A 72,089-nucleotide genomic window follows, 5' to 3' on the forward strand; every position below is an offset into this window, starting at 1 on the left:
AGCAAACAAGGTCAGAGAGTATTAAAAAAGCCACAGTTCAACTCTAAGCTGAAGATATTCTCTGCTAGAAGAGTATGGATAAGCTTGGAGATTGCAACTCATCAGTATTAGGGAGGCATGCTTTATACTTCTTGAGGTTTGAAGCACCTTGATCTTTAAAATCACTTTTCTTCTAAGGAGGGCTAACTGCGTAGGTTTAAAAGTTCTGTGCAAGTACTGTCTGGGTTAAAGTGGGTACCTCACCATTGATCCAGTAAACAGGCCACTGAAAACAAATATTGTATGAGTGCCTGAAAAAATTGCACCAGGTCTCTTGGTTTCAGTTCTGAACTTGGGAAAGTGTGGGGCAACCAAAGCAAAAAACAGATTGGTATAGGGAGTAAATATTGAAAGTGGCTCACTATGTCCCTTGAACAAGCTATTTAGGAATAAACAAAATTAGGATGAGTCTTTTTCCTTTTGTGATTTTTCTTTTTCTTTTTTTGCCATTGTAGAATCTGTCGCATGAAAACATTGATTAACCAAAACTAGGAAGATTAGGAAGGTTAGGGGAAGCTAATCTTCTGGGAAGCTGTGTTTCGTCTGCTGCTTAAATTCGGTCAAATGTATCATGTTGACACTGACATAAATGAGCGTTCAGAAAAGCACCAGGAAATAGAAATAGAATAACAGAGTTGGAAGGGACTCTAGTTCAACCTCCTGCTTAGGCAGGAAACCCTACAGATAAATGGTTATCCAATCTCTTCTTAAAAACTTCCAGTTTTGGAGCATTCACAACCTCTGGAGGCAAGTTGTTCCATTGATGAATTGTTCTGTCAGGAAATTGATCCTTAGTTCTAAGTTGCTTCTCTCCTTGATGACTAGAGTTCTCAGTGCTATAAGATATCCCATGCTGAAGTTGCCTACAGGGTAGCAAAGGCATTGCCTCATGGGTTTTTAAAAGACTAGGTTTCTCATAGGAGCTTCTTCCAGACCAATATTTCCCAACCTTAGCAACTTTTAAGATATGTGTGGAATTGGGAAATGGCTGGGGAATTCTGGGAGTTGAAGTCTACATATCTTAAAGTTGCTGAGACTGAGAAATACGGATCTAGACTATGGTACCAACTTCCTGTCTAAAGACTTGTTCCAGTAAGAGTAAGAAGAACAGGAGGTTATGGAATGAAGGCCTCATGAAAAGTTAATGGAGAGATTAAATGGAATGTTCAGTCTGATAATCAACAGCTATGTTAATAAAATGTTAATAATTAATTATAATCTACAGTACTGTTTATTTCCAGATATATTCCTTATGAATAGTCAGAATTTCCTTCTTTTGAATGAAATTCTTTGGGCAGAGGGGGACCAAAATGATTTAAACTGTAAATTAATAACTCTATGGGACATATTGCATAATGCTGTTTCTGAAGAATTATGCAGCACCCTCTAAGCTACCCACAACTCAAGAGAGTCTTGTGATATTTTGCCTGGGAAAACCTTACCATAAGGAATAATTTGTCCTAGTCACTACCAAGATGTCAAGAAAATTTAGATTTTTCAAGAATTCTGGAAATCCAACAAAACAGACCTTTTATAAACAAGATTTAATTATTGTATGCTGGTTAAATAATTGTATGAATTCTTAATACTTGCTATATAGGGGGTGTCACCCATTTTCACAAAATAAATTATTGTACCCGTATCAAATTCCATAGGGATAAAAGGAAGGCACATATAAGACTAGAGTTTCAGAACATTACTATAGACTTTTCCTTGATAGATATTAACTTGCTTTACATACAGATTTATAGGTCAGGAAAATAAGTTTGTCCTGAGAATATACTGAATAGTTTAATAACAGGTCCTCATTTTTACCACTTGTTTAAAACTAATTACTTGTAGCAGAAAACTAACCTGATAGGCAATGTAGTATAGACTAATGTAAAAAATTCAGTGAACACAATTGTAATTAGCCCAGCAAAATGATTTGGAAATAATGTTCAGTATATGGAACATGTAAGAGTAACGTTGTACTATTAAGAGATACAAGTGTTTTTAAAGCAAGTTCAGCAATTTTATTATTACTCATGCTTTCAGAATCTATCTTTAGGAATGAGGGCTAGAGGATTGGACACCAACATCTGTGGAGATTTACAATCATCCAGGTCATGGTTATCTCAAAGGTGCTTTTAAAAATGCATCTGGATTTTCTTTAGAAAATTTTCTTGAAAACATTTCATTTCTCATCCAAGTATCTTGGATGATAAGCAAACACTGTTAAGGAAAAAAGCTTAAGAAAGTCCAGTTGCCTTTTCTAAAGCACCTTTCGGATGTTGGGAACCAACATTATTATTCTTAGGAGAGGCCCAATACAGGTAGTTCTTGACTTATGATCACAATTGAGCCCAAAATTCCTGTTGCTAAGTGAGACGTTAAGTGAGTTTTGCTCCATTTTACGATCTTTCTTGCCATAGTTGTTTAGTGCATTAGTGCAGTTGTTAGGTTAGTAACACGGTTGTTAAGTAAATCTGGCTTGCCCATTGACAAGATCGCAAAAGGGGATCGCATGACCCCGGGACACTGCAACCGTCATAAATATGAGTCAGTTGCCAAGCATCTGAATTTCGATCATGTGACCATGGGGATGCTATAAAGGTTATAAGCGTGGAACAACAGTCATAAATCACTTTTTTCAATGCTATTGTAACTTTTTTTTTAAAATTTGATTTATATGCTGCCCTTCTCCGGAGACTCAGGGCAGCTTACAATGCGTTAAGCAATAGCCTTCATACTTTTGTATATTTATACAAAATCAGCTTATTGCCCCTACAAACTGGGTCCTCAATTTACCTACCTTAGAAAGGATGGAAGGCTGAGTCAACTTTGAGCCTGGTGAGATTCGAACTTACAGTAATTGCAGACAGCTGGTGTTAATCACAATGCTATCAGTCTGCTGAGCCACAGCAGACTGATAGTCACTAAACAGTCACTAAATGAACTGTTGTAAGTTGAGGACTATATGTAAATTAAGTGGTCAATTATAGTGGACATAGCTGAATTTGATCCATTGATTGCAAAAAGTCTGGCTTAAGCATGACAAGCCAGTCCCTTATTTATGCAGAAGTAGCCCTGAGAATTTGTTAACTCTTAAGCCAAATAAAATATAGCAATGTGTCAAAGAAACAAGGAATGCTATTCTATGTCCATCCTCATGGGAATACCGAGTTAGGCCTTGGGACACCTTGGTTTACAAAGAGAGTTCCGGGACCTCACTCTTCAGAATGCGCAGGAATAGAGGCCCACAAAAGAAGCAAGTTAGATTATTATATTTTGATATGCCAACAAGCACAGTGGGAGAAAGTAATAAGTAGTCATAACATGCTTCGGTTGCTATCATTGACAGGATCACGTAAAGTGTCAATACCATTTTATTATGCCTTGGTAAGGCCTGACTTGGAACACTACATCCAGTTTTGGTCACCGCAATGTAAAAAAGATGTTGAGACTCTAGAAAGAGTGCAGAGAAGAGCAACAAAGGTGATTAGGGGACTGGAGGCTAAAACATATAAAGAACAAGTTTAATGAAAAAAAGGACTAGAGGTGACATGATAGCAGTATTCCGATATCTCAGGGGTTGCCACAAAGAAGAGGGAGTCAAGCTATTCTTCAAAGCACCTGAGGGCAGGACAAGAAGCAATGGATGGAAATTTATCAAGGAGGGAAAGAACCTAGAACTAAGAGAAATTTTCTGACAGAACAATTAATCAGTGGACCAACTTGCCTCCAGAAGTTGTGAATGCTCCAACACTGGAAGTTTGTAAGAAGAGATTGGATAATCATTTGTCTGAAATGGTTATAGGGTTTCCTGCCTGAGCAGGTGATTGGACTAGAAGAGGTCCCTTCATACTCTGTTATTCTGAACTCCTGCAAGTCTGTGGCAGAAAGCTTTCTCAGCATCATAACATGGTTGAGCTATGACAGCAGCCGAATACCCTGCATTATTGTTACTGTCATTATTTGTGGACTGATCATTGCTCTCTCAGCTGTGGTTTCTGGTAACCTAATTGAGGGAGATGATTATAATAGGATATTTTTTAAAATATACATTTAAGAATAAAAATTACAGTGTGATTTGGTATTTTCTAGATTGCAACCAAACGTGTTTAGCTGGCTTCTGTTGAAATAGTTTAGTATTTGGAAGCCCACCATTGAATAGTAAAGCCCATTAAGTCTTTTATCTCTGGTTTAAAAACTTTTTAACTTGTAGGGCTAGAAAATACTTTGAGATCTCAGAACATTAAATTGACTCATGCTAGGACCCTGAATTGAAATACCTCTCAGTGAAAAACAGGTAGTCCTCGATTTACAACAGTCCATTTAGTGACCATTCGAACAGTGACATTTTCACATGATCTTTGAAACAGCCCCATGATCATGTGATCAAAATTCAGATGACTGGCAACTGGTTCATACTTATGATGGTTGCAGTGTCTGGGGATCATGTGATCACCTTTTGCAGATTTTGATAAGCAAAATCAATAGAGAAACCAGATTCATTTAACAACCATGGCAAGAAATGTCGTAAAATGGGGCAAAAGTCACTTAACAAATGCCTCACTTAACAACAGAAATTTTTGGCTCAATTGTGGTCATGAGTTGAGGACTTCTTGTATGCCTGACTAAATATAAACATAGTTGCATTACACTACATATATATATATATATATATATATATATATATATATATAATTTATTTATTCCTATATATAAAATACTGGTAACATTAATTTCCTTGTTCTGTGTAATTTCTTTTACAGATATTGCTACAAATTGAAATAGTAAAAGGGCAGCCATGTGATTTTTACTTTTTATATAGGATACCATCTTCAATAAAACACATACCCAAAGATTTTTATATCGGCTTTATTGTAGTTAACTTGGTGTCATAATACATATAGGATAATTCCAGTAACATCATTAATTTCTAATGACAAAGTTCTCTCTCCTATTTGGGAAATTAAATTTTTTGGGGGAGTTTCCTTTAAAAAAAAAAAAAAGATAAATTCTAAGTAGTATCAAATCATACCTGCCAAGCTGAAAAACCTTTAGGCTAATGCTAAAGAGAGCCGGAGGGAGAAAAAAATGTCAACTTACTTATATATTCACAATGCCAAGGCAAAGTTTTTCCCCAGAACTTTAAAAATATTTTTACAACACAAATGTATACAGTAATTATAAATTAAAAGCAATATTTACAAATACAAAGCATATAAACAATAACATAAAAGACCAAAGAAGTGAATTAAATTATCCATTCAAATAAACTTAAAAATAATACGTTAATATGTTTAAAAACCTGTGAATAAAAATTTGCACGGACATGGAAAAATTGAAAAGAAGTCCTTCGATGGGCTTCACTAAGGAGGGCATTTCAGAACTGAATATTTGGTCATTTCAAGTAAAAAGCCTGAATGAGTTATTTACTTACAATGTCAAACATTTAATTTTTCTTTGTAAATGCTTGTAGAATTCATTTTCTGATTTCATGAAATTAAAGTTTTCAAAGAAACTGTGAAGGAGGTATAAATTTCTTTAAAAATTGAAAGCACGACAGTAAAGTTGTCCCTGCTCATTTTAACCTGCTTTTCTACCCAGGTATTGACTCTAGATTGCTCTGTCAGTGTTAATGTTTGGGGACTTACACACTAGGTCAGTGTTGGCGAATCTTTTCGGTACCGAGTGCCAAAATGGGAATGCGCATGTGCGCATGCTGAAAACCAGAACAGCAGCCGCCTGGTGCGCATATGTGCACTGGGAAGATGATCTTCTGGTTTTCAGCGCGCGCATGCATACGGCCAACTGGTCTTCCGGTTTCTGGAGTGCATGCACATGCAAAGACCAGCATATGTGCACTGGAAAACGGAAGAACAGCCGCTCGGAACACATGCGTGCGCTGGGCAACTGCTCTTCTGGTTTCTGGCGCTCCCATGCATGTGAAGACCAGCTGGCCGGCGTTCCGGAACCCGGAAGAGCAACGCATGATGGCTTGCAGGCCCAGAGAGATGGCTCTGCATGCCACTTCCAGCACGCGTGCCACAGGTTTGCCATCACTAGATCTTAGTACACATAAACTATAATGCGACATCAGTGCAGTTTTCTTCACTGCATTTGCATAGTTGGCAGGAATCAAAGTAAGTTACTAAAAACAATAATGGCATTTATCTGGTTAAACTTCTTTCTGAGATATGGAAAGGTCCTGAAGGCAGGCATCAGAGACAAGAGAGCTTTCCTTTGTCAAAACTATCATCACAAAAGCATAATAAATGGCTTCAGATCTGACCCTGTGTATCTGGAGCATAGGGAGGTATGTATATTCCACACAGAAAGGCTTAAAAGTGAATCTCAGTCATGGCCAGGACCCAAACCGTTCACAACCTTATTAACAATGATGTCATTGTAAATTCAATCTGCCACTCTTCAGGGACAAGAAGCCAATGGATAGAGTGGAGAGCTGGCCTAATATGGATGCAACCTCTCTAGCTAATAAGCAGTCATGCTGCTGTGATTGGTACAGTTTCCAGACAATAGAGAAGCACTAACTTGCCTCCACACTGGGGAGGGGGGACACAACAGGAGTAACAGGAGTAACAGCGGCAATAATAATACCAACAACCATTGTAGTCATAAAAGCTTGGGCTGCTTTGGCAAAATCCCTATTGGGAAAAGTGAGGCTATCCAATGCCAAGTCGAGCAGCTGAATAAAAGGCACCACTGCAGCCCATCTTAGACGTGATATATTCATTTGAAAAGCTTATCCAGCCAAACTCAAAACGTGCTTGTAACACGTTTTAAGACAAGCAACTGCTGTCTCCGAATCAGCCCTATCAATAAAGTAGAAAGATGATGCAAACAAAGCAAGCACTATTTATAGTAATTGTCCATGGTTTACTAAAGAGTGTAATTGCTGCATTTCTTTCTCCTACTTCTACTTGATGGATTTGGGAATCTTGATGTATATTCTTTCTTTTGTACTGACTGCGTGTTCGAATATATTTAAAAAATATTTCTGTGTTAAAAATAACAAAATGGATATTTTATAATCACTGTGTCTTTGAGTTGAATAATAGATTGATATCCAAGCTGTAAATATTACTGTGTTTACTACAGCTCAAAAGTTACAGGGGTTTTGGCTGTTGTTGCTGTTGATGAAGATATTGTTATTATTCACTGTAATGATGAATATCTAATCAATAACGGTTTATCCAAGCCTGGTAACCAATAATCATGTTGGGTAGATATTTGATCCCAGGAATTTTGATTCAGTCTTAACCAGTCGTGAAATCCAAACTGCTTCGCTGGCTGCACATGCAGTGCACGCCAAATGCACACTGGTGCACATGTGCAGTGTGCACCAAACACGTGCTCTGAGGGCATGCGCAGTATGCGCCAAAAGGATGCTTGGAAAGATAAGTAGCACAGTGAGGCGGAGGATCAGCTGTGGGGTGTGATTTAGCTTTGCTGCTTTCCTGCTTTCGCCCAAACCAATAGCTTTTTAAGCTGCCGGTAGCTAACTACCAGTTTGCCCAAACAGATAGCTTTTTTTTACTACTGGTTCGCCCAAACCGGAGCAAACCGGTAGCATTTCACCCCTGGTCTTAACTATTTCTGGTTCAAGATTTACTATGCACATTAATCATATACTGTATTTATTTCAGTTAATACGTTTATGAGATTTGCAAGTCAGGAGATAGTTGCCAACACAAGACTAAATAAGACTTCTTCTCATTCATGATTTGCAGAAATGGGCAATCTGAATGCCAGACAACATTCAGTTTCCAAGTCTCCTTTTTGTATCTCCCAAAGCCATAAGTTCTAAAACCTAGTAGCATATTTCTTGCTATAGCAATAGCAATAGCACTTAGACTTGTATACCGCTTCACAGTGCTTCACAGCCCACTCTAAGCAGTTTACAGAGTCAGCATATTGCCCCCAACAATTTGGGTCCTCATTTTACCCACCTCAGAAGGACGGAAGGCTGAGTCAACCTTGAGCCTGGTGAGATTTGAACTGCCAAATTTCAAGCAACCAGCAGTCAGCAGAAGTAGCTTGCAGTACTGCACTCTAGCCACTGTGCCACCGTGGCTCATATACATATGCTATCTTGAACTGGGAAACATAAAAAAGATAAGCCCTAGAATAGGTGTAATGTAATACAATAAAACAAAGAAAATCCCTAAATATCCTACAATATCCTAGGAAAAAGAAACTTTAATATTTTGCCCCATACTCCTTGACCATCTCCTTCTAATTATTATGCTTATTGAAAGTAACAAATCATTAAGTGATTTGCTAGTCATGACCTTTAAGCCAGATAAAGAGTATCTTCTTGATTACAGCCTCAAGACATCACTTTCTTATGACAACAATACAAATATTATAATACATCCACATAGTTCTCAACTTCCATCCTACTGAAAACAATTCAAAATTTTAGCTTGAGCATCTTCCAACAATAGTCTTCCTGTCCGGATCAAGGAATGGCTGATGGGTTTAAGCATTTCACACTAAACCTTGCCAGATTAGGCAGTTTTATCAATATCATTTATTCCTAGCCAAACTGGATAAGGAACAAGTGTGGCTCCAATAAATCTAAGTAATAATATCATGGAAATTTTTTCATTCATAACTTTTATTAAAGTATTTCTTTAATTGTCTGTCTAGATTTTTTTTTCATGGCAACCTCATCACCCTTAAGCAAAAGACAATTGTACATTTTTTAGAAGCAATTGTACATATACTAAGATATTCATAATTTAATTAAGGTTACAATTGATGAACTATTACCTTGGATGTTCAAGGGTGAGCTACATGTTACACTCCAGTCTGTGAATCTAATTTTCTTTTCACTCTGACAAAGCATTCTTAGTCAGGGATGATTTGCACTGGAGAAAAGGATTCCAGAAGGAAAGAAAATACCTAATCATTCCTCTGAAACTCCATTGCTGTAGGTAATCCTGTAAATCTCTACGGTTGTAAAAATCACACCAATACAGAATTGAAAGTGATATAAGAAATAGTCTAAAGAACTGCAGGGGAGATAAGCATTTGGATGGTTCCTTTCTAACAGCTAGCATGCTCTAACTGCTAGGTGGGAAACCTATATAGATCCATTTCTAGCTCGTTTGCTTTCATCAAGGCCACACCCATATCTTATGTATCCTCCCTGTAAAGGTACAGTATCAATTTTCTTACTTCTTCGTAGGGTTTATGTGTGTTTTTCTTCTAGCCAGGTTTTCCCTACGTAACCAAGGTTTTTTGTAGCTCCAGCTCAGTAGGTAGTATATATATAGGTAGGTAGGTAGGTATATGTATATGTATGTATGTATGTGTATATATATATATATATATATATATATATATATATATATATATGTATATGTATATATATATATATATATGTATATATATATATAGTACCATAGTCTAGCATATATTTTGACCCTAAAGTCAAATTAATTTGAAAGTGAAAGTTGAATTTGAATTTAAAATTAATACTTAGAGCAGGCATGTCCAATCCGCAGCCCACGGCCACATACAAAGCTAGTAATGTGGCCCCACAAGATTTATGTATAAAAAAGTAAGTTTGTTATTTACTGTATATAATATTTTAGAGAACTATAGGAAGGCAATTTAGTAAGGCTCACTTCTCTTTCAGAATGAAGTGTGAAATTAAATTTCAAATATTGATCCAGAAAAAAAACATTCATATTGTTATTACTGTAAAAGTGCTTCTAATTAAGCAAGGGTAGCAATTGAATCTAATCTCATCAGACCTCAACATTTTTAGATTTGAAACAACATGAACAGGATTTGAATATTTCTGAATGCATTGTACATTCAATAACTATACTATATCTTCTACATGTAGCCCAAGACAATTTTTCTTTGGTCGATGCAGCCCAGGCAACCCAAAAGGTTGGACAGCTATGGCTTAGAATTTAACTTCAAAAGAAAGGAAACAAAGAAATCTGTATCTGTAATTAAAGATACAAAACATGTAATATACATGTAATCACTCTCTGGTAAATTCTGCCATCAATGCATAATGAATAAACAATCTTTCTTTAGTATTTTTTTTAATAGATTGGATTTAAGCTTGCTTTGAGGCAGATGTAGAGAGACATAAATGCTTTGTTGCTAGGTTAAATCTCACAGATTTCAGTGGGCCTATTCTGAGCATAACTGATGCTCTTGATTCAGCTCACCAGCTAGTACTATCCCTGACTTTAGAAATCACCCTCAAGTGATTGTCTACTATGCCAATGATAATTTACAATTTATTATTCATTTGCACTTAGAAATTTGGTCATATTTTAGTACTACCAATAGGTCTTGCCTTCCAAATCAATAATTTTATATTGTGTCAAGTTATAAATAATTAGCACTAAAAGCTAATTATTGCTATACTAAGATCATTTATCAATTATTGGTACAAATAATCAATGAAGCCTTTCACTGCACACTTAAAAATGTGGGTATTTAATCAGGGCTGTCCCTCTTAAAAAAAGATCAATGCTGATAGCATGGTTATAAATCTCTCAACTTCAGCAATGGATTTGATTATTGTACAAACATAGAATTTATCTACATTATATCACTAAAGATAAAACTATCTAAATGTAGTGCTATCAATGTTAAATGTTATGTTTATTCCAATATTCCATTAAAAACAGTCTATAACTCTTAACAGCATAATCCTGTACATACATATATGCTCAAAAGTAAGACATATTATTAAGTGTAATTGCACTTTCATTCAGGAAAGTTGATAGACAAAACTATAAATAGTAGGTCGAAGAACATAAAACCTACTCCAACATGTATTCCATATAAATCTGAATAAACAGGGCAACAAGCAATAAACATGTATGTCTGTAGAAAAAATAGAGAGTTTTCAACATTTGCAATAGGACATTAATATTTCTAACTTATTTCCTTACTATTCCAATAGTTAATTGATGTGGCTCTTTCACTATAATGTTAGAAAAGTCACCCCAGTAATTTATTTCTCTTCATTCCCATTTGGGTTTGTTACCTTTGCTTTTTTTGTGTGCACAGTTTTCATATTTCGAATGTTTGAATCCCAGATTTGTTGGGATTCAAGTGACAAATAAGCTTAAGAAATCATTATTATTAGCCAGACTTAAGAGTTCACTTGCTCAACTCTGTTGAAGTTAAAATTCATTAAATGAAAGGTTTATAAAACATGGCTTCTGATTAATCAACTGAACTGAGCAAGATCATCTGAACTGTAAGAACAATTATGAACAGCAATTTGGGTCTCTTAAAACTATGAATACCTAGCTATTCCATCACTTTAATAAATGTTTCCAGGCAGTAATACTGTGTTTTCTGCATCCTTTGATTATAGCAGCAACCCCCAACATCTTGGGCACCAGGGACCAGTTCCATGGAGAAAGGTTTTTCCATGCCCCGGGGGGGGAGGGGGCTGGTTTCGCATGCTGCCTGCATCCTGCGGATGGGGCGTGGCTTATTTGCGCGGCCCGGTTTCTGGCATGCCGTGGCCTGGTGCCAGTCCACAGATTAGGGGTTGGGGACCCCTGGCTTATAGACTTTTTTATTTATTTATTTGTGTTGATTCTGAAGCAAGGCCCTTTTCACTGGGACATCCTCATATGTAGGCGTGTCTGAGGTTAGTATGACAAAGTCACATCTGAAGAATGATTAATATTTTTTCCAATTGGTGATTAATTTTCATTCATACATTTTTTTCAGCTGCACTGAGTTCAGTACAAATAAATTAAAATAAAATACAGTAAAACAATGGTCTTAATGGCATGGAGCAATCTTTTCACTTTGATTTGATTAAAGGATTAAAGGAATTAGTAAGTCATTTTATTTCTGCTTCATGTGTATCTAATGCCTGTCACTAAATAAATTTCAACACTACATGCTGAAGCAGTTATTTTATAAGTAATGGCAATATACTACCTAAAATATTGATTTATGTATAAAATCCCAAAGATATAGCTTTGGGTTCATATTTTTAGTGTTGGAACACAGATTCCTACACTAGAATTTATATATAATCCATATACAGTGGAGATTCTAACATATGGAAAAGAGGAAAAAACTTTTTCAAATAATGGAGACTGTAAAACTGAAAAAGTTTTAGACTTTAAACTAACAGTGTCAAAAGAATTGTAAATATTTTTAATATTTTTTAATGCTTTAGCTCCATACGTGCCCAGGAATATGTCTAGTTAGAGCCTTTGCAACTTTCCCACAGGTGGTATTAATCGTTTGACTTATTTTATTCTGAATTTATAATGTTTATTTTAAACACATTATTTATTAGTATTTTACAAAATATTACAAAGTTAATATTTTATAGAAATATTCATTCAACGGTCTACCGAAAAGTGGATAAACTTCACAACTAAATTATAGGTATTTTGGACTATGCTCCTAAAATCAGTTATTCAGAAGCAAAGCCTATCAATATCACTGGACTTTGCATCTATTTAAGTCAATCAGTACAAACTGTTAACTCCCAAACTCTTAATATCAGTCTATGTATCTGAGCATATCTACTCCAGAGACACCTTCACAGAATTCCACAGAATGTACTTGGTAGGGACCAGGCCTAAATTCAAGCTAAACATTATTCTAAATTTCAGTCTTTAAACAATTGTTACAGCTGCCCAGGTTGGCATACAATAGAACAACTATCTTGTATACCAAAATTGCATGTTGAGTACTTCCAGACAAACAGAACTTGGTGTTGTCTTAAAAAACCGCCCGACTATGCAGGTATTTTCACCCTACTTTCCTTAATATATATTTTCTGTGGGTGGAAAAAATAAAGGAAGGAAAATAGCTATTCATGGAAGAGGTATACCGTGTTACTATCCCTCTTTTGCAAATGGAAGTAGTTGTCAAACTGTACAGTATAAAGTTTGGCATGGAACATCTTTTGTGATAGAATATTTAATACTGGCAAACATTTTTTAGCTAGAGCAAACTCCCTGAAAACAACTCTGCCCTTAACTAACTGCTTCTCCTGTTCAAATTGAAGGCGTCAACTTATTTAATTTTTAAAAAGAGCAAGGGTTATACAAATTCCCAAAACATCAGGCACCCCAAGTTTAACTATGCTGCATCTGTAAATCACTGACAGAAGCCCACAGTGCATTGCTGCTATTATTTCATCCCATTTTAAGTGTTTAACTGCTGATGCAGCTGGTTTAGGACTGGGCTAGATAGATAATTAAATAATCACAAATTAACTCTATGCATATTAACTGTATCTGGCAGACTGACATTGGCTTATACCCCAAAAGTGCTTAGTCCTAACTAGAAGTTTAAATAACCAAGCAGTTTAAAACAAAATACCTCTTTTGGATTTGAATGGCTCAAATTTTTAATGAATTTTTGAAAAAAGGTATTTTTCAAGTTTCATACACAACTCTTCACTTCAAGGACAAATTCTGCATTCAAACAACAATGAAGAAAGTACAATTTTTCATTTTCCAACTCTTGCAGAACAGGGGGTCAGCATGGAAGGAAGTGTCCCTTTCCCTTTGCCTCGACCACCATTAATTATAAATCACTTAGATTTGGGAGGTAATTTAAGTAGTCTACAACTTTTCTCACCTGCAAGTGCAGGGAATGTATAGCTAATCCTTCCCTATAGGACGCATAGGAAACTGACAGAAAAGAAGTCAGAAAAATACCTGCCAATTCCTGCCACAGACTATGTCTTTTTGCAACCTATCGGCTTTATCAGAGATTTTTTTTCCCTTTCTCTTTTGTAATGAAGGCTATTTTAAACCACCCCTTCCTTCCTCAACCCACATCTCATTTGACCTAGAACTATCCCAGGGAGATGGGTGGTTAAGAAATAAATAAATAAATATAGCTATTCCTAAAGAAAAGGGATGATGATATTTTTGATATCTTTCCTGCATCTCTGGAGGCAATTGCTACACTCCGGAAAACGAGGGTTGATCCCTTTTTTTTGAGCATTTTGATATAAAGTGGTCTCTCTTTAAGCCAGAGAGGTAGGAGAGAGGCTGGTTGGGTCAGCTGTATATATATCAGCCACCCTTGTCCTTCTCCAGGTTCAGCCCCAATGGCGATATGTGACTGGGAGGGTCGCGCAGAGGTCACAGCGATTTTATGATGGTGGTGATGGTAAAATTTATGACCGAGACCCTCCCATTGCAACCTGGACAGTTTAAATCGATCACTAGCCACTCCCAACAAATAGTAATAATTATGCTAACGGTAGCCAAAGCAAGGATAAGGAAGCATCTCAAAGGGCATCTCCTTCCAACTGGTATATGGGCGTGAAAAATATTTCATCTTTCCTCCTGCTCCTAAATATCTCTCCCCAAGCCACATTTATTCCCCCAAAGTATGCCTCCCCCCCACGCCCCAACACACAGTTTCTTTCCACCCTTCCCGCAGACAACAAGCATTTGCTAAATAGGGGCACAATATGGGCCGTTTTGCCTTCTCAATCCCTCTCCCCTCACACATTCTCTCTCTCTCTTTTTCTTTTTTTTTTTAAGGGACAGCGATGCAGAGGGAACGACACACAACACGGATGGAAAGTCAAGAAGCCACACAAGACAAGACAGACGGACGGACACCAATTGCCAACACACAGAAACGCAGCTTCGGGGTACAGAACCAAATCCTCGCCGATCTCCAGCGCTTGTTCTGCGGCGGGCAGAAAGAAGCCGAGAGGAAAAAAAAACAACCACAATAACAATCCACTCCGAGGCTTTTTTTTTTCAGCCGCTCCGGTTGCGGCACAGCTGTGCAGTAGCGACGCGGCTGAGTGGTGGGTTGGTGGTATTTTTTTTTTTTTTGCCGCAGTCCAGCGTGTCTCTCTGTGTGTGTGTGTGTCTGTGTGCGCGCGCGCACACGCGTGTGTGGCAGAGCCTGGGTGTGCGTGAGTGTATTTACTAAAAAAAAAAAAATTCGTCTGGACGTGGCGACGCGGAGAAGAACCCAGCCAAGGTGGATAAATGACCTCCCAAATTTTTACGCAGCGATCCTGAGTTGCGTCCCGCGAGCCGCTGCCCCAAAGCTGAACATCTAAGTCGGTGGAAATGGGGGGCGGGTGGGGGGGGGAGGAAGAGAGGGGGAAGCAGCACCTCCTTCCTAACCCCGTTATATTATTCCTCTCGGCCCAGGAGGCAAATCCACGCAGCTTCCAACCCAAGAGAAGAGCGCTGATCCTAACGGTGGGAAAGCGCTTTTGGAGCGCAGACTGAAACGGGGGGGGGGGGGTGCGCGGCGGGGCGAGGGGGGAAGACGGGCTCCAGACAGACAATCGGGCACGTAGGGGAGGCTTGAAACTGACGCGGACGCCGCTTGTGTCGGAATCCGGGTAGTTGCACCCCTCCGGCGCTCTCTCGCACATACACACGCACACGCAGGCGGGGGAACAGAGGGAAGGCTGGTCGGCTGCGGACCGAGCCGGGTTGGGAAAGGTAAGCCCAGCAGCCTCGGGAGAGGTGGAGACGGGAATCCCGGGGAAGAGACATTTCCACGTTTCGCCCACTTTTCTGCCAAAAAAGGGGGAGCGCTAGATTTTCCCCCGGGGTTGTTTTTCCCACGGCCCCAATTATTGGCGGCTGGATTGGGATCCAAAGGCATAAGGATGGGAGAATTGCAGCGGCCAACGGACGCGTGGAAGGGAGAGCAACGGAGAGCCTGCGGGGCTCTTTCCACGAAGCGAGCGCCGGGAGAAAAACAGTCTCGGGACGAGGCAAAGACCACGCGCGGTTTTTTTTTTTCCTCGTAGAAGCCCCCCCGGGTGTGTGAGGTCTCTAGGGATTCAGAACAATGTTTTCCAGGCATCCTCGCCGTCCTTGCTGTGAAATGGGTTCCAGCTAGTTCAAATTAAGCATTTTCAAGCATTGGTTGAATTCAGTCAAAAGAAAACACGTGAAAGGGAATGATGACTCGCTCCTGGGAACGTCTGTGGTTGAAAGCAGACAAGCCTTCAAATGGGGCACCGCTTCTAGGGATCACATGGAGACGTTTAGGTTATTTTCTTGGAAAAAAATGAAGAAATGGAGTTTTCCACACACACCCCATTACCTTCTTCTGGCCTATGTGTTATTTCCCAGTGGGGTCTATATTTAGAGATTCCCCACCCCCCCAGTCTCCCATCCAAGTAAGAAGTAGATTCCCATCTAACCCATTTTAGCTTTTTCAAGATCATCTAAGGCTTTACACAGGGTTTCAGCTGGGGTTGGGTGAAACTTGACATTGTCACAATTGTCCAGGTCACCAACCAACTGTCCCATGACAACAACAGATAGGCATTTTAAGGATGATCACAGTTTGCGTTTAACATGCTTTCTCTGGATTATCAGTAAAGTGTGGATTTGAAGTTGCTTCCACTATATTTTTAAACACATATCTGGCTTTCATGATTTTCTTGTTCTGTAATGGGCCCCGAATGACAAAAGAGTTGGCCTTCTTTAGTGGTAGCTTCCTAGTTCATGAGAACTAAACTGTTTATCAGACTACTACACTCCTGATTCTCTAAGCATTTAAAATATCTCAATATATGCAGGGTTGGGGAATTGGATTTTTGTCCCTGTCATCTGAAGTTTGACTCTTTTATCTGATATGTTTTTAATTTCTGTCTTTATATTTTATTTATTTATATATTAAACTTTGAAACCAGCCATCTCATTCACAGATCAGCTCTTATCATTGTAAACCAACCCGATGTGTTTATCTGTTTGAGATTATGCATTTATTTTTATTGCCATATTACTATACCACATTCTATTATTTAAATGATACTCTGTGGTGTGGTGTGATATTGTTTAATGCATTATTTATTTCATTAAACTGAAACTATGCATCCATATCTGGAAGCCATTTCCAATTTCCATTAATGACATTAAAATATTGCACCCTGAGATCTCTGAATCCTAGGTTTGCTGTTGTTTACATCAATTATATTGGTTCAACTTAGCAGAGAGCAGCAAAACATTAAAATGGGCTTGTAAAAAGAAATGGACAGGGTGCTTTGAACTCTGCATTTGGAAAATTGCTTGTCCAGAAAGAATTGCTATTGACCCTGAAGAACTAGCCAAGTGATTAATTAATTTAAAAAAACGGTAATAGGTTTGATGGCATTTTTGGTTTGAAGTAGATGTGAGAGCAGAGCAAGTCTGGTGTGGTGGATAAGGCATCAGGCGAGAGACTTGCGAGACTGTGAATTCTAGTCCCTTCTTAAATACAAGGATAGTTGGGAGACCTTGTGCCAATCACTTTGTCTCAGCCCTAGGATCAGGGGTTGGTTTCAAAACCCATTGCTACTGGTTTGCTCATGGGGGCACAAGCGCTTGCATGCACAGAGTGTCTGGGCAGGTGGGCGGAGCCTCCTGCTGCCGCCGCTACCAGTTCACTCAATCCGGGGTGAACCGGTAGCAACCCACCACTGCCTAGGATAGAAGCAGTGGCAAATCACTTCTGAAAACGTGCCAAGAAAACTGCAGGGACTGGCTCAGGCCATTACTAGGAGTAAAAAAAATAGCTCTAAGGAAAGGAGGGGGGAGGAGGAGAAGGAGGAGAAGGTTGTGGTACAAGGACACTGAGAGGACCTAATGCTGGTATTGTTCAGAGGAAGTCTCCTATTCCCACCACAGTGTTATTCAATATATTATGTCCCCATGAACACCTGGTCAGGTAAGTTGGTTAGCATTGAACCTAAACCAGTGAAAGCAAAGTTTAAATTACATTTTAGCCACAATAGCACCTTAGATGACCTTGGCCACATCACTATCTCTTTATCCAGCCTAGCTCAGAGCAAGGATCAAATTGAATGAACTCTGTGTAATCTTTGCTACCTTCTGGACAGCAAGGATGAGATACTGATAAATAGACATCTTTTCAAGCGCTGATATACCTCAACAGTGTAATAGAGTGATAGGAATATATTCTACCTTTTCCATTTCGGAATATTGTCCCATCTAATGCCCATCTTGTTATACTTTATGTTCTTTATACTCTGTTGTAAATTATTGCCTTAGATTTAGCACATATGAAATAAAAATATTGCTATGACTATTCCCATTTCTGACAGGGAAGGCCTTTTTAAAAATGCTGTTATCATTCTATGAATGATTGGTAAGGCAGGGTTTGTGATAGCACACAGCAGCTAAATCATGCACAGCCAAATGCAATTAGAATTTCCCTGCAAAACATCCCCACCAAGAGGATAATTTGAGATGGGAGGCTCCAAGCCAAAGTAGGTGTTTCCTCCATTCTTGAAGCTGGTATCTTGGCCAGTGTCAAAGATGTTCTTTCCTCATTATTGAACTTCCTATGGCTGAAAGGGTGAGTACACCAGAAGGCTCTTTGGATGGTTATTTATTGTATAACATAGCTGCAATCTTATGTATATGAATATATATTTTTGTAGGAGTAAGCCAAAACTCAGTTCAATAGCTCAGTAGGGTTCTGAGTAACATACATAAGAACTCTAATCTGAGAGAGGATACTAGTAATAACCCTAAGCCATCAAATAGTTTTAAAATTCTGTCTTCTATACCACTAGAATATGTGATTCTCAAGTTGGCAAGGTTAACTTGGGTGGACTTCAACTCCCAGAATTCCTCAGTGATACATCTTTGAGGGGCTGAGATCAAGAAACACTGCTCTATATCATACTATACATTTTCTTTCTAGTCCTGGAAAGTATATGAGTATCTGCTCATTTTCAGAAAACAGACCTGAGGATATTATCTCTGTACATATATATTTTGCACTATTATGCTATTTGCACGTAACAACTGCTATTCTGCATTAAGTGGAAGCAGGTATGCATTTACTTTAATTGCTTACCTCTTACACTTTAGTAATTACACATTTGTGTTGAGAAGTTTTGAAATCTGCTAACATGGACCCTTTAGAAATATTAAAAAAATAATTGCTCTTTGTAGCCTGGATACATGCCATTTTTGCCTCTCATTTTTGAGAAGATGTGGGAACAGCTGATAACATACCCATCATTTCTAGCAAGATGTCACTTTGGTTTGTGATGGATATGTTACCAGTTGTTTTTTTTCCATTTTCAAAAATCATAGAGAAAGTATTATTGTGATAAACTACACGGATTGAACTGATCCATAATCAGTTTCAGTCATACATGAAGGTTGCATTGGACTGGAATCTTCTCTTAAATAAGTTCCAATAAATAAGTTCTGGAATAAATCAGAAGTTTACAAGAATGATTGATAAATCTCAAAACATTGAAGATGATATAACATATATAAGAAAAAAACTAAAAATCTGTCTAGACAATTAGGATCCATAAATTAATATTGTTTCTATACATTAGATAATGCCTTTGTCAGGTCTTCTGGTGGTTGGTGGACAAGTTGTGTAGTTTTCTTGATACAATTTTCAGAAATTGTTCGCCATGATCATTTTACTGGGGTTGAGAGAGAGATGTTAGCTCAATGTCACCCTTAAAGCATCTATTTTGTGTAAATTCATGAACCTCCCCCCAATCTATCAAAAAGTTTAGTCCTGTCCAACCCAGGCATCCGGCTGCATCAATAGTACGTTCCTAGTGACTTTGGAGGTTCAAAAATAATTTTAAACATGGCTTCAGATTACACAACAGTTGACTTGTAACAGTTGTAAGGCATGTATTTATTGGCTGCTTCAAATTAGGATTGTGAACAGAACCGAAGGATGTTAAGCTGATCCGAGTAAGCTATGACTGCCTTTATTCTTCCTAAAAATTTCAAGGAAGGGCATGTGCATAAGTGAGCTCCCACTCTTTTGTTCACAATTCCATCTCTACCTCCAATATAATGGTTCCCAACTTCCATATATTGTCCATTTTCTCTTGTAATTCTTCTTACTCGTTTTTGTAAAAAAGCAATCTATCTTAAGGATCTCAAAGCCAATTTATTTTCCCTTTGTTTCAAAAACTTAGAAAGTCTCAAGACTATGAATTCTATTAATGGAAAGAAAATGGCTTTGAAATCTAGTTTCCTATTCCTTATTGAATGACCCATTCAGAGACATAGAGAGGGTCTCAAGTGCAACATAAACATAGATGTAGATAGACATTGATGTCCTGAATGGCAAATATCAGTTACATCAATATAATGCTACTCAGAGGATCATGATTGACAGAATGATGTGTTAATATCAACCAGGGAGTTGATATACGGCAGGATTTGAAGCAAGGCATCTCCACTTTCTATTTGGCCATTAAGTTACGCCCCCAAAGTATAAGTATATATTATGATATGTATTTATGGAGGTTCAAGCCGATCAACAAAAGATTTAATTTTTTTACTTTAAGGACCATTTTGGAACTCAAAAGTGTGGCATCAAATCAGACTTCTACCTTGAGTAAATACATAATCTGGGCCTATACCAAAAAATCTGCTTTTATAAACTATCATAAGATTCAGAATGTCCAAAGCAGATGGAAATTACTTTTTAAAAAAACAGAAGAAAAAGTCCCTTCTCTAACTTACAGACAGCCAGGAACCTCCAGCTGATTTTTCCACATTACCTATGCATTGAGCATTGTAATGAAGCCTAAAGGTAGAACATATGCAAAATTGTATTTCAGTCTCTACTGGCTTCAGTTATTCTTGCCAAATTCAGTGCACGAGTCAAGATTCAAAAACAGATGCAATTAAAAATGCCAGGGGTACCAAGGCAAGAGGAACAAGTAGACGAGATCCATATTCATATTGATCCAGGATTTAATTCTATCAGTTATTGCCTTGACTGAAATTAACCATTTTTAGGTAATAGTGGTTTGAAAATTATTTTTAGACGGTAAATCTGAATGGTCTCACTAGATGAAATAGGAATCATTTCTGAGTAAGCAGGCACAATATTGCCATTTCAAACAAACTTCTCCAAATCTAAAATGTAAAGACAATCTTTTAATTTCTTTCTAATATAAATAGGTATTTTTCTCTGAGCACAAAAGATAACCAAGATGTCTTTTGCATGGTAACCGGTCTCTTTCACATCTGTACATAAGGAACACTCAGTTGGGTAGATATAGCATTCAATTCCAATTTTATCTTCTTATTTATATTGCAAAGAACGGTAGGTTTGTACCAATTTCTTCTAAATAATCAGTGCAAATTATATGTACATTTTAATGCTTCATTTTATTTTATAACTTAATTGATCTTTTACATGTTTTTTGTGGTATGTGAGATGCAAATGTATATATACAATAAACATATATGCTGGAGTATGTTTTTTACTGTTTCTAGGACTAACTTTTGTCTGTTTAAATGGCCAATGGCAACTTTCACTTAAACAAAATCCCCACTACCACTCCTTAAACTTAAAAACCCTATTCTGAACACAAAAAATAAAGCATGCTCATGATACAAATTTTCATATAATTCCACGAGCAACTTTAATCATGACTAATTTTTTTTTTACAATGACATCATTTGTTAAAGCATTATGAAAATTCATATTTCTAAAAAGTAATCTATCTTAAAGCTCTCAAGGACAATTCGTTGAACCTTTGTTTCAAAAGAGAAAATCTCAAATGTTCCTTGGCTCCTATAACTAATAAAAATAAAACTAGCCACAATTAATAGCAATAGCACTTAGACTTATATACTGCTTCACAGTGCTTTACAGCCCTCTCTAAGAGGTTTACTGAGTCAGTTATCTTTCCCCCAACAATTTAATCCTAATTAGCCTATGAGTTTTAGCCAGTTGAGTTTCTTATATAGTTTTCTATTGAAGCTGAGTTATTTCCTGATAATTAAGATTTTTTATTATCTATAAAAATAGATAATTATTATCTATAAAAATTGGCATATGCTTACATATCATAGGATATTTCTATTTACCCATTACTGTGAATTTATATGTATCACAGCATATATTACTCTGTGTGTGTGTGTGTGTGTGTGTGTGTGTGTGTGTGTGTGTAGCTATCACAACTTTCAATGTCTTTCATATTCCTAAAAGATCATTGTAGAATCTCAAAATATATTTAGATGTTTGTTTAAACTACATTTCGTCAGGGTTTCTGATGTCCAGAACCAAACCACATAAATTGATTTGATTGTCTCTTTCTGTATATGACCATTTTACAAATTTTACATGTTAAACTTCAAACCATACTTTTTGTTTCTATATAATGCTTTCTCTCCTCTTTTATATGAAATGAAATATGGAACAGAAAGTGTAGTTAGTGTACCTAGATCAGTGCAAATATGCTATAAGAAAGCCAACATAGGTGGTCTGAAATAAATTCAATCTTTATTCATTGATTTGTTAAAAAATATTGTGTTTAAAAGGTGGGTTAAAATAAATATCAAGACAAGAATCCACAATCAATCAGAGTTATTAAACCAAAATAATTAATACACCATCAACTAGCTTAGAGGAACTAGAGAAAAATAATTGTTAGCTATTCACTTAACTCATAGGAGAGAAGATTATTAGAATAATTATTCCCATTAATTACTGAATATGTGTTTTAAACCCCAGTTTATTACTACATATTATACATATTATATCAAAAATATTTACAAGTTAAAAAAGCACTTATATTTATTTTATGTTCAACTTGAAAAGTCAAAATCCTTTATATACAGTATATATATATATCTATATTAAAATCACAGTTGTTTCAGAAAGTGTGAAAGTGTTAAATAGTGCTTTATAAACATTAATATAACATTAAAGAGATAAATTGATATTGACACTGTTAACTTCTAAAGAACGTCACCGAGAAAAATACCCAGCTAAAATTTAAAACTGTATTATATATATATATATAAAATACTTGTAATAGCTACATTATTAGGTGGGATTGTACAATTAATTTGGAGGTAAATGTCATTCTCTGGGCCCAGAGAAATACCTAGAACATATGTAGGAATATGTAGGAAAAGCAGTTTGATTTCCAGCTTGTGCTGGGAAGTGTCTATCACATTTTCAGAACTCAGTTCCTCATATATTTTTTTCTTCCTTTCTTCCTTCCTTCCTTCCTTCCTTCCTTCCTTCCTTCCTTCCTTCCTTCCTTCCTTCCTTCCTTCCTTCCTTCTTTCCTCCCTCCCTCCCTCCCTCCCTCCCTCTTCCCTTCCTTCCTTTTCATGTTTCTAAACTGCCGATCTCCCTCCAAGAGGGGCTTTTCATATGATTCACTGGTTCGCACAGTTACAATACTTGATTTATAAATTACCAGCCATGTCTGATTACTACTATGAAAGTTTCACCTTTCCAAAAGTTTGCTGAGAACGTCCATGAACTTTCCCGATTTTGCTGAGAATAACACATATCTGTATATAGGTTATGAAATACTAAGAATAGTAAAACACTAACTTATTTATTTGCAGAATTCAACAATTAAAAGAGAGAGGAAGCAAAAATGAAATGAAGCTAGCCATAGTGAAAATTATACCACCTCTGGTGGTGTACTGGTAATCTATGTAATTCTATATAGGTTTTTGTGAAAGCATTACGAGTTGTGATAGATTCATGGTCAATATTCTATATTGCTACCTCAGAAATACATCTCACCAGAAGAAAGGGAAATTTATACAGCCTGGAACATTTACACATCACTTGGAATGATTACTTTTATTTCTTTTCTTTACTGTTTGATATAGAATGATTTCTGAAACAGAAGTTTTTGTTGATCTGATCTCTCCTCTCTTTCCCCCTTTCTAGCTGTAAGCAGGAAATCTGTCTGGGATAGTGAATGGTTTTGTAAAAGCAAGCTAGCTTGCATATTAATGTTGCTTTTAGCAGTCGGCGTCCTTCTCCACCTTACAAATAAATGTGTTTTGAAGGGAAAACATTCTTCTTCATCAAGAGAAAGCCCCAAGCCCCAAGGACTGGGAGGTATCTATATCTTTAAACAACAGGAACAACAAAAATCAATAGTGGAACCTAAGGGAAACAGTTAAATATTTCTGGACTTTAGCATGCAGGATAATCAAAGGCATGCTTTGAGTAGCTATGCAGGCCTGAAGGAGGAAGGCACAATTAGTGCGCCACCTAGAGGCGAACCATGTTAGCATACTTTCAAAGGTGGCCGTATTGTAGAGATTTCCTACCAAAATATGCGAAAATCACTCTAAACAAATATATTAAAATCACAGCTTGATCAGCAAAAGCAGAGAGATATATTCAAAGATAATCAGGGATAATGGAGCAACAAAATGGATTCCAAAAGTGAATGTAAAGCTATATCAAAAGTGCGCATATGGACAAACTTTTAAAATAAATAAATGGATACACACAAATCTTTCTTTCTTTCTTTCCATTTACCCAACTTTGCTATTTAAAGGGTAGTTATATCTCTCTAGCTGAGCGCGCGCGCGCACACACACACACACACACACACACACACACACACACACGATCTTGCGGAGTGAAAAATATTGGAGTGAAAAATATTGGGCTGCCTTCTGCTTAATTCATACAAAAGGGAGGGGAAGGGCTGCTGAAGGGGACCCCAAGTCCATGTATTATTAACTGAATTAGCTGAAGGGATGTATATTTTGGCTATCGCAGATGAACAAATCATGCCCTGCTCTTTTTGCATTGTAACGGAAAAAATATACGAAAGCCAAGAGGTTGAAAAAGGGGTCTCGTGAGTATCGTTTTTGCAGCAGAGACTTGCCCATTTGATACAGTGGTTTTAAGAATGGTTGGTCCCACAAGAACATTTTGGACCCGCTTATACTCAGGGAGAAATTAATCCTGCACAGGATAATAACTGCAGCCAATTCACACAACTCCTTCTCTGTGGTTTTCTCCATATGATCCAGATCTGAAAGGATGCTGCCAAAGAGGAACAGACAGAAGAATCAGACAGGCCCGGTTGATGCATCATGCTAAACTATGTTTGCTTAACAATGGCTTGTAAAAAAGCCTGACATGCAGGGTTCAAAAAATCATACTTAGCATGCTCACCAATCTTCCATATCAAATTTGAGAGAGGTATACAGTGATGCATATTCCAGCCCTTAGTCCCTGACTCTTAAATATTTTTTATTAATGATTTGAATGAAGAGGTCAGAAGAATGCTTATCAAATTTGTAGGTAATGAAAAGTTGGTGGGGATAACCAATACCTTGGGGGGGAGAAATATCAAAGCAATTTTAATAGCTTGCAGAAGTGGGCAAAAAGTGACAGAATGAAATTTAACAGAGACAAAGAGTTCTTCGTCTGAGAAACAAACAAAAAATCAAATTCATTATTTTGTGAATCGGATCTTTACAAGAATTGGGTTATTGGGATACATAGCAGAAGCTATTATGCATTACCTAGAAGTATCAATTAATTATGGCCGGACATAATTTTTGTCATCTTGAAGAAAAGCCAATTGTTAACAATTTTAGACTCTGAATTATACATGCCCAAGAATCAAATTCATTATAGAAACACAGACAAATAACAAAGTCACAAAGTTCTTCGACATCCTCATCACCATAATGAGGGATAGTAACTTGCAGACCCAAGTTTAGAGAAAACCCACATATAACAACCAAAACCTTCACTTCCATAGCAAGAGGTATGTTTTTGCTCTGTGGATTAGGGTTTTTAGGTACCGTAGCTAAAAACACACTGCAGCTCAACTAAATTCAAGTATTTCCATAGCATATTCAAGAAAATCAATACCTTCTCCTGTTCCATTTCATTAAAAATACATTGGGAAACAACAGAGAACCAAAGGATAGCTCAGACATAGGATTAAAACATGACCAAATAATGATTATTATAACACTTACAGACATAAGAAATGTGTCAGAACCTGCTGGAAGATTACTCCAACCACTAGACACCATTGTTGCACACAATTAACCCCACATAATTCAAGCCCACCAGATTATAAATCAACAAAGCAACACCCACTTCTGGACTCTTTCACTTGATGAAGCTTTGCTGGAACACATATATAAATTTTTGCACTCTCATTATCTACATTTCGTGTAACTCTTCCCGAGCCAGGAAAATCTCCAAGTATTTAAATTTACAAGTATCAAGAGCTTGAATAGCAATTGATTACACACTAAATGTAAACCAATGACATGATATTGTTGAAAAAAAAAAGAAATATGCAATTTTGGTTCGCATCGAGGACATTATGGTTTCCAAATCACATAAAGTCACTCCATTGTGTCCTTCATTGTATATATATCACCTCAAATACTGTGTTATATTTTGGCTTCCATACTTTAAAAACTACTATGTTTCCCCGAAAATAAGACCCTGTCTTATATTTTTTTGAACTCCAAAATAAGCACTTGGCCTTATTTTTGGGGAAGTCTTATTATTTTGGGGCACGTGGAGCAAGATGGGACTCCTCTTGCCGTCTTACCTGATTTCCAGTTCTGCATTTAAATATTTTTGGGGAGGGCTTATTTTCAGGGGGAGGCTTATTTTAGCACATGCGCTCAGAAGCCCAATTCGGCTTATTATCAGGGGATGTCTTATTTTTGGGGAAACAGGGTATGCAGAAAAAACAGAACTCTCAAAATACAATAAAAAATGTTCTCTAGGGCAGCAGTCTCTAACCTTTGTGGTTTGGCCACCCGGTGGTGGGGGGAAGGAGAGGGGAACTGGGCCACATGAATGAAGGGCTGGTATGCAGCTCAACTTGCATGAATGGTAGGCTTGCATGCACACACACACGTGTGTGCAGCTCAATTTGCACAAGTTAAGCTACGCGCACATCACTCACCCAAGTTGGGCTGCATCCATGAGAATGTGCTCCAGTCCATCACTCGCATGGCCCTGTGTCAAATAGGCCATGGGCCGGTAGTGGGCCACAGTCCGGGGGTTGGGGACTCCTGCTCTAGGGTCTAAAAATTATGCCCAATCAATGGAGACCGAATTAGTACAATATGTGTAACTTTGAGATTAGACAACTGTGAAGGATGATGAAGAAAAGTTCAAACATCTGAAAGAATGGAAGAAGATCAAGACCTGCTCAGTCTCATTCAGAATAAAGGACGTAGAATAATGAATTTAAATTACCGAAAGCAGAGTTCCTATTGACTGTTATAAAAAAAGGCTTCTAACAATAGAAGGATTTGAACAGTAGAACCAGTACCAATTATTACACTTATTTGAATTGAGGCTAGTTGGCCATGCAGTCTGTGTCACTTTAACCCTTTAATGTACTAAGCAGAGGGCTGTTCACGAGGGCCTAAATGCCTCTTCAACTCCACAATTCTAAAGTTTTAGGAACAAGCCACAACTCATTTTGTTTATATAACTTGCTAAATCCTAAAACATAATGACTGAGTTCAGGAAACCCACTAGGCCGCACAGAAGCAAATAACATGTTGGTTTACTGCAATGTGCAAATCACAGGCATCTACAAGGCAGTCAAAGTGATAAAACGTGCATTGTAAAGAAGCAGCACAAAACCCACCGCTTATATAGTTGTTTGCAACATTGTGATGAGAATAGAAATGGGTGGGGTTGCATTGTGACATCATAATGCACGGTTAGTCGTTTTGGTGTCATTTGAGGTCTCCTAAGGTTGTTTTCAGGTCCTGTAATTGACTGGAAAAAAAAGGGAATTCTTTCAAAAGAATAAAGACCAAATTCTACTGTTTCCTCTTCTGGGTAAAGAAATCTGCATTAAAACATGCATAACACAGATCTATTGTATTGCACCACTCTATTAGTGCAGTTAAGCAAGAAATAATCAGATTGATTTATTTATTGCTAATATTTCTATGGTACTCTACTCAGTTTATCTTTTCCATAGATAAGTTCCATAGATCACAGTTCATGATAAAAGCCAACTAGGGAAAAATTAGGGAAGCAATATATGAGAGGTATATTTTATTCATTTATTTATTTGTATCCCACCTTTATTATGTTTAAAAGTACGAGCATTTTTAATGCTAGCAATCCATTTTTCCTAGGACAATATTCCCAGTATTCATAACACAATTTATTAGCTGTTTAAATGGATTTATGATGGTAAATAATTACATACGCAGTTCAATTCCCGATTGCTTCAAATCCCTTTTGCCAAAAAAAGAAGTGTAATTTTTGCAGGGACTTCAGAAAAGTAAAAATGTCATCAGGAGTCAAGCAGTGATTTTCTTCTTCAAGATACAAAAAATTCCATCGGTCTTTGAGGGAGAAGGAAGGTTCAGAAATTTAATACCATGTTTCCCCGAAAATAAGACACTGTCTTATATTTTTTTGAACCCTAAAATAAGCGCTTGGCCTTATTGCCATGCACTCAAAAGCCCGTTTGGGCTTATTATCAGGGGATGTCTTATTTTGGGGGAAACAGGGTAGATAGGTAGGTAGATAGGAAGGTAAATAGATAGATATATAAGTATGTAGATCGATAGATCGATAGATCAATAGATCGAGAGACAGAGAGATTCTAGCCTAACTTCATGATTATTACAAGACTGTTGTTCCCAAACCACAGTGTGTTTGTGTGTGTGTGTGTGTGTGTGTGTGTGTGTGTGTCAAATTTTCATAATATTTTCTGGTTTTCTTAGTGGTATTCCCCAAGCTTCAGCAGATTTTTTTTTAAGAGTGGGAGAGGGATATAAATATATGCCCCAGGACCACTTCCTCTTGCTGGAACTGAACAGCTCATAGAAAATGGTGTTTTATAATCACTGGTTCTAAGGCAATAAACTCTCTCCCTTTACTCCCTTAATATAATGTGACAGTAGAGGGCGCCCTTTTAATGTAATTCAGTAGTGAAGTTCCAGATAATTGGACATAAATACATGGAAAGAATACTGTAGCTCTCAAGGATTTTAATTGGAAACACACCTTGCCCAGAAGCTTCCTTTACTTTCTTATTGCTCCAGCCAATTCAGAATATGGTACTAGGGGTTGAAGATAGGGAAAGAAAGAAAAATCGATCCTGGAGTGTGTTAGGAGTAGCCAAAGTTACACAAATGTAGACCAGTTTTAATTTTCACAGTCTAACAAAAGTAAACGTAAATAAATTTCAAGTGCTCATTGCTGAAGATAATAGAATCAAAAGCATTTGTTAAGAAAGGGCACATAATTTATTCAGAGAGTTGAAGGCAGGCCCAAAGAAACTGGGCTGTAGGATACACCTGATATTTTATTTGGATTGACCGATTATCAAGAAAAATTATATGCGAAAATAGGTTATCAAGTATTGCACTGGCTAAACACAGATCATTTTGTGAATAAGGATCTTTTAAATTACCAGATTTTCAAAAGTATCACTATTTATTTATTTATTTATTTATTTATTTATTTATTTATTTATTTATTTATTTATTTATTAATTATTTGGACTTATATGCCGTCCTATCTCCGAAAAGACTCAGGGCGGCTCACAACAATAAAACACACAAAGTTCAATTTTTTTAAAAAATACCCAATAAAACTATAAAAACCATTAAAATCCCCTCTAAAACCCCTTCAGTCCAAGCCGGCCAGGCGGAATAGCCATGTTTTAAGGCCATGGAGGAAAGAGCAAAGGTCAGGGGCCACCTGGAGCCCCAGGGGGAGCTGATTCCACAGGGTAGGTGCGCCCACAGAGAAAGCCCGCTCCCTAGGGGTCGCCAACCGACATTGTCTGGCTGACGGCACCCCAATTTTATTATCAATTTTTATGCCTATGCCTTTGCCTATATACCATGTATATCATCTATATATCCATATATCCTATACTAGCTGGATAACCGTGCTTTGCTATGAAACTATGTGATGGGGCTTATAAATCAACGCTTAGAGCGTGACAATTAATGAGTAGTTACAACCGGCCTCTCGTCTCCCCTTCTCTCTCCCTCAGCCATGCCTCACAGAAATGTCTCCTATCGTATCCCCTTCTCTCCCTCATCCTTGCCCCACAGAAGCCTCCCCTATCCTATCCCCTTCTCTCCCTCAGCCTTGTCCCACAGAAGCCTCCCCTATCCTATCCCTTCTCTCTCAGCCTTGCCCCACAGAAGCCTCTCCTATCATATCCCATTCTCGTCCCTCAGGCTTGCCCCACAGAAGCCTCCCCTATACTATCCCCTTCTCTCCCTCAGGCTTGCCCCACAGAAGCTTATCCTATCCTATCCTATCCTATCCTATCCTATCCTATCCTATCCTATCCTATCCTATCCTATCCTATCCTATCCTATCCTATCCTATCCTATTCCCCTTCTCTCCCTCAGGCTTGCCCCACAGAAGCCTTCCCTATCCTATCCCCTGGTTGCTGCTGTGAAAGTAAAACTGAAAGTGAAACTCCTCTCCTCTGCTTGTGTTTTGCATTTGGAACAGATTTCTTTTCAGCTGGAGAGGGGGAGTAGAACTCTTTAGCATCAGAGCATGTTAATAATAATATAGGAAATACTAATGCTCTGATGGTCATTTCAAAAAATCCTTTCTTAGTGAGCACCTAGAAGCCAAGAGGAACATACATGGCAAATTTCAAGTTTCTAGGTTTTACGGTTCTGGAGATTTCGTGATTACGGCGTGAGTGGTTTCCGCTTTTATATATATAGATATCTGTATATCTATAACTATCATATATACCTATACCTATATATCTATATCTATATACCTATGTCTACAGTATATAATCTATATCAGGGCTGTCAAACTTAAGGCCCAGGGGCCAGATCCGGCCTGTGGAGTGCTTAGATTTGGCCCACCCTGGAAACAGAGAAGGACCAGCCTGTGGTGCTTCTGCCAGCAAAAACGGAGCTCACAAGGGCCACGGCAGGCCCTCCTGAGCTTCGTTTTCACTGGGAGGATTGCAGGAGGCTGTCACAGGCAAAAACAGAGCTCGGGACCCCATTTTCACTGGCAGACCGCTTGGGTGCCCCCAACACGAGTGACGTTGAGCTGGCCACACCTTCCCTGGCCCCCCAAGTTCAAACACAACCCTGATGAAGCCCTCAATGAAATTGAGTTTGACACCCCTGATCTATATCTATACCTATATCTATATCCATATATCTGAATCAGAATTCAGCTGACTATCAGTCTTTATTATTTTAATTGGGAAGTTACAACTTACCTCCATCAAGCTCTTGGCAATACTTAGATCCATCTATGCCTAAAAGACTCTTTCATTTCCTGGGTTTGAGTGTAGTCAGATATATTGGGACATATTGGGCCATTTATTAGATTTGGGTGCTGAATTTCTTGAATACTTAACTTTATGGAAAAAATCTACTATAAACATTTGTGCTAAGATGTTTCTATTAGAAAATATAGGCAGAATGCAGAGTAATTACTTTAAATCAATTACGTTATAGCAATTATTTTAAGGAATTAGAATGACTTCAGATAAAAATTTCTTTGCCAATGCCCACAACAGTGGCAATGAAATCTAGCAAAGCATGTTTTGATAGCTCAGAGTTTATCAGACATTTTAATCACTTCAAAGAAGCCTAGGATACTATAATTTTGGATGGAATGTCTTTTGTGTCTTTTTTTTATTAGTAGGGAAAAATTGCCTTTTCAAACATTGATAAATTTTACATATTGGTTTAATTCAATCCTAGATTTCCAGAGTAATATTACATTTCCAAATTTTCTTAGCTATCCCAGTGCCTGATATAGCCAAAATTCCTCAAAAACAGTCAAATTCCATAATCGGGAAATATAATTCAAAACAAAAATGCTTTATTTAACATATTAAATGTTTATTTAGAATAACCCTTCGAAGGTTATCATATAAATGCAGAGGTTTCTGCAGAACAAATCACTTCATATTTCATTCTAGGTATGAAAGCAAACAACATTTTGTGCTTCAAAAGTAAAAGTGGTATCTCTTATAAAAGTTTGGCCCATGCTTTTTTTCCTACTTTGTCTTTAAAAGTACCAGTTCACTTGTCATTTTCTCTGCCCATCATGTTCCATTACGCTGGATTCATCGATCTATCAATTGAACCATTTGCCCACTCAAATAACTGCAGGTAGTCCTCGACTTACGACCACAATTGAACCCCTCATTTCTAAATAAGGTGGTTGTTAAGTGAAATTTGCTCCATTTTATGACCTTTCTTGCCGCAGTTATTAAATGAATCGCTGCAGTTATTAAGTTAGTAACATGGTTGTTAAGTGAATTTGTCTTCCTATTGACTTTGCTTGTCAGGTCACATGACCCTGGGACACTGCAGCTGCCATAAATATGACCCAGTTGCCAAGCATCAGAATTTGATCACATGACCATGAGGATGCTGGAACAATCATTAAGTGTGAAAAAGAGTCTATGGAGATTCTCAGTCATCCAGGTCATGGGTGACCCAAAGGTGCTTTTTCAAAAAAAGCAACTGGACTTTGTTTTCCCTTGAAGATGTTTTGTTTCTCATCCAAGAAACTGAGTCAGAACTGAAGAAGCTTCTTGGATGAGAAGTGAAATGTCTTCAAGGAAAAACAGAGACCAGTTGCTTTTTTTTTTTGAAAAAGCACCTTTGGGAAAAAACAGTCATAAGTCACTTTTTTCAGATCCGTACTAGCTTTGTACAGTCACTAAATGAACTGTTGTAAGTCGAGCACTAGTTGTACAGATAGCCCTGGATTTGCAACAGTTTGTTTAGTGACCATTCAAAGTTACAACGGCACTGAAAAAAGTGAGTTATGGCCATTTTTCACACTTATGACCATTGCAACATCCCGGTGGTCACATGATCAAAATTTGGAGGCTTGGCAACCGGTTCATAAGATTCACTTAACACCCATATTACTAACATAATAACTGCAGTGATTCACTTAATAACTGTGGCAAGAAAGGTCATAAAATGGGGCAAAACTCACTTGACTCTCTTGCTTAGCAACAGAAATTTTGGGCTCAGTTGTGGCTATAAGTCAAGGACTACCTGTATGTCCTTAAATCTGAGAAGGAGCAGAATCAAAATCTTGCAGCTCTGTGCCTGAAACTTGTCTCGAACCATTGCTAAATTACATATTAACAAATTCATTTTTCAGCACTTACGACATCTCATTTAAATTGGGGGAGGGTGGGAGAGGAAAGAAAAGAGACCATCTTCTTTTACAACGAAGCCGATGATATGCACCTGCCATTAATATATTGTACACAGTGTCTCCATCTGATTGCGCCAACGATTTGGGCGAGAACAGGAGTCACGTAGTGAGAATCGCTTGTTCAACATGCACTTGTTCATATGCATAAACTCCTGTGTACCAGATGGCAAATATAATGACATCTTAAACAGCTAATTGCATAAACGTTGTAATGCAGATAATTGGTGAACCAAAGTACAAGTTAATAATTTCGCACTGTAATGTCTGGCTTGAAATTAATCCTCAAGGAAAGTTGTGACAATCCTCATACGCTAAAGTTCATGAAGCGGTAATTAAAACTAGCACTCAAATCATTTGCTTTTCAAACCTTCAATTATGACTCGGCAGACTCACGTTTCAGAAATGTAGACATGGTAGCCAATGTTTTGTCATGTGGTTTTTTTCGACAAATAGTATGAGATTGTTTCTGCCGATGCACCCTGAAATATACAGAGTAAGATGATGATTTCTTAACTAAATGTTAGTCTTTATCTGCAATGTCTTGAAATTAACTCGGTGGTCTCAATGAACTTTTAGGGGCCATCCTTTGGTGATGAAGCACACAGACTGAAAAAAAATGCAAAAGTTTCTCATATTGGCTTCTGGGATACTTATCAGCTTCTTCTTTCAGCTTCCTTCTCTAATGTTAGAAAAAATGTAGAAAAACAACATTTGAATGGCCTCAGTTTCGGGCTTTGTGGAATCTCCAGATAAATGTGTGAAAAAGTCTGATCTGAAAAATTGATCTCTAATCCTTGTAGCTTATTGGCCACACTTTAAATTCTGAGAAATCGTCATGGTGCCCACACCAAATGCCCAATACATGGACTCTGTTGAATTACAGTGTGCAAATTACAGTGTCAGCCTTGGAAGCCATATTAGGCTTGCTAGCAAAGAGAATTTTGGAAAATGCCTGCTTCAGTGTCTTTACTGGGAGTCGGGGTTTTTCTGGAACGCTGACAATCAGATTTTTTAAAAAGATAGCTCCAGGACTATCAAAAAATCTTCCATATGTTAAGAAATAGATGGGATATGTAAGACGTTAGGAAACATTGAATCCATAATTATTATCAATGCATTATTGGCTTAAATATAGTCCACCTGCCTTCAGAGAATTGGACAAAATAACTGTTTAGAAGCACATGTCTTGTCACTGTGATAAGACAAAATGCAAATAAGAATTCTAAAGAACAGGTGTGGAAAATAATCACACCCCATCCTAAAATATTTCTTTTCATAGGAGAAACAGAGCCAGTTATGTGCCGTGCTGGAGGAATCATGCTATGGTAATACATTTGTTTTAAACTTTGAACTACAAAAATTCAAGTGACCTTTAGATGGCAGCAAAGTGATAGAGAAAACAACTCTTTGCTATCATCTAGTGGTCACTTCTAATGCCATCTAGTGGTCTAGAGAATTGTTGCAGCCCATATGTGACAATCCTAATGAATGGGACCCACTGTTCATAATTCAGACAAATTCCAAGAAAATATAGTTTTGAATAATTTATTAAACAAACAAACAAACAAACAAACAAACAAACAAACACAATAAATGGAAGTTCTTAATGCAAACACCAGTCCAATCTTGAATAATACTGAACAGACCACCATATAGCAGATTGACCATACTTGCACATTATTCTGTAATATGTAAGGTGGTGTAGGAGAAGCAATGGCAGAACCGGGGGTGGATTGAAAAGGGGATCATCCTAGAATCCCTACCTAGCCACAAGTGAACTAAGTCCGACCCATTCTGAGTACTGTTGATCCTTGTCTAATTCTAACCAGATTTAACTGTTAGTTGAAACAGTGTAAAGGTTTGTAGCAATAAATCAGCTTCATTGATTTACTCTTTCATGCTTGACAGTTGACAACATCTTCTATTTATCCCCATTGCTGTTCTGGGCAGAAGAGATCCAATTGTGATCCTGACCCAAATTTCTATAATGTTTACCTGAGGAAAGCAAACACAGTCTTATTTGTTTGGAGTGGACTAAGCATGTTGTGCGAACCCAGTCACATATTTCCCTCACACGGTTCTAGATAGAAGCTCACCTGACACCCCCCCACACACATTTTCATGTTCATGAAGTTTATTCTGTTGTATTATATGAAATATTATGCAGATTATCTGATTACAAGAGAGACTTGTCCTCCATTATAAATAATTCCATGGTTATTTTCCGTGGCAAATTGTGAAGAAATTTGGATGAACAGGTCACTCTGTTGATTAATAATCTGGCTTCCTGCTTTTTAAAGTGTATCCAAAGGGAATGCCAGCATCATTTTGTTAGTTGCTCTAATTTGTAGACACTGTTGTACGTAATAAAATATTTCTTGATTGCTGGAATTTAATGAGTGTGTGTTGTTGAAGCCTGCTGGATTGGCATGGCAGCATACAGAGTACAGTATTTTCCCATAAGATATTTTGCATTGGTGGACAGTAAAAGTTGTATCTATGCCGAGTAATAATCATTCGTTCAGGTGGAAAAGGTGCTAAATATGTTGAAATAAAAGTATTCTGACAATGACAACAATGGACCCAAGAGATTTTGTTTTGTTAACTGATGAAATAGCAGGTGAAATGGTGCTATCAGAGTAAAAGCTAGAAAAAAACTTCAATATATACATAAATAATTATGGAGTAGGTGTATTGGAACGGTGTAGAGTATATATAGAGCCACAGGTATTAGAAATGAATGAAATACCATAACCCCAAATGCCTCGTTGGTTTAACTCAATAACACCAACTGTGCTAATGAAATCTTTATATGTCTTTGTGGAATCTGGTTTTTAATTAATTCCTACGTGAACCTGACATATCAGTTGCTACAAATAGACAAGATTCTGTGCTAAAATATAATGATGTAAAGATCAGTCCAATTTCTGCAGCCAAGAATCTAAATCTGGTGGTTAAAAAACTACAATCTACCTAAATAGTGCAAACCAATCATAGAGCAAACATCTTTTCTTTGCTTTGCCCAATTTTGCACGCTTTCATAAAATCATAAAAATGCCAGTCAGGGATCCTGAGTCTTGGAGTTTTGGTGTTTACTTAATTCTTGACATTTCCTCAAGCATTATCTACAAGTTTTCAAATTCAGCTTTAGGATTGTTAATTTATTTTTCTTTCAAGAATAAGAGTTAAATTTCCCATATGGTCATCTATCACTAAATTAGAAGTTTGGACAATGTGATGACAGAATTGCAAATTAAATAGGGATACAAGTCAATTTGTCCTTCTTGTTTAGTCACAATAACTGAATCCACCGAATCAATCAATAATTCAGTAATGTACTAATTTATGATGTAGCCATTTCAGTGGGGGTGTAAATCCTGATTAGAAAGCATTCTGTAGAAGTAACAATCACTGTCACAAACTCACTTTCTCTGCTTGCTTATATGAAAATATGCTGCCATTATTTAGACTGAGTATCACCAATCATGGACCTCTAATAAGGGACCACTAAGCTAGAACTGATAGTTAGAGCCAAGCATCTATTGAAAGAGGAGGAGGAGGAGGAGGAGGAGGAGGAGGAGGAGGAGGAGGAAGAGGAGGAGGAGAAAGTGCACACACGCGCGAGAGAGAGCACCAATTTGGTCTTGTGGTTAAACTCCAGGCTAGAAACCAGAAGATTTATGAATTCTAGCCCCATCTTAGCCATGAAAGTCAGCTGGGTGAATTTGGGCCAGACACTCACTCTCAGCTTAACTTATCACAAGGGTTATTGTGGGAAAAATAAGAGGAAAGAGTATTAGCTATTTTATCTGTCTTGAGTTACTGATTAGAATTCTTTATTCTTTATTGGCCAAGTGTGATTGGACACACAAGGAATTTTTCTTAGGTATATATGCTCTCAGTGTACATAAGGAGAATAAAATACATTCATCAAGAATAAAAAAATACAACACTTAGTGATAGTCAAGGTTACTAATAAGCTATCAAATCGTACTAGGATACAAATAAAAACAATATAATTGAAAGATACAAGCAATATAGTAATAAGTGGGAAGTGGGAAGATTATTATTATTAAAAATAAAGGTAGGATATTAAACAAAGCAAGCAAACTTGGATTATGTGGCCATGTTTCCAAATACACACACAGGAAACCATCGCAAAAGTTCTGTTATGTGATTCCCAGCTAAGCAGTAGCACCTAACCAAGCCTGTTGATCTGGAAACTTAAACAGGATTAGTCCTGGTGAGGATTTGGATGGGAACCCTGAGCTGCAGGCTAGAATGTCAAATTGAAACAAAACATTTCTGAAAAAAACAATGGCAAATCACTTCTACATCATTCCCCCTCCTGCCCCAATGAATAGCTGTACCCATGAAAAGTATCAGAAATACAGCTTCAAAAGCAACCTAGAGTAGCTGTTTTTAAAAAATATCTGAACCAAGAGTGTCCAACCTTTGCAACTTTTAAGACTTGTGGACTTCAACTCCCAGAATCTCTCAGGGCCAAACGTCTGTGGTGCACATTTGTCCCTTTTAAACCTAACCAAATTTAAGATCTATGGCAGATAGAAAAAATGCTCTTGCATGTGGGCTTTTATATCCCGCAATGTGGCACCCCAAATGTAATGGGACACCATATTTTTAAATGTAACATGGGAAAATTGAAATGTAATGGGAAAATTCACAAGTAACGCTTGATAAGAAGTTTATGTTTTCAGAAGTTGCTGCATTATACAGTCTCAGAAATTGTCAACATTACCTCATCTTTCTTTACAGCCCATAGCTCATTCTAATCTGGGAACATATAGATCTTAACTACAGTTTGTAGCAGGATGACATAAATTTTTGGATGTGCAAAAGACTTTGCTTCACTCAGGCAATCTAGCTAATGTTCAGTTTTGCCTATAAAGATCTCTGGGGATTTAGAGACAAGCAAAATCACAAATTGTTCCTTTGGAAGTCACCAGAGTTCTACATTATGATGCATGGAGTGAGAGGATGGATAATTTTATTTATTTCTTCATTAAATGTGGGTTCACTAAAACATTAGCTTTCCAGATCATGAAGTACCAAAATAATACCTCTTTGGTTGATAAAACTTGTACCTATCGTTCATTTCTGAGATGAAAATCAAAAAGAATACCCTCACAGAGAATTCAATTAAAAGCAGTTTAGGATACCTGTGAGTAATTACACTATCACATTCTCCACAGGGTTTAATTCAGGGCAAACCGCAACTACTGTGTGTCCAAAAGATAATGAATTAAAGCAGTGCTCTGGCATATTCCCTTACTGAAAGGTTAGCAGCCTTCTCAAATGACATGAAAAATAGGCTTCAATAAGAGCTGGGGAAATATATGCAGTTAGATTCAATCAATAAGCTGTCCTTGACCAATGTCCAAATTTGAAAAAAAAAAATCCAGTCCCAAATGAGTTATGAGAATTCTTTCTCTGATTTTAAGTGTATTAATTTTGCAGGGTATACACAGGAAAGTCCTATGCTATCCGAAGGCAGTATTTCAACAGCTGAGGAACACTTTGTGAAGAGCCCACACGTCCCTTTTCGGAAGGTAGGAAGACCAAACACAGCTGGTAATATGGATGGCAGGCTGCTATGGAAAAACATTACATGCTAATTTGGGAAGAGTAGAGAAAGTTAATTGTACAATGAAATAGACATCTCACTCCCAGGTACCATTGGTTGAGTGATGGGAACATTGGTGCATTAAAGGAGGGTTGTTGCTTCCCTACAAGGTACAGCAAAAGAGTAAGAATCAGGAATGAGTAGAATGGAGTGTAGCTAAATGTTTATGGAGATTCTCAGTCACCCAGGTCATGGTTGTCCCAAAGATGTTTTTTCAAGAGGCAACAGGACTTTCTGGAAGTCATACTGGACTATATGGAAGACATACTTTGGTTTTCAACCCTTTTGATGGCAAAGTGATAGACTCCATTCTACTGTCCCAAAGGGGCTTTTTCAAGAGGCAACTGGACTTCTGGTTGCCGTTTGTAAAAGCACCTTTGGGATAGTAGAATGGAGTCTATCACTTTGCCATCAAAAGGGTTCAAAACCAAAGTATGTCTTCCATATAGAGCTACGCTACCATAATACATCTTCTGACATTCTCCCTTAAGACTCTCTCAGCAGCAGTGGGGCGTATCACCCCTTTGTTCTTGAAAGATGATACCAGCAGAGATGGTTTGGCTCAGAGGAACTCATTCATAATCCCATTCAGACTCCTTAGACACAACCTATTCAATGACACTACGAAAAGCCCAATTAGTACAAGATTCTTTAGATTAGGGATGCACAATTGGCAGCTCCAGGGCTACCTTAGCCCTCCAAGACTTGAATGCACTTAGAAAGTGCCTCCTAAAATAACATCTAATGAGAAGGAACATGATTAAATATATAAGAAATCATATTGACTGCAATTAATTAATTAAATTAAAAATAAAGGACTGTTGAATTAAATTTATGACCTTGTCATTTCTTAGCTCCCCTTTTTTGAAATCTTTTTCTCAAAGTTTGTGTAATCTTTGGCCCAACACAAATTACACACTTCCGGTGTATATAAATGACTAGTTGCCTGGGTGTCAACCTATCAGCTATGGGTCAACTGTTGAAATATGCTTGGGTGTCTCACCCGTCCAAAGTGGTCTATTTCATTAACGCATCATGTGAAGATTTCCATCTTAGCTCACCTTAGGATGACAGGTATCAGTAAGCCAGTTGTGGATTATATTGATGAATGCCTCTGACAGTATTACCTATCTCAGGGGTCCCCAACCTCCAGGCCGCAGCCCACTACCGAGCCATGGCCTATTCAGAACTGGGCCGTGCGAGAGGGGGGCTGGCATGCAGGTGTGTGTGCAGCTCCACTCGCACAAATGGCAGGCTGGCATGTGCACACATGCATGTGCGCTGGCCACCACTTGCACGGCTCAGTTCCCCTCTCCTGCCCCCCAGCCGGGCTGCCAAGCTGAAAGGTCTGTTGAAGCAGGTCTCCAGCAAGCAGAATCCATGGTGAATCAACAGTAATCTGAAAAACAGCAAGGAATATTGTGGCTACAAATGTCTCCTGTTGCATCACTATAGAGTAGTTAAATTGCCATCTTCATCAGAGTAGCCTGTGAGACGCGAAACTGGAAATAGATCAAGGTGAAAATAATGTTTTCTGCCTGAATAATTTCTTTTGCTGCCTTCAGAGGAACACATGCATACATATGTTGTAGCAGTATTTTTTTTAAAAAAAAAGAGAAGAAAGTTTTTCCTTTTCTCTATTGAAGCTATTCATCTTTTCTTTCTATGAGCCTTTTAAAGATATGTGGCTCTACTTAGAAGAACTCAGATCTGTTGTTCGCAAATGCAGACTTTTAGCCAGTTCTGTACAAGTTATCTTTGTTACTCTGTTTTCCAGGTTGACTGTTGTGATCTACAGAAAACAATGTAAGACAATAGTTGACTGTACCTTGGTAATTTGACTTACCAAGCATCTGTAAACACTAATTGACAAATTGACAAATGCTTAAAAAATATTTCATGTACAAACCTGATGTGTTCCCAAAATAAATATCATACATCAAGATGCGATGGGTTTAATAATATGGATTGGTCTCTTGCTAAAAAGAGGCCGAACAGGTCTCTTGCTAAAAAGAGTCCAGTAGTGTTGCTTGTAATAAAAAAAGACCTTTAAAAGAGAATGGAATGGAATGGAATGGAATGGAAGGGAAGGGAAGGGAAGGGAAGGGAAGGGAAGGGAAGGGAGGAGAGGAGAGGAGAGGAGAGGAGAGGAAAGGAGAGGAGAGAACAGAACAGAACAGAACAGAACAGAACTTTATTGTCACTTTAAATGTACACTAATCAGCATACATTAAAACGAAATTTCTTTGCATTCAACTCTCAAAACATAACCATTATGCATATACCTACGTACACACACATATGACACAGAGAAACATCACAGTCTAATTTGAATGTATACGCATACATGGCAAAAGAAAAAGAATCCTACGAATTTACAAGACGGATGGTATAAGGAGCAAAGCTGTTACAGAATCTACTAGTCCTGCTATAGGTACTTTGAAACCTCTTCCCAGAGGGCAGCAACAGATACAGACCATGAAGTGGGTGCATGGGGTCTTTAACGATGCCTTGAGCTCGAAGCACATAGTGAATAACAGGAAGAGAGCTTCGTGTAATCTTCTTGGCTGTCCTTATCACTCTCTGTATGGACTTTCTATCTGAGACACTGCTGCCACCAAACCAAACAGTGATGCAGTTTTTTAAAACTCTCTCAATTGTGCCTCTATAAAAAGTGGCCATAACCAGAAGGAGAAAGATGTGCTCTCCTCATCTGATGCAGGAAGTGCAAACACTGGTTTGCATGCTTCACTAAAGATAATGTCAGATTGTTAGTTATCTACACCCCCAGATACTTAATACTATTGAACACCTCCACAGCTGCAGCCTTGATACAAACTAGAGTATGACTATGCTGGCTCTTTTTAAAATCAACAATGATCTCCTTTGTTTTGTTAACATTTAAAACCAGGTTATTTTTTATTGCACCAGTCTACCAAAGCCTTCACCTCCTCCCTATAAGAATCTTCATTGTCATCCTGGATAAGCCCCACCACTGCTGTGTCATCCGCATACTTCACAATATGATTCGTAGCACACTTGGCCCAGCAGTCGTGGGTCATCAAGATGAACAGGAAAGGACTCAAGACAGAGCTTTGTGGGGAACCCGTCCTCAAGGAGATCATCTCCAAGAACACCAACCCTGCTTTTCTTCTGCAGGAACTGACATTGGCACTAGAGGTGTTTGTTTTCTGCCATCATTGCTCGCTGATTTTAGTGAGGCGAAACAAGCACAGGTTCTGCAAAAGTGGAAGTTCTCTCCCTTGGACTACAGTGGAGTGGAAACATCCAAGCTCCCAACAATCTCTTGGGGCCTCTTGGAAACATAGAGAACTTGTTTGTTGATTGTGGGTTGTTTTTTTTTTTTTTTTAAAGGAAGGCAGAAAGATGAAAATATATCGGGCGGAAGGCTTGACACACTCACTTTTCCTTGCTTATAAAATTTCCTGCTGACAAGCTTTCCCCCCTCCTGCCTTTATGTGCTCATCTGTGAAGGATTGTCCACCTGCTGCCTTATCGTGGGCTCTGGAAAATTGCCAGAAGATGGCAACAGCATGTACTACTAAGGGAGCATTGGGGCTATGTGGAATAACAAGGACTGTGTTATGACTGGGAACGTTTGCAGTACTATAAATAACTCTATCAATATTGTGATAATGGCACTTTAAAGAGGTCTATTTTACAAGTGTTGGATGTAAGAGACTGCAGCTGTGCTCATTAATGCTGAAGGATGCTTCACTCTATGTACAATTTGCAGGTGTAACAATAGGGGTGTTGATTCATTGGGAGCTTCGATTGTGACTGGAATTTGTTCAGATCTTCAAAAGAAGAAGAAAAGGTTACACTAACATTGTTAGTGCCTAATAAGTCTTTATTGTATTTGGCAGATGAAAAGCAAATTATAACAGTTTAATTGAAAACCCCAAAAAGATAAAATAGAAGAGCACAGTTAACAGGATTTCAATGAGACTTAAATAGCTCCTTCTCACCAAAGAGCAAGTACTATAATTGATAGAAATAGATTTTTTTAAAAAAATAATTAATTGCCGTAAATTATCACTTGGCACAAAGATGGCATAATTCTTATTAATTTGCAACTTTTCCTAGTTTAAAATTCAGAATGGCACCATTCTATATCCCTTGCAAGTTAATTCAGAACTGAAGTAACTTCCGTAAAATTTCCTACTTCTGGAGAAAGCGTCATTTCTGCTACAGTATACCTGGCATCCCAAAGACATCCTAGATTGTCTCGACTTGACATTTCCGGTTTACCTGAGGTTAATTGGCTATTGTACAAGAAGAAATCACATTAATTGTGTTTTGAACAAGATCAGCTTTAAAATAGCTTCACCTTGCAAGCAGAATGAGCCACTGGGCACCTTCCTGTTATTGAACTGCTGCTTCTAGAAGCTTCCATCAGCACAGCCAGGGATGAAGGATGCTGCAGGCAACCAATATCTGGAAAGTCCCAGGTTCATTCTCCTTGTCAAAAGGGGTCAGTGCAAAATTACATGGGACACAAGGTAAGGATTCCACCAGTGCAACTGAGCATTTATCTTTTTCTTATCTTATGGCCAGATTGTTACTGCAGCTGCCAAGTCTGAAGAACGGTTACAGCAACTGGGCAATGCTAGTCTAGTGAAGGGTAGACATGATAGCAGTGTTCCAATATTTGAGGGGCTGTCACAGAGAGGAGGGGTTAAACCTATTTTCCAAAGCACCTGGAGGCCAGACAAGGAATAATGGATAGAAACTGATCAGATGGAAACTGATTCAACCTAGAAATAAGGAGAAATTTTCTGACAGTGAGACAATCAACCTGTGGAACAGGTTGCCTTCAGAATTTGTGGGAGCTTCATCCCATTGGATGAAGCACTTGAAAACTGGAAGCTTTCAAGAAGAGGCTGGACTGCCATCTGTCAGAAATGCTTGGGCAGGGGGTTGGACTGGATGACCCATAGGGTCCCTTCCAACTTTGTTATTCTGTTAAGTTTAGTTTTAGTTTAGTTTTATTAAATTTGTATACCGCCCTACTCCCGAAGGACTCAGGGCGGTGAACAGGCACAGAATAAAATACAGAAGTACAAAAGTTAGAAACAATTTAAAACCAAATTAAATAATTTAGCCCACGACAATTTAAAATCTCAATAATTTAAAAACAAATTAAATTTTAGTTTAAAAATTTAAAACAAAGGGGAGAAAAATTAGGCCAGGCCGGCTTGCTGAAATAAGAGGGTCTTAAGAGCACGGTGGAAAATGTGCAGATCCGGGATCCTCCGTATCTCCGGGGGGAGCTCGTTCCAGATAGTGGGTGCCCCCACAGAGAAGGCCCTCCCCTGGGGGCCACCAGTCGACACTGCTTGGCTGACGGCACCCAGAGGAGCCCCTCTCTATGAGAGCGTACCGGCCGGTGGGAGGCTGTTTGTGGTAGTAGGAGGTCCCGTAAGTAACCTGTAAGTCAGCTAGATCAGGTGACAGAGGGAACCCAATAGGATTCCATCTGTTTGTTTTACGTATATTCTTTACTAATAAAGCTCTAATAGATGCTCTTACAAAAATACTTTCAAACCACAATTACTGTATAGTGGGATGGGCAATTATGGAAACCTTATGAACTGTGGACTTCAACTCCCAGAATTCCTGAGCCAGCCATGCTGCGAATTGAATATGGATATAAGAAAATCTGTACTAGACCAGCTAAACATTCCAGAGCAAAGCAGAGTAGAATTAGTAGATGGCAACGACCAGAGCTGGAAAAGGTTTTTTTTCAGTCTTGCATGGTGTGGCTGGGAACTGAATGGATTTTATCTCCTCCTTGTAAAACATGATCGTAAAAATAAGTTCGGGATCCTATGAATGTATATCCTGATTTATTTTCTTCACTTTGGGATTTATTTGCGTATGGATCTGTTGTTCTTATATAAGAGATGCACAAATTCAGAGCCTTGTACAGAGCCTTGATAGTACAGTGGTTTAGTGCACCCTGTTATTAACACAGCTGCCTGATTTTTCTGCTGGTTCGAATCTCTCCAAGGCTCAAGGTTGACTCAGCCTTCCATCCTTTCTAAGGTAGGTGAAATGAGGACCCAGTTTGTGGGGGCAATAAGCTGACTTTGTATAAAATATACAAAAGAATGAAGGCTATTGCTTAACGCATTGTAAGCCGCCCTGAGTCTCCGGAGAAGGGCGGCATATAAATCAAATTAAAAAAAAAAAAAATTCTATTGGCTTGCAGTCTTCAGCAGAGCCAACATCCATTTTGGGGAAAAATGGGAGTTTAAAAGGTTGAAATGGATAATTTATGTTTCTGTAAGGATTGGTACCCATTTCATCCTTTTTAACTCCCTCAAAAAAAAAGAAAAGAAAAAGAAGAAAGAAACTCTCGAAAATATTTTTAAAAAAGGAACTCAAATTTGGTCCACTCACTCCCGGTGGCACGAAAAAGGCAGAGCCAGGCTGAAAATACTTCCCGAGCTACAGTTTTTGTACTGTAATTGTCAGTGAACATAGAATGATTACTCTGAGGATACATGCTTAAGTCAGCCACAGGTGCATCTAATAATAATTGCAGTGTACAATGGTGAGAACCTGAGAACCTTGACATAAAAATAACAGATACCTGGATTATCTATGCCACTTTTCCCACATTAGAAACTGTGTTTTTTGCATTCCAGGATATTTAACTCTTTTATCTCTCCCACCTCCCATGGACACTCCACACTTCAAACAGTCTCTGTACTCCAGTGGTGGGTTTCAAACATTTTTACTACCGGTTCTGTGGGTGTGGCTTGGTGGGTGTGGCATGGCTTGGTGAGCATGGCTTGGTGGGCATGGCAGGGGAATGATACTGTAAAATCTCCATTTCCACCCTACTCCAGGGGAAGGTTACTGCAAAATCCCCATTTCCTCCCAATCAGCTGGGAATTGTGAGACAGAGAATAGATGGGGGCAGGGCCAGTCAGAATTTTTACTATCGGTTCTCTGAACTACTCAAAATTTCCGCTACCAGTTTTCCAGAACTGGTCAGAACCTGCTGTTCTGTTCTGTTCCAGCAGGTTCTGAAACCCACCTCTGCTGTAATCCCTACCCACCATAATCTCAACTACTCATATTGCCCATAGGGATCCAGCAGGAGAGCAAACCAAATGCAATTCATGGCCAGTTTGCAATGATGTTAGAACAGAACAGAACAGAACAACAGAACAGAACAGAACAGAACAGAACAGAACAGAACAGAATAGAATAGAATAGAATAGAATAGAATAACAGAGTTGGAAGGGACCTTGGAGGTCTTCTAGTCCAACCTCTGCTTAGGCAGGATACCCTACACCACTTCAGAGAAATGGTTATCCAATCTCTTCTTAAAAACTTCCAGTGTTGGAGCATTTACAACTTCTGGAGGCAAGTAGTTCCACTGATTAATTGTTCTGCAGGAAATTTCTCCTTAGTTCTAAGTTGCTTCTCTCCTTGATTACTGTATTTTTCTGAGTATAAGACGCATCGGAGTATAAGACTCACTTACTTTTTTGGTGAGGAAAAGAAGAAAAAGAAATCTCCCTTTGTCTCTGCCTCTGAGCAATTTTGCCTCATTACAGCAAACAGCCTGCTTTACTTTCATTTTCGTTTTCAGCATAGCTTGATTAGCACAAGGAAAAAAAAATCTGCTCCAGCAATTTACCTCTTTGCAGCAAGCAGCAGAGCCCTGCGCAAAACAGCTGAGAGCAAATCAGCTGAGAGTTGGGAGGCCGATCCAATCAACTTGCGCTAATTAGGCTGTGCTGAAGCTGAAAGGAGCTGTTTTTTCTTGCTGTTTGCTTGCAAGGAGGTAACTGCTGTGAGGCAGAGGCCAAAGAGTGGGGGCTAGTGGGTGGGCGGGGCTACATTCGGTGTATTAGATGCACCTAAATTTTCATCCCCTTTTAGGGGGGAAAAAGGTGCATCTTATATTCCGAAAAATACTCCGAAAAATTCCACCCATTGCTTCTTGTCCTTTCCTCAGGTGCTTTGGAAAATAGCTTGACTCCCTCTTCTTTGTCTATGATCTCACTGGTCATCACCATATCTTCTTGATGCTCCTATAGCAGGGGTCATCAACCTGCGGCTCTGGAGCTGCATGTGGCTCTTTCACCCCTCTGCTGCGGCTCCCTGTCACTCAAAATATGTGTCACAGCCATCAATGTGCAAAACCCGCTGGCACACGATTTATTGAGCTTTTCAACCCCCGTTAGCCCAACCATGGATAAATCCAAGAAAAGAAAAAATTCAGAAGAAAACAGAACATTTCATTCAACTACATATGCTAGTTTTGTGGCAATTCAAGAAATAGTCAGGCATGGGAAGGGTTTTGTGGCTCCCGGTGTTTTCTTTTCTGTGGGAAATGGGTCCAAATGGCTCTTTGACCGTTTAAGGTTACAGACCCCTGTCCTATATCAATAGCACTTAGACTTATATACTGCTTCACAGTGCTTTACAGCCCTCTCATAAGTAGTTTACAGAGTCAGCCTATCACCCCCAACAATCTGGGTCCTCATTTGCTTCATTTGCAACTTCTATGAAGTGTGTACAATAAAAAGATTGTACAAAGAATACAGCAGCTAACATTTTGCCCCATGTAACATATACACCGTGACTTACAACCATTTGTTTAGTGACCGTTTAACATTGCAACAGCACTGAAATAAGTGACATGGCCATTTTTCATACTTACCGGTATGACCATTGTAGCATCCCCATGGTCACAGGAAAAAAAAATTGGATGCTTGTAAACAGGCCTGTATTAATGATGGTTGCAGTGACCTGAGGTCACATGATCACCTTATGCAACCCTCTGACAAGCTAAGTTTACAGGGGAGCCACATTCACTTAACAACCATGTTATTAACTTAACAAGTGCAATGATTGTTGCAAGAAAGGTTGTAAAATGGGGCAAAACTCATTTAACAACTGTCTTGCTTAGCAACAGAAATGTTGGACTCAACTGTGATTGTAACTCGAAGACTACTTGTATTCTGAGGTATTCTTATTTCTTGCTGCCCCTATGGCTTTGGGGTAACTCAAGACTAAGCTATCTTTTTGCTGTATTTTGACAAAATGTTTTTTTCAGTTTCCCTTCATTTTGGCTTATTTTTCTTAGAATCACTTTGTCCAATCACACTTGGCCAATAAAAAATTCTATCTATCTATTGTACCTCTTACTCAAAAAGATACCTATTTTTACTAATTCCGATATTTCAGTTTGATCTTTATCATTTTACAAATCATAAAAGAATGTTCTGTTTAATTAACAGGATTTAATCCAAGCACGTTGCCCATTAAATTTTACTCCCACAAAATTACTCATTAACAAATATATGCAAAATATTGAACATGAGCAAAAGAAATGTAAGATTTCTTTTATTGATTAATCAGCCACAAATGTGGTATGTATTTGGATTTTGTCTTCTTGTTTCTGTATTGGAAATATCTCTGAAAGTTAGCTCTTTAAAGCAGGCAAGGCAGAAATTTCAGGGATGCTCTTTATTTGATAGGAAAAACAAACAAACAAACACCACAGGATCTTGAAAGACTTCCCAAATTTTTCTCTTCCCCAATTTATACTAAAAAAAATCAAGGTTATGTTATTTTCATGCTTTCCGCTTTATTCAGTGTAATCTTTTCTCAAAATGCCTTCTTAATGGCCCAATCTTTTCTGCTCTTCCCCATGCTTAGAGCTACATTCCTTCATACCCAACAAGCTTATCTGATATGAATTTTGACCATATGATATATTCTGAGATCTTATTGTAAAGCTATTATGTAAGAGGAATTAAATGCATTAAACAATCCAGAAGTCTAATGAAAAAACAATATTCAGAGTAAAAAATAGCTTCACCACTTTCATTGCTACATCATTCTTTCTTGATTAATCTTGGTCTTGACAGTAATGATCTCACAAAAGATGGAAAACACATAGCCCATTCTATGATTTAATCTTGATCCCAACAGATCTGGATTCCATTTAATTGTCTACGATTAATTAGAAACAGAGGCAACATTATTAAAAAGAGACTGTTTTTGCATATACCCAAGAAGCTGTTTACTACATTCAATAAGAGCTTACGTTAAACCAAATCATTACAATCTGAAAGATTACATCTGGATAAAAATTAAAGCCAAGCCGATTCATTAACCCAAATGGTAACCTACAGATTACTAACACTATATTGCTACTGTAGCAATCAAAGGATCAAGGGATACACGACTGGAGGATCCTAATTGAAACAGTCTACTCTGAATTTCAAAAATTGAGAAATTGAAAGGATTAATAAGATATTCACCAACTTCTGTCCACATGGAAAATACATTCACTCTTAAACCTTTGCTGTACATAAACACCATAATTAAAAAAAGAGGAAAACCATGTTAATGGTTATATTTTATGCAGTATACAATTCATGATCTTCTATGGCATAAATTGATCACAGCCATCTGTTTAAAACTACAGAAATGCTGGAATTTACAGCCAGCTATAAGCTGCATTGCCAATAATATAATATCCAACCTTAGAGACACATTTTTTGGGGTGGTGGTGGAGAGAATTGTTATGCAGTCAGCCATTGGTACACACAATTTTTCTCCAGATGGGTTCAACTAGATGTCATAATTTCACATCTCTCAATGGTTTCACAGATGATCTTATGGAAAAAACCACGATTCAGCAGACTGGAATATCCATTGGTGGCAACAGGATTCCAAGCAGTCCCTAAACAAGTTGTAACAATAGCCATGGTGGCACAATGGTTAGAATGCAGTATTACAGGCTAATTCAGATCACTGCCAGGAGTTCGATCCTCACTGGTTCAAGGTTGACTCAGCCTTTCATCCTTCTGAGGTCACTAAAATGAGAACCCAGATTGTTGGGGGCTCTGCAAACTGCTTAGAGAGCATTGTAAAGCAATGTGGAGCGATATATAAGTCTAAGTGCTATTGCTATTTGCAGTTTAGATTGCTGAAAATCAGACATAACTTCCTACTACAGGTAGTCCTTGACTTACAACCATTCGCTTAATGACCATTCAAAGTAAGTCAAGGACTATTTGTATGTTGTGTAATCTCCAAATTGAATCCCTCTGGAAAATCCCAGGTTGACCAACATTTGAGATTGAACTTGACTTAGTTTGTGTAATTGTCATCATGGAATATCTCAGTAGATGGTGCCATTTTGCGTGCCGGTTAATATATTTGTTTCGAAGAAAACCCCACTTGGTACAATGAAATTTACTCTTTGGGAACCACGTTTAATATTGTGTCCTCAGTGTTGCTGTACATGCACATATTTATTGCTATCAAGATGCACTGATTTTTACTTTGAACTTTGACTGGAGAGGTGACGAGACTGGAAGCTTATGAATGGAAAAATAGCTGTCAGCCTTATGAAGTAGTCCAGTCAAAAAGCACACCAATGCTTAGTGTGTTCCCAGCTCTAACTTTATTGTAATGCTACATTAGTAGAAATCTGAAAGCACATTTCTCTCCCATTGTCTTTATATAGCCCAAGAAACTAGGGAGAGTCCCTTCTAAGATGTTTTCTCTACTCACATTCTTGCTGTGGGCTAAGTTGCCACTTGTCCAACCATTGCCTTGGTTGTGGATCTTCCCCTTGTCTCCCAAGTCCATTACCATGTGCCATTGCAGTAGCATACATATGTTGTGGCCTGCTGGCAGCCAGCAGAGCTGGCAGCAGAGTCAGACAGTGAGGAGGTTGGGGAGGAACTTGGGCCAGTCCTGGGGGTTGGGGAAAGCTCGGGCGAGGGCTCTGCATCAGAGGCAGAGAGGGAGTTAGACAGCAGCTAGAGGAACAGCTGGAGTCCTTTCTCAGTGAGTGCATGCGCAGAGCTGCCAGAAGACAAAAACAATTAAGAGAGCAGGGTAGACTCAGGAGTAAGGCCACACCTTGGAGTTGATTGGCCCCTCCTATAGGACATCAAAGAGGAGCGAACGGGATGTGGGCTTTTGCAGGAAGCAATTAGTTCATCTCGTTTCAAGATTGGAAAGTTCTGTTCGTGACTCTAATAGACTCAGTGCCAAGTTTGGCCTTGCTCTACATCTGGAAATTGATTCTCTGGCAGCGTTTCAAGTGAGATAAGATGGGGGTTGATAAACATTCCTCTGAAAGACTGTTTGCCAAAGCTTTGTTGACTGTGAATAAACAGAATTCACAGTTGTGTTAATAAAAGAGGTTTTACCAGGATTAAGACTTTGCTTCATGCTTTCTAAGGAAGCCCAGGTCAGAACAACTTATGCCTATCCACATAAAATATAAGTTTAAAAAAAATCCCTTAAAAACAAAGCACAACAGGAAAACAAGACTGGTTTATCTCAATGGATATCAAAGACTATTCCTGTTGTACAGAGACATTGTAATTTTGCTTGTGAAATCTAACTTCATTCCTGAAAAAAGACTATTAGGTTTTCTATCAATTAGAAGTTTTCAAATTCTAAATTGTTTGTATTTATTTAAACTGAAGCCTCTGATATTTGCTTGTTTCTATCTTTTCTATCCCAAATAAAGAACACACTTAGGATAGGCAATGATTTATATTACTTCTCTTGCTTTTTTATCTTCAACCCAGACTTTCGGAGAATCTACCTGGTGGAGTGGTGTAATATGTGCCAGCACAAGAACCATATTTTAAATGGGTTAAATGGTACAAATATGGATGGATATTATCTATCCATGCTACATGGATGCTACACTGATCTAATTGAATTTGCAGTTATGTATACTAATAGGTAATAAGTAAATCTATTCCAAGTTCACACTACAAATATGGATGGGAATGCAAATTTGGAAATGGAAACTCAAGCACTTTCCATTGGAAGCAATGGAAATGTGATATATTTGGATGTATGTTTAATCAATCCTGTGGTTCACAGAATCAGCCTTCCTGGTTCCTCACTACTTCTGCCTAATCTTTGAATTCTGCAAAGGATTTTTCATGTCATAGCAATGTAGGTAAAATTCAAGCTTGGTGCATAAATATTGTTTAAATAATAAACATCCAAGGTTATTCACTTCCTTCATACCATCTCTTTTAGACCCTAGGAAGTAATTGTCTGAAAGGAATGTGGCCATCCAATGAAAATCAGAGAGGCAGTGTTTGCTGTGGCCCCATCCCTGAGGGAATTCCACCTGCTGATTGGTGGCTCCATTTGCTATAAAACAAATGACAGTGGCACATTAAGTAACAGCTCCCTGTTGGCTTTCCACAGGGTTTTAAAGTATGACCCTTTAATGAACATTTAGGTGATGTTAAATTCTGATCTATCCCTGATGAATGGTGCTGTTTTTGTATTTTTGAATCAATAAGGTTGTAAATAGGGATGCGGTGGCTCAGTGGCTAAGACACTGAGCTTGTCGATTGAAAGGTCAGCAGTTAAGTGATTCAAATCCCTAGAGCCGCGTAACGGGATGAGCTACTGTTACTTGTCCCAGCTTCTGCCAACCTAGCAGTTTTGAAAGCATTGCAAGTAGAAAAATAGGGACCATCTTTGGTGGGAAGGTAACAGCGTTCTGTGCGCCTTTGGCATTTAATCATGCTGGCCATATGACCAAGGAGCCGTCTTCGGACAGCGCTGGCTCTTCAGCTTTGAAACGGAGATGAGCACCGCCCCCTAGAGTCGGGAATGACTAGCACATATGTGCGAGGGGAACCTTTATCTTTACCTAAGTTTGTAACACTAAGGTATTTTTCATCCTTTTTCTGATGATTGTATGCCACTCAAAAACTACAGGAACAAAATGACACAGAAGTCCTAGCTGACAAGCGAATTCTGGTGACTAAGGAATTACATGTGTTATGGGGCATACATTTGATGAAGACTGACACGTGTTATCTGCGTCGACCTGATTCATTTTTAAAAATCCATTCAAAGGAATATTTTCTCAACCAGCTGCAGGATATATGCAAAAATCCTGAATTTTGGCTCTGAATCTGCTATGAAATCAAGACAAGGACAGGTTTCTTCCCTTGTGAGATGTTATGATTTGCCTTGAGAGAGAGAAAAAGAAAATATTTTTTTCTTAGGGGCTATCCATTACTTTCATAAAAATTGTAGTGGGGGTAAATCAGATTTTTTAAAATCAGCCTGAAAGTATCTGATAGAAGCTAATTTCCATATAAACATAAGGCTTATCACTATTTTATTTTAATTCAGGTAACTTGATTGCTATAGTAGATTATTGCTGTATTTGCTGATCCTTCATGTTCTATAATCATTGTGTAATTATAAAGGAGAAACCAATACAGAAAAATCTTTCTGGCTGAATTTTATCAATAGTAATAGTAACAATAATAATACAATAGCCATGAGATGTCATAGAGAAACCAGAAAGAAAGACAAATAATTGCTAACGCAAAACCAATTATTTTATTTCTGATGAAATTAAGTCCTTTTAACTTAAGTTCTACTATTTGGCATAGGAGCTTCCCTTTGGAAGAAGAGCTATCTCGAACTTCTCACCTCTCCATGAAGCTAATTTACAATCTGATGATCTTTCAAAGGTGTGTAAATCACAAATGCCATTTTGGAAAGCAAGAGATTCTTTGTATTTCCCCTGATTAGAACAATATTCTATGGAATTTGTTTTGGGCTGGGTTTTTGTTTTTTTTTGGACTAGTTGCACAGATGTCTACTTTTCCAGAGCCAGCTGTATATAGAGAGCTGCTTCTAGCTTAGACTAGACTGCAACCTGCTGACAAAATAACACAGCTGAACCCAAGCATGCTGTGTTTTACACAAGAGGTCATATGCAGAAGTACCAACTGCCTCTAGACAAGCTGCTTTATATAAACATACATTTGGTGTGTGGGTTACTCAAAGAACACTGGTGGTGCGAGGAGAGTCCAAGCTTTGCATCAGTTGTAGAAACTGTAACAATTATTTATCAAATTATTTCAGAGGTTATACTTGACAAAAAATGTGGGAGGTGTTTTTACCCACAAGATAGTGTCAAAAACAGCGTTTCCTCACAATATTCTACACAAAAGTCCCTGCTTCTTTAAGACTGAAATTGTTTCTTTCATAACTCAAATTTAGATCACTTGGTATTTATGATGGATGCTTCCAGCTGCAAAAAGAAAAAGAAAAAAAAAGGAAATAATGCAAATGTTGGTATATATTTAATGAGCATGAATCAAACCACATCTAATCAACATTTAATCTATTAACTATCAGCATCCTGTTAATATATTTCAATTTCATCAGATTTAATAAATAAAAAAAAATAAACAAGGAGTGCTATTTCTATACAGAATTCATGAGTTAGCCAATTAGTTGGCTTTCCTTTAACAAGGTTTTTTTTCCATTCTGGAAAAATTTTAAGTACTGTAAACATCTATAATTCACATTATGGCAACATCAGGTTCCAATCCCCAAGCACCCTTCAGACAAATAGCTAATAAATCTAGATGCACTTCCACAGTTAGCAGATATCGCACCATAGAAAATGTTCTCCTGCAAGGGTGTTTGGTTAAAAAAACAAAAAGTTAATATGGTGGCCATAGGAACGTGATCAAAGCTTCATTTGTTTTTCATGTGTGTTGCACAAGGATGTAACAGAAATTCACTCACACTGTCCCAACCGCCATCTTGATGCTTTTTGACCATATGCTGTGAATACCCTTGTTTCTGATAATTGCCTACCTGGCATGTTCTTATTCTAGCTTCAAAAAAACTAGTTCCTTTTCTTTGCCTTCCACACACAAAACTGCTTACAGCTTTTTACTTTCTCACTCTGCACTCCAGGGGTGGGTTCTACTCACCTTTACTACCGGTTCGCAAAGGGGCCGCGTGTGTGCTCTTCTGCGCATGCGCAGAAGCGTTCTGATGATGTCGGGGTTGGTGGGCGGAGCCTTCCTCTGGTTTTACTACCGGTTCTATAGAACCGGTCTGAACTGGGGGCAACCCACCACTGCTGCACTCCAATTGTTTCTATCACCACTATGTTACTGTCTTACTATTCTGCCCTACTGCTCCTTAACCAGTGCAAAACCAAATGCACCCCAGTTAGAAGTTTGATTAGGCACCATTTTCAGCAGCTACACAATATTTCTCTAGCATAGTAGTCATTTTGTTAAGAATGGGCAGATATGCAGAAGGCTGCAGCTCTCAGAAACTTGCTCATTCACCTATCATTGATTGTGGAATTCCAAAGCAGAATCTGTTGAATTCAGGTCAGTTCTAGGTTAGGGAAATTATTTGTAGTTTAAAGTGTCATGTATATAGTTCATCTTGAAGGTATCTTAGCTACTGCCGCTCCCTTCCCATGCAGTTAATTTTAGAAGCTCATAAGTCAACGGAAATCCCACCAAAAAGCTTTCTTTTGTGTTAAAGCCCTACATCATTACCAGATGTAAGTTCAGATCAGCACATGAAGTGAAATTGATAACTCCCTATCAAACAGTGATCAGTCATTGAAGTCTCTGGACAATTGGTCTAAGCTTCTTCCTGTGGCAGCTGTGAGGTTTGGGGTAAATAGGAAAGTTTTGTTTGCAGATACAGTTAGTCCAGTGGTGAAATCCAAATTATTTTACTACCGGTTCTGTGGGTGTGGCTTGGTGGGCATGGCTTGGTGGGCATAGTAGGGGAAGGATACTACAAAATCCCCATTCCCTCCCCACTCCTGGGGAAAGGATATTGCAAAATCTCCATTCCCACTCCACTCTGGGGCTAGTCAGAGGTGGTATTTGCTGGTTCTCTGAACTACTCAAAATTTCCTCTACCGGTTCTCTGAACTGCTCAAAATTTCTACTACCAGTTCTCCAGAACCTGTCAGAACCTGGTGGATTTCACCCCTGAGTTAGTCCTCAGTTTATGACCATAACTGGGACTGGAATGTTGGTCACTAAGCAATTTGGTGGGGTTTTTTTGGCAGTAAAATTGCTTATCAGGGCTTTCTCGATTCTTTAATATGTTTTTAAATGGATCCCTTTAGACTTCCTTAAGCAACCCTGAGACATATTGAAAAAGCAAGACCCCAAGTTTCTATCCATATTTATACTGTAGATTATAAACATTTCACTTTTTTAATAGTTGGTGTTTTTATTCAGACAGCCTAAGTAGAATACAAACAAGAACAAAAAGGAGAAAAACATTCTGGATAACTCATTGAACATATGTTTGAAAATCTGTTTCTAAATTGCTTTTCAAGTACCTGGAATGTGGTACAACATGCTCATTCTTGATATATGTGTATGGCAAATGATTAGCTGGACGTAATTTATTGATCAAAGGCATTCAAAATGGCAGCAATTTCATAAAATCCAAATTGAATGGAGAGACCAGATTGTCTGTAAGAATAATTGCAGCTTTGAGAAAAGGAGATCAGAGTAGAAGAATTTAACTGGCTAGAAGATCAGACATGATAGTAAAAATTAAGGATATTTATCTCAACTTTTCATATATCTAATAATAATATTGCTTGCTTGCTTGACACATTTTGTCAAAGAAGAACCAGAGCCTTGGTAGTACAGTGGTCTAAAGCACCCTGTTATTAAGAACAGCTGCCTGCAATTACTGCAGGTTCGAATCTCGCCAAGGCTCAAGGTTGACTCAGCCTTCCATCCTTTCTAAGGTAGGTAAATTGAGGACCCAGTTGTGGGGGCAATAAACTGACTTTGTATAAATATACAAAAGAATGAAGGCTATTGCTTAGCACATTGTAAGCTGCCCTGAGTCTCCGGAGAAGGGTGGCATATAAATCAAATTAAAAAGAAAGGAAAAAAAAGAAACAGTCTATGTCTCATCTTTTCCACTATCATTAGAGTTTAATAAGAATTTTTAAATTAATTGGAAGAATAAGACCATTGTGGAATAGAGAACTTTTTGGACAGGAGATCTTTAACTCAAAATCTAAAATTGAGATATTTGCTATTCATATCATGATTCATTTGTTTGAAGGCTGAGTTTTATTTTATTTTCATATTTTGTCATTTTTAATCTTTTTATTGAAGTTAAGGACCTCAGCAGCTGGACTTGGGCCAGGCTTCTCTGCACCTCTGAGAGCTCCTGGACAAAACCCAAATGATGTAGAAATATGGAAAATGATAGGGGCCAAGTGATTGTTGCTGTCTCATACCCTTACTATAAAACAAAATGTGGGTAGTTCTCACTAAACAACCACAGTTAAAACCAGCAGCAGTGCCTTTAAGTGACATAGTTGCTAAGTGGGAGATTACATAATTGTGGCTGCCTTCGTTTCCCCCATTCCCCTGCCTTTTGGAAAGCTCCAGTGCTGGAATATTTAGCAAGAAGGAAATTATGTATTTACATTCATTGGAGAAGAAGGGATTAGAAAAGAGTAATCCGGGACATAATGGGGAACATAGATTGAAAGCAATGCACTAGCACTTTCAGCCACGAGCGCACTTAGCAAACATCTGGTATGTTTCTTATTGTGTGTGTGTGCTTACTCTCTTCTAATCCCTACCACTCCAATTTCTCCACTCTGCAAGGGGAAAACAAATTAAAAAACAATATCAGGCACAGGACACCACATACTGATGGTAATGGCAATCACATGACTGAGGAATGCTGCAACGATCATAAATGTGTGCCTTGGTTGCCAAACTTTTTTTTTTTGAGCACTATTCATAACTTTGAACAAGGAAGTTGACAAGTGAGGTCTACTTGTACATAGTTTTTTTTTACTAAATTATTTATTTTCAAACTTGTTAAACATTCTTAATGACTCATTGGTGGGGAATTTCAAACCAGCTAGTGTCCTTGTTAGGTACTGGCTTGAGAGAATATTGCGAGAGTTAAACTAGGTTTGCTTTCTTGTTTATGAATTTATTTATACATCAATATGATAACGAAAAGATGGGTGGGTGGAGATCAGAGAGCGAGTCGGGAGGTGGAGAGGTGGAGTCTGCCATCAATCAGCAGCCACCTCTAGCATGGAACTCTCCTAATTGGTCCCCAGTGTTAAATCAGGCGCAGGAAATGAAGACGTGACCAGCTCGATACATTTAGTAACTTTATTAGCTACAAAGTAACAAGACAAGACTGCTGGCGCGCTGCCGGAGCTCTCCTTATATTCGCTCCCGGCAGACACACCGCCCCTTGACAGGGATTCAAATTTCCCGCCCGATGGCTAGCAGCCAATCAGGGCGGATGTCCTTATAAGGACATAACACCCAGGCCAAACAGCAAAGTCAGGTCTTCAGGTTCTCTTGGAAGGACAGAACGATGGGGGCAGATCTTACCCTAAAGAGTAGGATGTTCCAGAGGGCAGGCACCACAACACAAGGTTCTTCTTCTGGATTCTGAAAGTCCAAATTCTTTAACTGACAGGATCCATAGTAGGCCCTCTGTGCCAGCACAGGTAGGATGGGATGTATACAGCAGAAAGTAGTCCTAACATAGTTGGGAGCCATGCAGGGCCTTAAGGGTGACAAGCAGTGCTTTAAATTATATCCAGAAGCCAACTGGCAACCAGTGCAGTTTTCAAAATAGTAAGGATGCTGGGTATACCAGGATACACTCATCTCTATCCAGACTGCCATATTCTGTAGAAACTCTACCTTTCCCATGTCCTTTATGAGTAGCCACATGTAGAGTGCCACAGTTATCTGAGAGGTAGCTAGGATGTGTATGATTGTGAGTAGGTCCTCCCAGTTCAGGAATGTATGCAATGAGTATGCAAGCCCACCTAGCTTCACCTTCCACTCACTGAGCAGGACCTATGAATATAAAAGGACTCCCAGACCACTCTGAATGAGAGAATACAACCCCATTCAGAATCAGTAATTCACTGCACTTGTTAAGCCCACAAACCCTAAAATACTCCGTCTGTTCCTCCTCATCCAGACCTTCCAGTTTAAAGGCCCTTGACCAGCACTTCTAGCATATCACCCTTTTTAGCCTGGAGCTGAGTTGTATAGCTGGATATCATCAGTATATTCGTAATGTTGTTCCCCAGAAGTTTCATGTGGATGATAAAGAGAAGCGGGGACTGGATACAGCCTTGAGAGAGTTCACAAAATAGAGGTTTTCCAAGCATATATGTCTCACCAATTCCCAACTGGAAACATCATTTCAGAAAGGAGGAGAGCCACGGCAAGATGATGACATCTGTTCCAGTTACTCAGTGATGTTCTCAGTGATTGACATACTCAGGGATGTTCTCAGTGATTGGTTACTCAGTGATTGGCATCTCCATAGCTTTCAATACTATCAACCATAATATCTGAAAGCTATGGAGATGCCAATAAAGATTCCAATGTCAGTTGCAGTCTCCCAATCCTGGCCTTTCCATAACTCATCTGCAACCATGATCAAGGGTTCTGCTGTACCCTGGCCTGAAATCTGACAGCTATAGTTTCTAAAAAATTATTTCTTCTAGGGCTCTCTGAAGATGCAGTTGCTTTCGACTTGTACTAGAAAGGAAAAGTTGGAGACAGACCTAAGTTATCCAAAAGAATCAGATTGTGTGAAAACTTTTTGAGCAGGGACACCCTACAGCCTCATTTAGGGAAAATACCCCCCTCCCAACAATATATTGATTATGGCTCAAATCCAACCGTCAGCCATCTCATGGATGGTCTTAATCAGTCAAAAGCGACATTAATCTAAATAGAAACTGGAAAAGCGGACACAACAGAGGACCCTATCAATTTCCTCAGACCTCTCAAATCCAAAGTGATCCCAGATAAGATGAAGCCATGGTCATCCTGGGCTATATAGGGCTTTATTAACCAGCATCTTGACTTGCACCCAGAAACTGAGGGACTCAGTGCAGCTTGCAAAGTATCAGTGTTATTGATGTGCCATACTATACCCATAATGATTTACATTTCTGCATTCTAAACCAATTGAAATTGCTGGATAGTTTACAGTGATACACCCATGTATAGTGTGTTGTAATAATCCAATCAAGAGGTGACTAGGGCATGAGTGACAGACAAGACCTCTTCATTTCATAATGGGTGCCATTGGCACATAACATGAAGTGATGCAAAATCTTTCCTAGCTAGAGCTGCCAGGTGCTCCTTGAGCAGGAACGATGAAACTAAGAGGACCTCCCAGATTGTGCATTAGGTGTGAGTGTGGAAGTGCAATCTCATCCAGAGCCAAGGTATAAAATCTCCAGATCTGAGGATAGGGCTGAAGGAAAATCCATAGTCAATCTTGATAGAGTTGAGATGAAGCCTGCTTTTCCCCATCTAGACCCTTACAGTTTCCACCAACCTGTAGATTAATTGTATGGATGAATATGGATTTCTTACAGATAAACCTGGCATTTAATAGCAACACGTGAAACTTCTGGGCTCCAAGGATTTATAATCTGACTCTTAGGATGAAGGCTGGAATTGGAGGGGGTGGGTGTGCATCAGTCTAAGGTGCTGGCATAGATGAATAGAATATAGAATAACAGAGTCGGAAGGGACCTTGCAGGTCTTCTAGTCCAACCCCCTGCTTAGGCAGGAAACACTATACCATTTCAAATGGTATAGGGTTATCTAATCTCCTCTTAAAAACTTCCAGTGTTGGAGCATTCACAACTTCTGGAGGCAAATTGTTCCACTGATTAATTGTTCTGTCAGGAAATTTTTGCTGAACTCCTTCCCTGGATGCCATCATTTATCAAAAAACAACCCACTATCATGAACCAGGCAATTCCTCAGGGAGCCCACTCCCATTTTCAGTACATTCTGGATACCTAGCCCACCTCCTCAACTGCCTCCTTACCAAAGATAGGGAGACACCTACATCTCAGGGGAGGAGCCACTCTAAGGAGCTTTGCAAGGATAAAATTTGGCTTCCAAGCCGCACTAAGCTGCGTTCTTGTTCCAGGTTGTGTCAAAGGACCAAAGAATAAAGAATCACCTTCCTCTAAGAGCCAACCTCCAGAGGGATCTGAATGGTATAGGAAGTTCTGATCCGGGAATTTCTGAGTGGCAGCCAGTCTTTTCCTGGCAGCTGCCTTGAGAACAGGACTGGCAGAGGTCCTGTCTGCTTCTGCTGCCAGCAAACTCAGGCATCCCAGACAAATAAAATGCCAAAATAGCCAATGCCAGACAAGGCTGCCCAGTCCACCAGCACCAGGAGCTAATCAGCTCTCCAGAGCTTGGGAGAGAATCTGCCATATTCCTTCCCCTAATGGTCAGGCAGTCAGTGGCCACTGGATATCTATCTTGATCCTGCTTTTGCATTACACTGTCATCAAGCACCTCATCAGAGGGTGGACCACCTTCTCCTGCGTGTTAAATTACCAGATTTAGTCTTACCCTTCTCTAAGATGGAGTTATGGGCTAGTTATCATTCTTTCAACTAAAATTATGTATTTTTCACATGACATTAAGATTTTTTCCTCTCAGATATACAGAGGGTAACAGGGGCAGGTTGCAAATGGAATTAATGAGAAAGCAAAACTACAGTTGCTGTTTTCATCTTTATAAAGAATTACTTAAGAAATTAAAAGAGCCATGGTGGCACAGTGGTTAGAATGCAGTATTGCAGGCTAATTCTGCTGACTGCTAGCAGTTCGATTCTCACCGGCTCAAGGTTGAGTCAATTTTTCATCCTTCCGAGGCCGGTAAAATGAGGACCCAGATTGTTGGGGCAATATGCTGACTTTCTAAACTGCTTAGAGAGAGCTGTAAATATATTAGCACTTATGTATATAAGGTTAAGTGCTATTGCTAAGTGCTATTTACCAGCCATGAAAAGTGTTCAAACTAAATATACCTGACAAGACATTCTTCCATATTCAGCCAGCAAATAGGTGTGCTTGGTAGGGGCTGAGATACTGCACTGCAGCATATCTTTATGGGAAACTACAAGTTCTGGTGAGGTAGTATATATATCAGATCACACCAGGAAAGAGTTAAAAGAAAGTATTTCCCCTTTGCTTCTAGTTCAGGATTAAAAAAAAAAACATGTTATAATATAAAGACTAGCCACAATATCCTAGCCCCTTTTGTCTCTTGGTACTTAATTTCAGATATGTCAACAAAGGAGCTTTTGTGCATTTATCCTCTCCAAAGCATTCCCTCAAAATGTTTGTAATACCTTTGAGAATAGTAAAAAAAAAAGAAAAAAGAAAAAAAAAGCCTCTTTCTCCAAATAGGTAAGTATCTTTCTAATTAAAAAAATATATCTTGAAATTTTGCATCAGGTACACTTAACATTTTTGCAAATAAGTGAACACTTTTGGACAGACAAAAGGCTTCCCCCGTTGTGAATTTTTCTTAGACAGTTTTAGTTTAAATATCACAGATGGAATACAGGCTTCTCTTTCTGTTCTCAAATTTCTTCTATGTCCACAGTAAAATATCAAATCTATTCTGAAGGCCATTAAGGAAGAAAGCTGTGGTTATGCTATTCTTTCTAAATATAACTGAGGTGGTGGAGTACATTAAACATTGAAATGTTTAAAGCGGGTTGGGGGAATAATTTAATGATGTTCTCTTTAAGATAGTTAATTAGCATGCCTTGTATGAAAACGTAACAAGAACTCCACCTACTGTAAAATTGAATGTTCTACACACAGGATGCTAATTTATTTATGTCTTTATAGAGTGGGGAGATCAAGGCTATTAATCCTTTTATGAGAAATTTCAGATCATCACTAAAAAGGAAGCGTGCTCCATATATCACTGGGATGAAATGATACTAACCTAAAATATTCCAACAATAGAAGATGTTTAGACAGGTTTAAATCTGTCTAAACGAGCAACAATCTACATGAGAAATAATTCTGAACTGCCATGTTAAATAAAACAACTCAATAGGGAAAAAATGATATGGCAAAAAATGCATTTTCTTATGGATTCCTTTTGCTACCTTTCTAGTGCATTTTTTTAAAAAAAATCTAAAATAAATAACTTATATTTATTTTTAGAAAATCAGTATCATTCTGAGTAAATATTAGTTACAAATGGAGGAATATGACTTTTGGTCACATTTTCGCTTTCCAAAACAAATATTGAGGTTTGCTTTTAAATAAAGTCAATTGGCAGTCTTTTCCATTAATAACAATAGGCATTTTCAGCATGTATTTAAGGTGAATTCAATGTCTTGTTAGAGGAAGACTCTAAAGCAGGGGTGTTTAACCCTGGCAAATTGAAGAGCTGTGGACTTAACTCCCAGAATTCTCTAGCCAGCAATGCTGGCTGGAGAATTCTGGGAGCTGAGCAGTGGTGGATTGCCCCCGGTTCGGACTGGTTTTATAGAACCAGTAGTAAAACTGGAGGAAGGCTCCGCCCACACCCCCCCCACGTCATCAGAATGCTTCTGCGCATGCGCAGAAGAGCGCGTGTGTGGCCCCGTTGCGAATCGGTAGTAAAGGTAAGTAGAACCCACCCCTGGAGCTGAAGTCCACAAGTCTTAAAGTTGCTAAAGTTGGGCACCCCTGGTCTAAAGCATGATACAATAGGTGAAAGGTTCAGACTAAGCAGTTTTGCCCCAAAGTTTTCTGACCCAACACAATGTTGACACTGACAAATTCTGTAGACAAGAGGCCTTGTCTGCATTGTGCATTGTATTGGATTTTTGTGAGTCTGAACCAGTGGTGGGTTTCACATATTCTTACCACTGGTTCGCTGTGTGTGTGTATGCTTGCTTTGCGTGCATATGTGCCTTCCGTGCATGCGCCCAGCCTTCCGTGCATGCGCTTTGCTAATGCGCGTGCCTTCCGTGCATGCGCCCAGCCTTGAAAACACTGAATAGGACGGCATTATACTGGGGCAGGCGGGCGACCCCACCTGTAGTCACCGCTACCAGTTCACCGGAAATGGTCTGAACCGGCTGAATATCACCTCTGATCTGAACCCTGCAGTACATGTTTTTGCCTAACATGGAAAGCTTTTATTTTTCTCCACGTACTAGTATTTAAAAACTCCCTCTCTACACATGGAAGGATAGGGGAGCCTGTAGATGGGTTCACAGGATAAGAAATGGCTCCTTTGAGTTGAACAAGCCATGGAATCATGGTTCATGCAGGATACTACAAGTAGTTCTCAAGTTATGAACCCAATTGGGACTAGAATTTCCTTTGTTAACCAAGGCATAGCCAGTTTTACAATCTTTTTTTGTCACTGTTTTAAAGCAAATCACTGCAGTTGTTAAGTGAGTCACATAGTCTTTAAATGAAATTGGATTCCATTATAGACTTTGCCTGTCAAGAGCCAGCTGAGAAAGTCAGAAATGGAAATGACATAACCCAATGATGCTGCAACCATTGTAAATACACGCCAGTTGCCAAACACCTGAATTTGGATTATGTGACTGTGGGGATGCTGTGATAGTTGTAAGTGTGACTTATCAGAGTTTGTTGCAGCACACACAATCAGACAATTCATCAGGATTCAAAACTTCTTTATATACACAATAACACATAATACAATACCCTTGTAGGTTTTTCCATGTTGTACAGAAGAGAAATAGCAAATAGAAACACAGCACAAAATGGAAGCACAAAATGGAGAAGGCAAAATGGAGGAGAGAGAAGCTAGTGCCCTCAAGCTTATATACAGAACAGTTAAGCCATGCCCAAGCTCCAAACGGCCTGTTATGGCTCCATACAACAAATATTATGTTTCAGTTTCCAAACAGTCCCCATTGGCTGACCTGTTGCCATGTCTATTCCAGTCTACGAACATTCATACTCTGACATGAATACTGATTGTCAGTCACCTTTTTCAGTGCCATTGTAACTTCGAATGATCACTAAACAGATGTTACAAGTTGAGGACTACCTGTATACAAACCACAGTGGTTGAGTTCATGCATCGTCATAGGGCTCGGGACAGGGGTTGCTCCTTTGTCCTGGTCCTATTAGATTTCTCAGCGGCTTTTGATACCATCGACCATGGTATCATGCTGCAGCAGTTGAGGGGGTTAGGAATAGGAGGCACCGTGCTACAGTGGTTCTCCTCCTTCCTCTCCGACCGTTCACAGTTTGTGTTGGCAGGGGGGCAGAGGTCGACCTCGAGGTGCCTTGCGTGGGGGGTGCCGCAAGGATCAGTCCTCTCGCCCCTTCTGTTCAACATTTATGTGAAGCCGCTGGGTGAGATCATCCATGGTTTTGGGGTGAGAGTCCATCAGTACACTGATGACACTCAGTTGTACATCTCCACCCCAGATCACCCCAATGATGCCCTTGATGTGATGTCCCGCTACCTGGAGACCGTGCGGGTCTGGATGGGGAGAAATAGGCTCAGACTCAACCCTTCCAAGACCGAGTGGCTGTGGCTTCCGGCGTCCCGATATAGTCAGCTGGTGCCATCACCCCCACTATTGGGGGTGAATCTTTACCCCCCACAGAGAGGGCTCGCAATCTGGGTGTCCTCTTGGATGCACGGCTGTCTTTAGAAGAACATATGACGGCTGTGGCCAGGGCTTTCTATCAGGTTCGCCTGATCCACCAATTGTGGCCCTTTTTGGACCGGGATGCCTTACGCATGGTCACTCACGCCCTTGTCACCTCCCGGCTGGATTACTGTAATGCTCTCTACACGGGGCTCCCCTTGAAGAGTACTTGGAAGCTCCAGCTAGTCTAGAATGCGGCCGCACGGGTGGTTATGGGCGTGACTTGTTGCGCCCATGTGACACCTCTCCTGCACGAGCTGCACTGGCTCCCAGTGGTCTTCTGGGTGCGATTCAAGGTGTTGATTACCACCTTTAAAGCGCTCCATGGCTCAGGACCTGGATACCTTCGAGACCGACTTCTGCCACCAGTAGCCTCCCACCGGCCAATTCCCACAGAGAGGGACTCCTCAGGGTGCCATCGGCCAAGTTATGCCTACTGGCGGCACCCAGGGGAAGGGCCTTCTCTGTGGGAGCTCCTGCCCTGTGGAACGAACTGCCCCCAGAAATACACAAGATCTCCGACCTCTGTGTGTTTCGCTGTGCCCTTAAGGCCCTGCTGTTCCGCCAGGCAGGGCTATCTATGTAAATGATTTTTAAATTGGTGTTTTAAATTTGGGGTTTTAAATTTTGGCCGAAATTGTTTAATACTTTTAACTATTTTAAAACTGTTGTTGTATTTTGTGTTTTTAATTGGCTGTACACCGCCCTGAGTCCTTCAGGAGGGGGGCGGTATATAAATTAAATTATAAATAAATAAAATAAATAAATAAATATGCCACAATATGTCATTTCTTTCTTTATTTTCCTTCTTCTGGTCTTTTACTCAATGATTTTCACATCTGGATTAATCCTGGAAATAGCTGCAAACACTTGTGTGTCATCTAACAGAAGCAAATCTGTTACATTTGGGAAAATCAATCCAGTGGAAAGTGAAGGAGCCAAATTTTTTTATAGAAAGAAAGAATTGGAACAATCTTAATTTTTGTTACCCCTTGCTCAGAAGCAACAATATTTCATTCCTACAGCGGATAAAAGAAGAAAACACTGTGTGTATTTTCTTCTGCTCCTTAATTGTTTTATGCCTATTAGATAAAAAAAAAGGAAAAAAATAATCCAGGCAACAATTTTAAAACAGCTAGCCCATTTATTTATAAACTCCTCTATGTTACTATGATTATTTAATTACATTCAAATGCAAATTTGCAGTAGAAAAAAGAAGCCAGAGTAGAACAGAGATATCATCGCAAGAGTTTCGCCTACTAGAAGAACAGTTGCAGGAACTGGGTATATCTAGTTTAATGAAAAGAAGGACTAGGGATGACATGATAACAGTGTTCTAATATCTAAGGGGTTGCCATAAAGAAAAGGTAGTCAACTTATTCTCCAAAACACCTGAAGGCAGGACAAGAAACAATGGACAGAAACTAATCAAGGAGAGACCCCAACCTAAACATATTTTCTGGCTTATCTCAAGAACTTGTGGGTGCTCCATCAATGGAGGTCTTTAAGAAGAGATTGGACACCATTTGTCTGAAATGGTATAAGGTCTCCTGCTTGAGCGGGGGTTGGACTAGAACAGGGGTGGGCAAATGTGGCTCTTTTACAACCTATGGACTTCAACTCCCAGAATTCCTGAGACAGCTTTCTCAGGAATTCTGGGAGTTGAAGTCCACAGGTTGTAAAAGAGCCACATTTGCCCACCCTTGGACTAGAAGACCTTCAAGGTCCCTTCCATCTCTTATTCTGGAGAAAAGACCCCAGGACGAGGGTCTTTTCTACAGTGTCACCTCCTACCCAACTTCATCCTCCCAGAAATTAGACTTGCCTTGACCCCCTGGCCTTTCACAAGCCACTAAAAACCCAGCTTTGTGAGACCCTGGGGCAGATAACTTTGGGTTAGTTTGAGTGTTTATAACTGTTCTTAGCTGCTCTCCCCCTTATTTTAACTCCCACCCTCAGGAAGTCAAAACCTACCTATTTATTTTGTTTGGTATGCATGAAAAATAGGAATGCAGGATTGCGTGTCACCTCTAGTGGCACGGTCCTCTTTGGTTCATTGCCTACAGGGCAATGGACTACTGGGCATACGGCAGTCTCAGCTCTTCCCTTCTACTCCCTAGTCACTGATCTCCATGGAAATTTTTTTTTCCTTCCAAGTTCACCCATGGAAAGAGAGAAATGTCTTCATTTTTCTTTTTTCATGTTCATTGATGGCACTATGTCTTTGTATTTTGGTTGTTTTAATCAAATTGACAAGCATTTTGCCACTTCCCCTCGCTAGCCCAAGTGACAGAAAAAAATGGTCAAAATCTGGTGAGTAGCTTTTTGTTGTCTTTACTGCGGTGGTGGGTTTCTACTGGTTCGCCCTCGTTCGGGCGAATTGGTAGTGGCGGCGGTGGCGGCGGGAGGCTCCGCCCACCCGCCCGGACATCATCATGGATGCTCTGTGCATGGGCAGATAGTTCTGTGCATGCACAGAAGCGCTGCACATGAGCAAAGTGCGTGTGTGCACTCCCGATTCCGAACCGGTAGCAAATGTAAGTGGAACTCATTACTGCTTTACCGTCTAGGATAGTGATGGCTAACTTTTTTTCCATCAAGTGCCAAAAGCAGGGGAAACGCAGGGGGGTCATGCATGTGTGTGCCCACACCCATAATTCTATGTGCCCCTCCCCCTGAGCATGTGTGCACGACCCCCCTGCGCTCCCCCTGCTTTTGGTATGCAATGGCACGGTGGGCCAGGTAGACCCATTTTTCGCCCTCCCCAGGCTCCAGACACTTTCTAGGAGCCTGGGGAGGGCAAAAACGGCTTTCCCCGCCCCACCGGAGGCCCTCCGGAGTCCAGAAACGGCCCATTTCTCAACTTCCACTGGGCCTGGAAGGCCCAAAAAACAGCTGGCCGGCATGCGTATGTGTGCTGGAACTGAGCTAGGGCAATGCTCGCGTGCCCACAGATATGGCTCCGTGTGCCATTTGTAGCACGCGTGCCATAGGTTCGCCATCACGGGTCTAGGGAGAGGTAAAGAAAGGGAAGAATCCAACAATCAGGAGCTGCAATAAATGTACTCTGCACTGAACAGTAAGCTATTGCCATGGCTAGAATGGGTTAAAATCCAGAATGTTCCTGGGTAAAAACAAACATCTTTCTAGCCCATTGCCCTAAAGATATGCAACTTTTTTCTTTTTAAAAAAATCAGAGTTGAGGAATCTGCCTCTTCAAGAGAAGTTTCACCAGCTTTTCTTCTTTTTTTTCTAGGCAGCAATCAACTCTCTCACACACACAAATGATTGACTTCTCTCTTGACCCGCCCGCTTGGATCCTTCCAGCTCTGGTTTTACAGCCATAAAGGCAAAGAGCAGGTAGCTGGCCAAGTTCCCACAAGTATATTTTTCACTTCCTCGGGCCACAATAACTGAAACCTATCCCACAAACTCTGACTAGATAGTGTCCCTGTAAACTCAACAGTTTCTGCAATAATTGCGGCATCTAAATTGGAAACAGATGTGAACATCATTTCCCCTCAAAGCGCTTTGCAAAATTGTAACAGAAATCTGCAGAGTGATTTTGGCTTAGTCTGAGCAGCCTTGAGCAGCACATCCACCACCTGAGAAATCTCTACTGGGTGTTTCATTGGAGCTGCAAAGAAGGTGGAGAGGTTACATCACCTTGCTGCATGGTAAGGTAAAGGTAAAAGTTTCCCCGCACATGCGTGCTAGTTGTTCCTGAGTCTAGGGGGCAGTGTTCATCTCTGTTTCTAAGCCGAAGAGCCAGCGCTGTCTGAAGACATCTCTGTGGTCATCTGGCTGGCATGACTAAATGCCAAAGGCACACGGAACACTCTTACCTTCCCACCAAAGGTGGTCCCTGTTTTTCTACTTGCATTTTTTACCTGCTTTCGAACTGCTAGGTAGGCAGAAGCTGGGACAAGTAACGGGAGCTCACCCCATTATGCGGCACTAGGGAGTTGAACCGTTGAACTGCCGACCTTTTGATTGACATTATATATTCTGTCCTGCACCCAGTCAGCAATGTTAGTACACCACATACACCTTAGTTATATCCCTATATATATAACTATATATAGTTGTTGGCTTCATCTCCTGGACTTTTTTCAGGACACCCAGGAGGATTCTGGGCGCCCCACAAGTAGAGAGCACATTCTTTTCCCAAGCTGTTCATCAATCCAGATAGTCCTCGACTTACAACAGTCAAAACTACAACAGCACTGAAAAAAGTGACTTATGACCGTTTTTTACACTTAAGATCTTTGCAGTATTCCCATGATCAAAATTCAGATGCTTGGCAACTGTTTCATATTTATGCTGGTTGCAGTGTCCCGGACTCATGTGATCCGCTTTTGCGACCTTCTGACAAGCCAAGTTAATGGGGAAGCCAGATTCACTTAACAACTGTGTCACTAATTGAACAACTGCTGTGATTCACTTAACCACTGTGGCAAGAAAGATCATAAAATTGGGCAAACTCACTTAACAAATGTCTCACTTAGCAACAGAAATTTTGGGCTCAATTGTAGCCGTAAGTCGAGACTACTTGTATCTATTTCGATAGCTGGGAGAGAGGAATGCTAGTGGCATTTACAATGTAAAAATTCTCATTCCAGAGCAGCATAAATAACAAAAAAATATATCCTGAACATTGCACGTAAAATGCATTTACCTGTCTTCCAAGTGAGTGTAAGGGTTCCAAGTAATACACCCATAGCAAACAGAACTCCGAGGCAAGCAGGTTCCTCAAAGAACAAGTTTATTGGATATATCATATTGGCACAGACTGGTGAAAACTGACTCTAAAAGTTCCCGCAGTTTTCATCTAATTAAAAGTAAAAGTTTTCCCCCTTTCCCAAACAATCAGCCACATGGTCCAATCAAGGTGCTTGGAAACTTCACTCCTCCTCTTTTCAGTCACCTGTGGGAATGTCCTTGGTTCTCAGGGGAAACTATTTTGTTTTGGCTACCTCTATCCCCCTCTATGGAGGGGGAAATAGCTATCTCTATTTCCCCCTCCCTATCCTTCAGCACCATTGTGGCAACACTGAAGCCTCCAAGATGGCCTCAGTCAGGCCAGCTTCAGAGCTAATAGTGGGACCTGGACAGGGGCATCAGCAGGAAGATCAAAAAAGTCAATATGGCAGCTGCAGAAATGCGAGCAAAGGTTTGATCCATGTTTACATGCACAGCATATGCAAAACACATTGAAAAAAGGAGTACAACTTCAGTGGCATGATTGTTGCTACCATCTTGACTTTTCTTTGATCCTCCTGTGATTGCATCTAGGACTGGATAACCCAAAGCACCTGAAGCCCTTCTAACCAGAATGATAGAAAATTAATGATATAGTTTCTTATATTTTGAGAGGCAAAATTGCCACAATTGTAGTTGTAAACTCTAAAGCAGTCTTAGAAAAAACAGGGTTTTTAAAAGCTTATCTCAACCCTTGATTATTAACTTTTTTATTTATTAGATCCCATTTTTATTATTTTTTATAAGTAACTCCAGGCAGTGGACATACTCCTTCCTCATTCTAGCTTCTCTACAACAGCAACCCTGTAAAATGGATTGGGCTGAGACTGACTGGCCCAATGTCACCCAGCCAGCTTCATACATCCATCTATGCTTTTTGACAACAGAAGTGATTTGCCATTCATATAATTTTTCCCAGTTTCCCAGTGCTGACATATGGTGGTGCATATAGGGTTGCATGTTTCGTCATTTTGTTTAGCTCTAATGAATCTTGGTGGTTTTCCATCCAAACATTAACTAGCTCCAATCCAATTTAGCTTTTCAAATTCAGTTAAGGTCAGATAATACTGCTACTTAGTTGTGCAAAAGAGTTATTCTAAAACTCTTTTGCACAACTAAGTAGCAGAATTTTAGAATAATTTTGGAAGTCAGGGGAAGAAATGTACTTAACTTCATTGTAGCTATTCTAGTACGCTGTAGAATCAATTGATTTTGATTTAGTTATTGGATCAAAGACATAGGCGTGTAAGCTACCAGTTGGCCAAATAGTCAGGTTTATCCAGGGCTGGGCTTCAGATCCTTTAGCAACGGGTTCACTGCCCCGTTGTTGGGTGGGCATGGCCATGATGGCATGGCCCAGTCGGCTGCCTGCACCACAGTGGGAGGGGGGGGGCTTTTTCGCCCTCCCCAGGCTCTGAAGGCTTTCCTTCACCCTCTGGGAGGGAAAAAATGCTTTCCCCCAGGGCCTGGAGGCCCTTGGAGGCCAGAAACAGGCTCCTTTCTGGACTTCTGGAACTTCTGGGAGGTCCATTTTTCACCCTCCCCAGGCTCTGGAGGCTTTCCTTGAGCCTCTGGGAGGGCAAAAACTGCTTTCCTCTGGGGTCTGGAGGCCCTCTGGAGGCCAGAAACAGGCTCATTTCTGGACTTCTGGAACTTCCGGGAGGTCCATTTTTCACCCTCCCCAGGCTCTGGAGGTTTTCCTCGAGCCTCCAGGAGGTCAAAAACAGCTTCTCCTGGGGTCCGGAGGTCCTCCGGAGGCTGAACCCGTTTCTGGACTTCCGGAACCTCTGGTAGGCTCATTTTTTGCCTTCCCAGACCGTCTGCATGGCCCCTGCACTTACCTGGAATGATGAATGGGCTGCGTGGAGACTTCTGGGAGGGGTGGGGTGGGCGTGGCCAGCCAGGGGTGGCATTTGGGGGTTCGCCAAACCCTGGCGATTCTTGGCTAGAGGATCTCCCAAACCCTGCCAAACCCCCAGGAGCCTACCTCTGGGGGTATCTTCACAAACATGCATCCAGTGGAATGAATAGCAACAAAAAGAGATAGAAAGTGAAACAAGGAAGGCCCAGAAGAATATTAACATCCTTATAAAGAGGTTTTCAAATTATGAAATGAATATATGAAGGAGGAATGAATAGTCAAAAGGAAGGGCATGAACAAGAAGGTTGAAGTTGGATGGAGTTGGTAAGGTCCCAGAAAGAGAGAATTGAGAAGTTCTAAAGAACAAAAGGCGATCTATTAATTGGTGTACAGCTGTGGGGGAGAGACAATGAAAGCCAGTTGCTTCTACTGGAGGTGGGTTTAAACTAA

General features: G+C 39.3%; 1 long non-coding RNA gene across 2 annotated transcripts; it reads left to right on the top strand.

The window, feature by feature from the left end:
• Positions 1-15,463: 15,463 nt before the first annotated feature.
• Positions 15,464-40,535, top strand: LOC139314703 (uncharacterized). 2 transcript variants are annotated; one of them, XR_011600209.1, is made up of 3 exons: positions 15,464-15,506; positions 38,497-38,588; positions 40,440-40,535. It is a non-coding gene; the product is annotated as an uncharacterized lncRNA (long non-coding RNA). The 2 variants fall into 2 exon arrangements; XR_011600208.1 differs by lacking the exon at positions 15,464-15,506 and adding an exon at positions 34,296-34,343.
• Positions 40,536-72,089: the final 31,554 nt, after the last annotated feature.

This window comes from Pituophis catenifer, unplaced genomic scaffold (assembly GCF_029215685.1).
Source record: "Pituophis catenifer annectens isolate HBS135680 unplaced genomic scaffold, rPitCat1.0.hap2 SCAF_3, whole genome shotgun sequence".
Lineage (NCBI taxonomy): Eukaryota > Metazoa > Chordata > Lepidosauria > Squamata > Colubridae > Pituophis > Pituophis catenifer.